This window comes from Bos javanicus, chromosome 2 (genome assembly GCF_032452875.1).
Source record: "Bos javanicus breed banteng chromosome 2, ARS-OSU_banteng_1.0, whole genome shotgun sequence".
NCBI classification, from domain to species: domain Eukaryota; kingdom Metazoa; phylum Chordata; class Mammalia; order Artiodactyla; family Bovidae; genus Bos; species Bos javanicus.
Window position 1 is genome coordinate 133,071,644 of NC_083869.1, and position 72,089 is coordinate 133,143,732.

Sequence of the window (72,089 nt, forward strand, 5' to 3'; positions counted from 1 at the left end):
CCTTCTGGGGCCAAGGGGAGGAGTCAAGAAACCTTAGATGTGGACACTGATGGACATGTTCTGTGTCCATCAAGAAGACATGCTCTTCAAGAAGGTGTCAGTATAGGTTAAGGGAAGATCTATAATTACCTCGCTACTCCTTGATAAGAGGACTTTTCCTGGTTTAAAAAAAAAAAAAAGCAGAACTTGGGTTTTATCCATGAAGTCCACTATGGAGAGAAGAGTGAAAGTCAAAGTCGCGCAGTTGTGTCCAAGTCTTTGCAACTCCTTGGACTATACAGTCCATGGGATTTTCCAGGCCAGGATACTGGAGTGGGGAGCCTTTCCCTTCTCCAGGGGATCTTCCCAACCCAGATCTCCCGCATTGTAGGCGGATTCTTAACCAGCTGAGCCCCCAGGGAGCCCTCCGTGGAGAAGAGGGAGTCAAGTCTGGGCCTTCTAGTTTCTGTGAGAGTCTGCCAGTCGATATCACAATGGCCCGACCTCCAGGTTAAAGGGGGGTGATCCTTTTGATCATAATTTGTTACACAATTGATTATATAAGAGAATCTCATTTCGCTATTTCACTTTTCTCCTCAGTAACAGAATGCCTGACCTCACATGCACACTGTGTGACAGGCAGGGGCCGCGACAACTGTCTCACAAGGAGGCCCAGAGCGATCACGTGGCTTGCTCATGATTACACAGCGACCCAGGGAGGCAGCTCGGGTGAGAACAGAGGATGCTCTGTGGTCAGAATTTAGGGAAGCCTTTCTTCCAATTGCAAGTCACTGACCCGTGGAAATGCCCACTGGGCCACCCACTTAAAAAGCCAGTTAATTTAGGGGTTTTAAGAATATGGGAAACATTAAACGCAACTTCCTAACTGAAACATACTAAAGACAAAACTATTCCATAAATACAGTGATAATGAAAACGTACTCTAGGTCTTGATAGACAAGCAACAGACAAGATATGGACAAGCAGAGAATGACAGATGCTGGAAGACGTGCAGACAGAGACCAGAAGAGGCAGGAGACCACGCACACGCCTGCTCCACAGCTCCACCTGCCGAGAGGCCCCAGAGCAGTGGCGCAGCGACCGCAACGAGCACGCTTGCCGATCCTGCTTTCCAACCGTCACTCTCCTCTAAAGGAATGAGGGCTGCCTGCAGAAATGGCCGACTCCTCGGCTGGGGTCAAGCAAATGAGAGAAGAGTCTGGGCTACCTCATACTTAAAGAATGGACTAGATGCCAAAAGATATAGACCCCAGATTGAAAGAGCTCCTATTAGACAAATCTGGACAACCTGAATAACAGATATTGACAGTAATGGATTCTAATAATCAATTTAATGAGGACCCACAAGTCCACACTGATATAAATTGACGATCAAATACATGAGGGAGAAGGGGAAGTTCTTTCCTCAGAGAATGTCAAATAATAAGGAATAGTGACTTTAGGAAACCATCAATGGATGCTAAAATTGATCGTTTGATAAGGAACAGCTTCAAAAGTATCTCCTCACAACTTATTTATAAATTACCAAAGAGAAAAATAATAGATTTACAGGGAAGAAACCAGGCAAACACCACTGTAACTGAGTGCCCAAAGTTCACGTCACCGATGTTGAGACGAGCGGACAGCAGTGCCTCCTGGGGCGATGCACTGAAAAGGACTCAGAAGCGCCTCTGCCAGGACTGCAAGCCTGCCTCTGGTTACAAGGCAGCACAACACACCCAGACTGAGAAACACTCCACAGAATAACTGGCTTGCACTCTTCAAAAATGTCAAGATCAAGAGCAAAAGCTGATGAACTGTTCTGGATTAAAGAAAGGGACGGGACAACTGAGAACAATGCGCGGTGCCAGACCGGGTCCTGGACCGGGGAGGCAGGCAGACCACACGTTGTTTTGCCAACTGACAAAATCTGAACATGTGTTATGGATTAGATACTGTTGTACTGATGTTAGTCACCTGATTCTGATAACTGTGCCATGGTTATATGAGAATATCCTTATTCTTAGAAAACATACATTGAAGTATTTAGGGGTAAATGGGCATATCTCCAACTTCCTCTCAAATGGCTCAAAAAAATACTCTGCATACACACATCAAGAGTTATAAAAGAAACAATGTGAGCAGCCGGTAAACAAGGGTGAAGGGTACAAAGGAATTCCTTGCATTATTTTCCCAACTTTTCTCTATATAAAACAGAATCAAAATCAAAACTTATAAAAAAAATTTAACCCCTTAAAAGTACACCATAAAGGCAGTGAATATCACCACTGCACATTATTAAAACGGTTTCCATCTTCTACCTGGTGATGGGGGTGCATGTTACTGTCTACGAATAATGTCTTTAAAAAAAATGAATTGAGGACTTCCTTGATGGTCCCATTGTTAAGAATCTGCCTGCCAGTGCAGGGGACATGGGTTTGATCCCTAGTCAGAGAAGATTCCACATGCCTTGGGGCAACTAAGTCCAGGCACCACAACCGCGGAGCCCGCGAGCTGCAACCGCGGAGCCCGCGCCCTAGAGCCCACAAGCTGCAACTGCGGAGCCCGCGCCCTAGAGCCCACAAGCTGCAACCGCGGAGCCCGCGCCCTAGAACCCACGAGCTGCAACCGCGGAGCCCGCGCCCTAGAGCCACGAGCTGCAACCATGGAGCCCGCGCCCTAGAGCCCACGAGCTGCAACCACTGAGCCTCCATGCCTAGAGCCCGCACTCTGCAACGAGAAGCCTACATAACGCAACTACAGAAAGCCCATGCGTAGCAACAAAGACCCAGCACAGCCAAAAATAAATAAGACGAATTCAAGTGTTTCTAGTTGTTAAGATGTATCAGGCAATAAAAGCATGATGCTTTATTATACATGCAAGGATTTAGCAAAACTCATCAATAATACTGACCTGAAGCTCTGATTAACAATTGCATTGTTTTTATTCTTTTAGGACTACCTCCTTTATTGACAATTGTATTTCTAATAAATATAGGAATTATTTTTAACAAATATAGGTAATTTCAAATTGGATCAACTTGTTCTTATCAGTTTAAACTCAATGACACTGACTCTGATTACTTTCAACTAATTCCATCAGGTTTGTATCAGATCATGTTTATTTATGTATGACCCTTTCCAGTTTAAACAGCTTTCAACCAGCATAGCAGAGCAGTTAAGTGTCTGGGTTCTGGAATCAGGTAAAAATCCTGCCTGTATCACCTCTTAGCTGTTTATCCTTGAACAAGTGAACTTATCCTTTCAAAACCTGTTTCTTCATCTATAAAATTAGTGTAATAGTATTTCTCTCATAGGATTGTTGTAAAAAGTAAGCATCACAATGTACATAAAGCCTTAGAATAATGACTAGCACAGAGCAGCTGCCCAATAAATACAAGCTATTATTATATATTCATTTGAAGTGATCAAATTACGTTCTGCCAGGCTCAAACTGGCTAGACCAGGAATAAAGATGACTGACAGCTGATAATGAGCTCCTTTTTCTAGTCCCAGTTTCTTCCCTATTAAGGACTCAGCTTCTGCCCACTCCTGAATTCCTCCAGGATTCTTGACATCGTCTTCCTCCACTTATGTCTATTGGCTCTGAGCGCCCTTAAGTGAGGATCACACAACTGAAGCCAATTACCTGGAATGCAGAATTAGGACCAATGTGGTCCTGTTTCCTACCGCACCAGAAGCTCCCAGAGCTCTCGGGTCCCACTGAATTTCTTCAGTGGCCTTTTCCCTCCTTCGCCTCTTGGTCTAGACTGAGGCCGTGTGCTCAGGGACTCTGGTCTTTGAGAAGCTCGGATGGAGTTTCAGGAGGCTTTTCTCGTTCGTCTCGTTCGGGTGTGTCTTGGTGGAGTAGAGCGATGAAGACACTGATACTGGTTCATGAAAATGCATTGTTTCCCAACAATTTTCAGCCTCTTTATTACCAGGAACTCATTGGAGATACCTGTTCTCTCCCTCAGATCTCACTAACTTAGACTCTAAGAACCAACTCCCTGAGCCCAAGGATTAGGCCCTTTTCATTCTAGAACCGGAGAAGGCAATGGCACCCCACTCCAGTACTCTTGCCTGGAAAATCCCATGGACGGAGGACCCTTGTCGGCTGCAGTCCATGGGGTCGCTAGGAGTCGCACACGACTGAGCGACTTCACTTTCACTTTTCACTTGCATGCACTGGAGAAGGAAATGGCAACCCACTCCAGTATTCTTACCTGGAGAATCCCAGGGACGGGGGAGCCTGGTGGACTGCCGTCTATGGGGTCGCAGAGTCGGACACAACTGAAGCGAGTTAGCAGCAGCAGCAGCACTGTAGAACAGCACCCTGACTACCTACCAGTAACACCACGCACTCTGTACTGATTCAAATAGCAGCACCCCCTTTTGGATACTCCTGTTAGCGTATACATTTGACCTCCAGCGTCTATAAGGTAGAAATGACCCTCTTTATTGAAGAGGAAACTTTAGTTTGAAGAGACTGAGGAACCACCCCCGCCCCCCGCCCCCCAGTCACATCCAGCTAAGTGGTGGAGCGCGAACTGGGAACCCGTCCGCTCTTCTCGTGTAAGCCCCGCCTCTTCCTCCCCGCTGCCCCGCCTCCGTGGCGCCTTTCCACTTTAGCGGTCACCCCGACTCTCACACTCGCCCCGCACGCCCCGCACGCCCCGCACGAGGCTGCTCGGAGAACCCTGCCCCGCTCCTACCCAGGTCTGTTAAGCTTGACATCACCCCTGGTGGTGTCCGAGGGGAAATGGTGCTTGCGGCACACTTAAGAGAGAGTGGTGATGGCTTCCAGATGAGCTGGTGATTCTAAATTTAACATTCTTTTCGGTACTGAGAATTCCCACTTTCTCCCTTCCAGCCCTTGGCATTTCTGTAATCAGAAAGCACGCAACAGGAGATGGTCTGTCCCACCGCCACTCGGGGTGAAGGCTGCTCCAGCCCGGTTACATCCTTGTGGGGAGACTTGGCAGAGTTTATTTGGACAGGTTCAAAAATAGTCCTTCGACAATACAATCAGATTGAACCACGACAAGTAAAATGTAATTATGGCTTGGTTACAAAAAAAAAAGTGAACAGTGAGGTTTGGGAAAAGGAAAAGCAGAAGTACATAGGTATTTCCTTCATTCTCAATGTCTGCATCTCCTGCAGGCGGGATTTCAAGACTGCATCCGCAGATCTTTTGAAATGGGCAAGGGGATGACAATCCAGGAGATAGCTCAAGAGTGTGTGTTCCGAGGCCACTTCTCAGAACAAAGACAGACTTCTGTACAAGGCCAATGCAGCCTGATAAAGGTTCCCCCAGTGGGTCCCCAAACACCAAAGACATTCACGTAAATGAGTTCAAAATACATATTGCTCTGGGCCAAATCACACAGTGTCAAGTTCAGACCATGTGTGTTTGTGTGTGTTGGCAGGGCAGGCCGCTTCTGGGGCGCTGCAGCTTCCGCCTGGTGTCCTGGGCCCAGCGGGGTCCCCACCGCTCTCTCCCCAAACCCACAGGTTCCCGGGTATTTGGTTCCAGGAGGGCAGGCAGGAAACAGCTTCACAAGCCCACAGGGGAACAGGGCCCCAGAGGACGTGAGTTTCTAATGAAACTTTACGTGGAATAGAAGGTGAGCCTTTGCCAGCGCACTGGGACTTTCTGCAGGCTGATGTGAGATGGGGGCAGGGAGACGGGACGAGATGGAGCAGTGTGCATGGGGCCCGTCTCTGCTCAGAGCCACAGGGCGGGAAGACAGTGCTCTGAGGGAGAGCAGCCAGCCAGTGCGCTCCCTGCCCGGAACTACTGCCCCCCAGAGCTGTTTCTGAAAACACACGGGTGGTGCTTCCAAGATGCCGGGCAAAGGGATCCATGCAAATAAATGCCTAAAACCTAACAAGTAATAAGACACAGCGAGAAGTCGGACTCCAGCGTCCACTTCCACTCCGTTTCCTCCTGGCGTATCTGGAGAATTAGTGGGCGTGTTGTTTTCTGCTTTTGTCTTTTTTGGAAAGGGGACCTGTTATTCTCTCTGCCTGAATAAAGATGGGAAGATTGGGGGCACAGGGGAAATAGTAACTTTTAAAGCAAGTATGGAGATGACAAGTCTAGGAGATGAAAGAATCCGCCTGCAACACAGGAGACCCAAGTTTGATCCCTGGGTCGGGAGGATCCCCTGGAGGAGGGCACCCCACTCCAGTATTCTTGCCAGGAAAATGCCAGGGACAGAGGAGCCTAGAGGGCTACGGTCCAGAGGATCACAGAGAGTCAGACACAACTGAAGCGACTGAGCACACTCAATCATGGAATGAAGAGGGCGAAGCGAGAAACAGCAGAATGGCTGTGGAAGGTGGTAGCCGTGATCTCACAGTCCTGGGGTCCCGCCCACCTGTGGGCGTCAGCTGATCCACAGAAATGAAAACCCGCTGAGAGCAGGGGAGCCTGGACAGCTGGTGGGCCCTCTGCTGCCTGCTGTGGTCCAGAGCGCGGCACACCTTTCTGGGAAGGGAGCTGGGGTGAAGGCTGAGGAAGGAAGGAGGGAGAAGGTGGTTCTGCCTTGAATCTGCTCACTGCAATACCCGCAAGAACTGTCTAATCGACATTCCCCATTGGTAGAGACCCCAAGTCTACCCTGACGCTCACCCCGCGCCCCCCACCTCTCCAGACCCTGCACACTGACGAAACTGACTTCCTGGTGGCTCCCCAACAAAAAAACACACTGCCGTGATTCTGAGCCTTTGCAAAAGCTACCTTCCCTCTCTTCTGTCTGGAAGGTCCAATCAACTTCACATGCCCTCCTCCTCTGCCAGGCCATCCGAGGATCTCCTTCGCTCTGGCTGCCCTTTGTCTACACCCCTCCTCATCCAACGTCAGAGGAGTCTGTCTGTCTGTGCATCAGACTCTCAGCTCCTCAAAGGGGCCTGAGTCTTGTCTCTCACGCATTTATCTCCCCTGCCTGTAACGGTACTCAGCTCACCGTAAACGGCCAGTAAAGGGACGAGTGGGATCGAGTCCTGCCCATCTTCATTTCATTAATAGAAGATAGGAAAGCCTGACTCCTGAGGCTCTGCATGCTCTCAGAACAATCTGCTACAGTACGCGCTTTGTGTCTAGCCTCCCTGATTGCGGTGAAACCAAAGGGACAAACTCAGAGGGCCAGCAGCAGTGGCCCTTCTGTCCTCGGACTTCTGGCGCTACACGAAGATGAAATCAACGCCAAACGCAGCCTTCCGGCCAGCCATGCAAACCAAGACCTCTCCCCAGTCCCCGGGCCAAAGCCCCCAGTGCCGAGGCCCGGCCGGTGGGCGCCAAGCTCCTTGAAGTTAAGAGGAACCGTGACATCGATGGGGTGAGCCACCAGCACAGTGAGGCTCCCTACCTGCCAAGACGGCCGGCTGCCTGACCTCAGCCCAGCAGACATGGCCGAGATGGGCCGGCCGGGTCCAATGGTCAGGACGACAGGCCGGCTTTACAGACTAACAGCCAGAGCAAGCGCAGCTCCTCTGGATGTTCATCATCTTCACACACTGCACTCTCCAAGCTCCGATTTGTGAGGTGGAAGCAGTTCTGAAAACTACACTTCACGGGGCGAGCGGGGAGGAACACACCACGGCTGTGCTTCCAGGAAGGCTGAGAGAGAGGCTGCGACCAGGCGGTTACAGCTGCTGGCAGTTCAGACAGACACCTCCTGCTCACAGACCGAAGGCAAAGAAACGCAGGCCACGCGCTGGGCTGCCGAGTTTAGTTTATTTATTTTAAGACCACCGCCCTGCAATTTCCAGAGAGAAAATACAAAACAAGAAACGGACTTGGTTTCAAACACGTGCACAGTGTGCTGGAGTTGAGCATTACTGGCGATGCTCACGGAGAGTGCAGCTCGCTCGGGCGCCTCAGCGTTCCTGAGGAATGAACGTGGTTTCTCCTGCCCTCCCCCTGGGGTGCTCTCAGGCGTGAGTCACTGCTCCTGCTCCTGGAAAGGAAGGACACTCCGTTAGCAGGCGCGCATGGCCTCCTGACGAGCCCCTCCAACCTGCCGCCGCAGGGCAGGCGCACAGGGCCCTACCAGCATCTGCTTGAAACCTGTCTCACTCTCAAGAGGACCGTCTCCAGCACACCAGGTTAACACCCAGCAGAGGGCGGGTCCCAGGTGGGTGGAGAGAGCGCAGCGCTGCGATCAAACGGCCTACTAACGCTGGGAGCTCTGGCAAGTTCCTAACCCCGGAAAAGTTCAGTTTTCTCATCTGCTGAACGAGGGTCATAAAACCTCCGTCGCAGATCTGCTGGGAGAGGTCTAGAGAAGGAACACAAAGATAAAGCACCCAGGATGGCCCACAGGGCGTAGCAGGCGCTCAGCAATCACCACCCCATATTACGACTACACTGGAAAAGCCCCAAGCCGCAGTCCTGCTCCTCTCCTCAGAGACTAGAGGCTGACAACATCGAGGCGCAGACTCGAGCTCAGATAAAGTTACAGGCCGCGCTGGAGCAGCACGCACGGGGCTGTAAAACCTCTAACAGCATTTTCCACAGTAACTCCCAGCCATTAAATATACACACATATAATCACCCCTGAGCCATTTATCCATGACAACTCAGTTTGGAACAATGAAAACATTTCAATTAAAAGACCTAAAGCTCCTCTCCCTGTTCCTTTCTATTCTCCTCCAGACTCAGCTGCGGGGCCACGAGGGGAGGAGCCGGGAGCAGGGAAACTGCCCGTGGTCAGCGCTGGTACCATGCAGCTGCCCTCCGCCCGTGCGGGCCCCCAGACACCCACCCTGGCCTTGGCGTAGGGGCAGGTCATGACGACTGAGGGCCTGCCTGCGCAAGGCTCTCCCGCCTCCCCTGCTCCCAGTCCCCTCTCCAGGGCTGCACAGGCTGGCCAGTGGGCAGCTGGCAGTCTACGCACCTTCTCAGATAGGGGCTTCCGAGCTGGGACGCTCGTTTGTACCCCATTCTCTGCCCTGCTTGTTAGTACGGTGGACAATGGACGAGTCAGCCACCCGTTCTTGGCTGGCCTCCTCTGTAATAACCAATATTTCTGTTTATATAGCACCTCAGAGCTTGAAGACATTTTCACATTTAATCTGCACAGCAATCCCATAGGCAGAAATTACCTCATAAGTGAGAAAAGAAGGGAAGAACTCCAGAGCACCCAGAAAGCACACAGGGGGGTGTCCTGGCTTCTGGGCTCTCTTCCCTGGGCCCCGCTGCGGCCCAGACCAGTGATTCTAGCTCGAGGTTAACCGAGAAGGCAGACGACTCTGCACATCCCAAGAAGGAGAAGTTCTTCATGAAGGTGGTGGTGTGTGACAGTGATGCCTTAGTAAGCCTGACGCCCCGAGGCCACCAGCGCGTCTAGTGAGATACACAACTTACCTCATTCATTTATTTTACATTTATTTGAGCACCTACTTTGTTCCAAGCCCCGATACAAAAATAAACAGCACCTCCGTCCGGAGGCTGCTACGCACAGAAACTTTTAGGAAACGGGATACGTCCTTTCACTTGAGGCAAGTGTTAAACTTTTGCATCTTCTTTGCGTCATTAAAAACCCATCTGTAGACAAGACTGCAGCAGAATCGGGCGGGACTCACAGTCAAGAACGTGCCCTCTTCAGTAGAAAGCAGAAGCACGACTGAGTTCAGGAGTCTAGGTTTAGCCTGAATGTGTGTGACATGTTTACCGGGCACTCTGATATCCTGAACAAGAGTGCTGCCTACAGAAAGGAGAATTTAATAGAATCTGCTTCACTGTGATGATTCAAGTCAATTCACTTACGAGCTCAGCGGTGCCACAAAGACCTCGGTTTATTTATCATTTATCGTATTTATTATTACCTGCACTCTAAAGAATTCTCTGAGGAGGCAGGAGGAAGAAAGAGAAGTACCAGTTCTGTACGTACTTTGACGTATTTTCCGTGTAGAAGGTACGGAGCCTGGAAATCATGCTGACAATTGGAGTAGGCCATTCCAAATCCCATTCCAGAGCCAAAGGCTAATGGCCACATTCTTCCTGGTGAGCAGAAAAGGAAAACCCCAAGAGGGAACTGTGAGAAGAAAATAAAAGTTTTCCTCTGGCTTCAATACACTTGCTTAGGGTTCAGTGAACATTCAGCATGCACCACGCTGCTGACTGTTACATGCCACACGTCTCTGTCAGGGTCTCACCACCAGCCCAGGGGAGGTGCCGATTAAGTACCCGTGCTACCAGACTTGAAGTCTTAGGTGGTACAATATGAACACAGCAGACACAGTGGAGCCTGTTAACTTTTCTATGCCAGTTCTAACCATCTGCTCATTTCAACTAATTCTTAAAACTTATCATAATAATACCAGTAAGGTCTTTGAATTTTTAAAGTATGTAAGAACTTCACCAATATTTACATATTTTAATTCTACTAAGTCATGAGGTTTACTTAAGCTAATGCCATAGACGATTACTTCACACTAGCACTGGTTCACTGGGATTCTCCAGTTGTGTATTCCCCACCAGTTCCTCATGGAAGGAGGTCAAAGTGACCCTATGGCTTCTATTCAATAGCCAAACTTGAGAAGTTCTTCCACCGAATGAAAGGGACACTGCCTGCCCTTCGCTCAGGAGAATTTCTGGCCAAAAAGCCTATTTATTTCAGGTCCACTTCTTTTTATTACCAGCAGGACTTTTGTTTTCAAACTGCTTTAGAAAAAACTGTAACTAATTAGAATTATTTGAGAGCGTAGATTTGGCCAAATGACTCACTGGCATAAAGTACAGGCTTTTTTTTTAATGATATCAGGCACCCTGACTTAGTGCCCGGGGGAGTTCTGGAGATGCCCACCCGTTACCCTGACTTAGTGCCCGGGGGAGTTCTGGAGATGCCCACCCGTTACCCTGACTTAGCGCCCGGGGGAGTTCTGGAGATGCCCACCCGTTCCGGCCTCACTTGCGCCTGTGGTCTCTGTCTAGCTCACTGTGCAGTGGCCTACCTAAACCCACACGTGGATGCTGGCGGCCGCGGGCTGTGCCTCCAGCAGCGTCCCTGCCGCGCACGTGGACCCTAGGACGTTACGCACACAGGCAGGAAGGCACACTTACTTTTAAAGAGGGTAAGTGAGAAAACAAGTCCTAATCCAAAGCCAGTACCTACAAAAGAGGGAGGAAAAACATGTTAAACACCTTAACAGTAACTTGACAAAAATAAAATGAACATTTCATAAATGTGAACATCTACAAGACAGATGTTTTTAACTTGGTAGAGAGACGAGCTTCTTGTTTCTAACTTCCTTCTTGTCGTCAGAGGCCGTGTCTACGCCTGCGGTCCCCTCGGCCCCACCAGGGGATAAGAACTTTCTCCCCCATTCTGTCTAGACGAGTCTCGGGGGTGGGGGGGAGAAGCCAGGAGACAGTTCTGAAAAGATGCTCTCGCATGGCTTGCAGACAGCCTCCAGCACCTCGGGCCCCCGCGCCACCTTCCCAGGCACGCCACGGCCGGCACGCCAGGTGAACACCCTCAGCGGGAAGCTCCCCTGGCTGTTTCGGCATTTTGAGTGATGGCGACGTTTTGAGGAAGATGGAAAGGAGCAATCCTGAGGAGCTGCTGCCACAAGTCAGACTGTCCAGACGGGGAAAGCACGTCCTCAAGCGTGGACATCAGGCCCCTCTCCTCGCTGACTCACGGGGCACTTTTAACCACCATCTTTCAAGATGAAAAAACAGATGCAACCCTGTTTTAATGATCTGGTAGGAAAAAAAAAACTTTAAATACCTAATTTTAAATCAAACTTCACAGGAACCTTAAGCTTGGAGCCAAAAAAAAAAGCTAAATCCTCATTTTGACCAATCTTTCTCAACCTTGGTCATTCTGTTGATATGGTCATAATTTATTTTCTTTAAAAAAGAAGAAAAACATTAATGAATGTATTTAATTATATAAACTCAACTTCAACTTAAATAGTATCTATAATCACAGATTCGAGCGCCAGCTGTACTTTTTTAATAAGGCACGTTTTAAATGAATGCAGAATAATTAAAATAAAAATTTACTTGTGGTACCACTTTAGGAAAAAAATCATCACATACTGTAGAGACACATGTCCCAAACTTTGAGATAAACTTATTTTTCCATTATCAAAAAAGTAAAGTTACACATGCCAAGGAAGAGAGCCAAGCCCTGATTTCTCCTCAGACTTGACAGTTAATTGTTTTCAGACTTTTCAGAGTATCCTGATGTTCTTTACTAAGTGTCTGCCCCAGGGTCCAACAGAGCCCTGACCAACTTCTCCACGATTAAGCACCACATAAAGGTCCGATTCTCACTTGCCTTAACGGTTTTCAAATACGCGCTGTTGGAATTCCGAGAGCCTCCTCCCTGTCTAAGCATGAATGTAGGCTAGGCAGTGTGAACACTCAAAGCACTCCTCAGTCAGCAAACCTGACCTTTCTGCTCCAGACACAGACAGCTTCATCTTAAGCAAGTAAGCTAACCCACACCTTTTCTGCTTCACCTGTGCAACAATCCCGCTGATGCTGGCCTGATCAAGTGTTTATGCTATTACCCAGAGTGAGTTCTGATAAGCCTCTTACCCTCTACATGTGGCCATGATGCGCTTCCTTCCTATGACTGTACCCTACAGAAACATGTATTTTAGTTACAAACCATGCTTTTGCACTGTCCGACAGGCCCTGCACTAGGTACTGTTGCCCAGCTTTAAAATGCAGCATCTGAAGATCTCTCGCGTCATCCCGATTTCCATGCAGTTTAATGAAGTGATGGAAAACCTGTCAGTTTACAGACCACAATGGTTAACCTATTCCAGGCTGACATAAAGAGAAGGGAAAGGAACAAACATCAGTATCTCCCATGAGTACCCAACATTCCCTCCCTACTCCACCAAAAATTCTTGTAAACCAAACAGCAGCCTGACACGGTACTATCCCCAGTTTCCAGATGCAGAAAATAACCTGCTCAAGGACACGTTCAGTCGGTGAAGAGCAGTGACCTGGGCCCGAGTCTGCCAGACTGCAAAGCCCAGATCCCCCCAGCGCCAACCCCTGAACAACTGATGCCTCCCAAGGGAAACTGGAGGATCGAGATTCCTACTGCCAGCGAAGCAGGATTCAGCCAAAACCCAAGTGTGCCTCCCGTGCGACAGCCCAGGACGCTAGGCAACCAGGGCAGCAACAAGCCCGCACAGGGCCAGCTGGGCTTGTTCAGATCTGTCCCAGGCTCGCCTGCCGCCCCTGTCACAGACACGAGTCTACCTGGAGGGTGTGCTGCAAGGGCTTCAGAGACGCAGCCATCGCGACTGCCGCTCCCCAGCAGGGGTCTGCTGCTGCCTGGCTTTCTAAAATGGCATGGGCTTCCATTTCAAAGTAACCTGCCTCACCCCCTTGCAGCTGGAAGATGAGTAAGACAGTAAATTGGTCCTAGAAAATGAGGTAAAGAATTTGGACTGGCCCACAGATTTCAAACCAGGCAGTGGGATGGGGATGTAGGCCAGTACAAACACAATGGCTCACAATCAGAGCGTTTGGTCTTCTCCATCTGGAAGGCAATTTTTTGGCAAACAAATCAAAAGCCCAAAAGGAAAATATTTCAGCACTTTCCTTGTCCCTCTGATTCCATGCCTGTCTCTATTTTCCCCCAAGGAAAGAAAGCTCTCTGACGCTCAACTTTTCCTAACAGTAGATTAAGAGTGGTGCTAAAGCCAGTGCTACCGGTTATCACTCAGCCACAAAGAGGAGAAAGGCTTCACATCAACCAGGACAAGCCGAAAATCTTTCCTCTCTACACTTCATTCAAGTTGAGGTATATGCCTGACCACTTCAATTCTGCTACTATTAAAGGCGTGTGTGTGTGTGTGTTAGCCACTCAGTCGTGTCCGACTCTCTGCGACCCCAGGCTCCTCTGTCCATGGAATTCTCCAGGCAAGGGCACTAGGGTGGGTGGCCATGTCCTTTTCCAGGGGACCTTCCTGACCCAGGGACTGAACCCAGGTCTCCAGCATTTCAGGCAGATTCTTTACCATCTGAGCCACCAGGGAAGCCCTATTAAAGGCATTTACTTGCAAGTATAAACTGGGATCAAAATCACAGTTCAGACTAGCCTGAAGCAGAAGTATATACTCTATGCTCTTAAGTTCAGCTGCGACATCTTCGATTCTTAAGAGTGATTTTTTTTCCTCCATTTCTATATTTTTAAGACACAAAATACCAAGTCTGGTCCCTTCAGAAAAAATGACGCAGAAGCTGATGTTTAAATGCCAACACTTTCAGTCGGCTATCTCGGTTATTTCAGAGATAAACAATGGTGGAACTGCTGACGAGTTTCACAGGTTCAAGTTCTCACATGCTCAATTTTCTTTTAAAAGGCAACATGTTGCTTCAAAGAAAGTCCCACCTGATCAGGGGACACCAACTCCACAGCTGTTCCCACTAAAGACTGGCACCTCTAGGCCAGGTTTAAACTTCCTAACAATAAAACATGAAAGGTTTGTCTTACAATAAAAACAAACCAACATGGAAAAAGAGGAGAGTTCTCTCAGCCTTTGGCCACTTCTTTTTTGTTGTTGCATTTCAAGTTCTCTTAGAAGAAAAAAGCCAGAGGAAAAAGTACAAAGCATTTTTCACCTTCCCTGGAAGCAAATATTTAACTATGAATAAAATTTATATAACTCTGCCTCCCCGTTTAAGCCTGTTCTTTTGGCCCATGCTGTCTGGAATGACAAATAACTCTAAAGTAAAGAAATGCCTGATTGTAGGTACACATCTTCCGAATGGCAAAGTCCACCAAGGGGAAGGCAGGGAACAAGGCAAAAAGAAAAACCACCCCGAGAGAGCAGCCTTATGGAATCGACATTAGGCAAGAAGCCATGCTCTGAAACCATTCCTTCTGGAGAGGAAAAAGAATTGGCACAAATTCTTTCAAAAAGAAATTGCTCCGAATCAATCTAACCGGCCCTTTAATGCATGTTTAGTGCCCAAAAGGACATCATAAAATGGGCCAGTAGATAAACACACGTTTTTCAGTTCATCTGATACTATTTTAGTAACAAACAACAGAGAACTCACTCCACTAACTACATAAAAAAATACTGCCTCATCGTATGCCCAAGTGGATTTTATAACAAATTTAAAAGAATACCAACTACCAGCAGTGTACCAGTGTACACCCCAAGCCACATGTGTGTGTGGTGGGGGGATCTATGTTGACGGCCATTACTGTGACACATGGACAAGTCACCATGCCACATATCACGAAGCTCGACTTTACTGAAATACTGAGAAAGCAAACATAACCAGCAAGAATTAAGCAGCAGGCCACATAATCTGACTGCAGTCCTGAGGTACAAATGTTTGGGTTTTTTGGCTATCCTACAAGGCATGCAGGGCCTTAGCTCCCTGACCAGAGACTGAACCCAGGCCCCCGGCAGTGGAGCATGGAGTCTAAACCACTGGACCGCCAGGAAGTCCCAGAAATGTACTTTGGATGTCAGTCCCTAAGCAGAACAAGTTGGAGAAATAAAGGTTCCTATGGAATCAACTTTGTAGAAGTAATTGTCAACAAACATTCAACTGAGGAATAACTCACTGCTGGGGGAAGCATTAAAAAAAATCCTCAGAAAGTCACTTAAAAAACATGTCCATGAAAAACTGATCATAGGGGAAAGAAGACCACAGACCTTTTATTTATCGATAATTGATTATATAACTAAGATCTCACTCCAGCTTATTAACATTTTAAACAAAGCTCCTAAATTCCTAAGTCCAATGTGTGGTTTATCAATGCTAAATCTTGATCTACATCTACCATTTTACTTTGTATAATAACATATCAAGATGGAACAGCACACACTTAAGTACCACACTCAATGGCAGGTTATGAGAAACTACAGCAATTACAAGCAAGTTTAAGAGTCTAGGAGCCATATGCCAAACAACTTTATTCTTAAATGACAGAAAGAAAAGACACAGCTTCCAAAATACGAGACTTACCTTCCCACTGCGTGTGACGCAAGAGCACGGATGCTGTCGGGACACAGGCCCAGTTCAGAGCCCTCTGACCTCAGGGCGAGTGCTTTAGCCTCACCTGCCCTCAGCACGCTCATCTACGAGCATCGCTGTGTTAGGAAAGTATAAGGATCTGCAGTCTGACACAGACTTCAATAAATGGTGGTTAGGTCTGCTACCTCTCTAAAAACACACTCAAAAGATGTCAGAAGTGTAACATAACTGTTTTTCTCAGCGCAGTTTTGTTTTGTGTGTCCATTGGATTTTAAAAAATACAAAACAAACAAACAAACAAAACAAAACAAAAAGTTAATCCCTCCATTAAAACACAACTCCACAGGAGGATCGCACTGTCAGTGAACCACAGCTGAAGACTGGAATCTTTGTTATCCACTCTGCATAGCTGACTTTTTTTTCACAGGCAATAGCAACTGTTCATAGAAATACATTTTTTTTAAAAACAAAATAGGGGATTCCTTCAGATTCATTGCTGAAGTAGAACATGTTGCTTTAAAATACAACATTTTCCTAGAGGTGCCTTGTGTTTAATAAAGCTGTATTTATGCTTCGCACATGGATTAATGTCAAACTGACCTATTTATAATGGGTGTTCTTTCCTGTTCAATCATGTTTCTATAACACTATTACAATCATCAAATGCATTTGTCAGAACAAACAAGAATGTGCCTTTATAGAAAAGTACCCTTGGGACTGAATTTAGTGAGAATTACATTTCCAAGAAACATTCCTGATTTATGAAAGATGCTCAGGGCCCAATTTATGAGGGGAAAAAAAATAGTTTTAAGTCAATTCCAAACTGTGTTACTTAATCCTTTGAGGCAAAGACAGATTGTCCCAGGTGTCCATGTGTAAATGCCAAGTCATGTGAAGCAACCCAGAAAGTGTGCCAGACAACGGCCCAGAGATGGCAAATGCGGTCGGTGTTAATCAGCTTCTCACAAGTCAACACCGCCGCAGGCTAAGAAGGTGGCTATTGCACAAGACCTCGCCCTTCCTGTGCCTCCCGTATGCAGAGGCTGAACGTCTGTAGGAATGTCTGGGGTGGACATCAATTACCAGGACTCTGGTCAGAACAAGTAAAGCAGTCGGCCAAAAGGAGTAAAGACACGGAAGGTAAGTGTGGAAGCCATTACAGCACTGGTGTGCTGCTTCCAGAAAAGTCACCTCTCGACCAGGGTCCTTCCAGATGAGAGCACACAGCACACGATCCAGCCTTCAGAATGCCGACAGCTGTATGGCTTTTCAAGAACGCACAAAAGAAACGTGGCTGTATACATTTTACTTAAATATAGTTTATTCACATGTGGGCAGAGGATGCGGGAAAATAAGCAGCTCTGATGACTATTAAAGGGACACTGAAGAAAATGCAGAATTACTAAGTTTCAAAAAACACAACCAAAGAAGCCTCTGCCGCTGCTGAGTCACTAAGTCGTGTCTGACTCTTCGGTGACCAACCCCATGGACTGTAGGTGCCATGCACTGGATTTATTGGGGGGAAGTGGTGCTTTGGGATTCCTTGGTGGCTCAGACGGTTAAGAATCTGCCTGCAATGCAGGAGACCCAAGTTCAATCCCTGGGTAAGGAAGTTCCCCTGGAGGGCATGGCAACCCACTCCAGTGCTCTTGCCTGGAGAACTGCATGGACAGAGGAGCCTGGTGGGCTACAGTGCACGGGGCTGCCAAGAGTGGGACACAACTGAGTGACTAACACTTCTGAGGTACTAACATTTATAGAGTGGCAGACACTGACGATGGAGAAGGAAATGGCAACCCACTCCAGTGTTCTTGCCTAGAGAATCCTGTGGACAGAGGAGCCCAGTGGGCTGCTGTCCACAGGGTCGCACAGAGTCAGACACGACTGAAGCGACTTAGCAGCAGCAGGCATTGATATACCAACGTTTCCATATATTATTGCCAGGAGCCAGCCTGCGGAACTCCACCCGTGGCAAAGGTCATGAGGGAGGAGGCTCGGCATACGCAAAGGCGGGATCGAGCCTCAGGAGTCCCCCTGGAAATTCTCGAGCATCTACCCCCAAAACCAGAGTCTGCCTACTTTCTGCTTTGTGCTGTCACCTACACCTCCGACTTTACGGGGGGCTGTCCCCCACTACCTCTCTCTGAAAAAGAGTTAGCTTACAGCTCCAGTTAATAATTCCTGGGTGTGACAGTGTTTCAACCTACAAACTCCTTTGGAAATCCTCTAGCCTGCCTGAATAGGTTTTTCCGGCCACATGTGATTGTTCAGAGCCTCCCAACTGTGAGAGGCAGGAGATGTTCTAAACTGTCTAAACACAGATTCCTTTGAGTAGTTAAGAGATTGATTAGAAATTGTATTGGTGAAGGGTTTTTCACTTGTTGGGCCAATGTTTGCTGCTAAGTCTCCATACTCCTTACCTACTGTGTCCTTGGCAGTGTATTGATTGATATAATGGGTGTATAGAAATGTAAGTAGTAGCCTCAATGTTTGTAACCTTGGACCCTTGAGTTAATTCTTTTCTTGATTGAGCCCACCTCACCTTTGCCCTATAGGAATGCAGCTTTATCCAATGCCTTTTGGAGGCTGGCACCTGACTTTAGAATAATCACCTTTAGAGAAAAATAAGTCTCTTAAAATGTTAACAGGCCTCCTGGCCAGAAGATGATGTAAATCACCTAAACTTTTGCATATGATAAGTCTGAAAGCCTGGCTTCGATTAGGATCAGGAACTTCTGTCCTTGCATGACTCTACCCCTTCCCCCATTATCCTCTATGCACAACTTAAGGTATAAAACTACTTTGGAAAATAAAGTACGCCCTTTTTGTTCATCGAAATTTGGTCTCCCCATGTCGTTCTTTCTTTCACCTTCTGGCTGAATTTTTCCTCTGAGGTGGGGAAGCTCGTCCTACTAATTTTGCTTGGGCTTCTAAGATCTGACCGGGGAGGCCTTAGTGTCTCCTCTCCTTCGGGAGAACGGGAGGACGCCTGCAGCCTTCGGAGGTGACGTAAATTCCCTGCTTTGGAATTTTATTCAGCCTCTTTTCTTCACTGAATTTCTTCGCTGAGCTATCCTTATTTCACCACTCTTTATATCCTTAATAAACATTTAATTAAGCAGTTGTTTCCTGATCTCGCCGACGCCGTCCCCGCTTCGAATTCCCTGGATCCACCGGGGCTGGACCCCGGCATATTATTTCATTTGAACCACAGAACCACCTATGAGGTGTATTATGATCCTGACTTACGGAAGAGGAAACAATGCAAAGAAAGGGGTTAGGTGAGTTACCCAAGAACACACAACTACGAAAGAGAACACAAACCCACGCTGTTTGACTCCAGGTCATGGCTCTTTTCTACTGGCAGAGAAAACGCTCAGGGAGAGGTCAGTCAGAAGAGCTGCAGGGAGACCAGTCTAGTGTTACACAGCACAACAAAGTGTTTTTCTGGATTTTCTGGATGGTAGTGCTTTGCATGGGTAATTTATGACTGCGTGACTCTTTAATCCCTCAAGAAAACAACAGAAACCACAGATGTCCGATTTATCAAGGATGACAACAACCCCCGCCCCAAATTACTTAGCATCAAGGAGACACAGGCACCAAGCCAAGCTGGGAGGCGCTTCCTTCTGGACACTGGCTGGAGAGAGAAGTGCCTTCCCTCCCTACCCCCCCGCCCATCAACATCAGCGCCTGCAGTCTCCTCCCTGGGACGTCAAGAGGCAACTCAGGGCCGCACTGTGCCCTCGTGTGCATCACGAGGGCTGTCGTGTGGTTTCCTTCTTGGTCCAAATGAAAAATCAACAGGGAAACAAGACCGACAGTTTCTTTTCCTTACACATTTCCTTAACCTACATTTATTAGCATTTATTAAGTAGGAAGCACTAAGGATAAATTTCTTTTCTCTTGGGGTATGTAGTGCTTATTTTCAAAAAGTGGGTAGTGGATACACAGTGGTTACATTTCAGCTACAGTGTTATGTAGATTTGGGGGTAAAACAGGTTAAACAGGATTGAGAATACTGGTTACCTACTAGTGGTCTGTCCCTTCCTTGGACAATTTATATACCCTCTCTAGGCAACAGCTTCTTTGTACTGAAAATAGGAATACTAACAGTGCCTATCTCTAACTGGGGAAGAAGAGCAAGGATGAAACAACATAACATGTAAAAAGCCTGGAAGAACAGTGCATTGCACACAGTAATTATAAATGTATTCTTCTCCCACAAAAAGCATTTCAAGAACAAATACTTACTGAGCACTGAAGGGCAAGAACACTGGGTCCACAATCAAAAAATGGGCCAAAGAACTAAACAGACATTTCGCCAAAGAAGACATACAGATGGCTAACACACACATGAAAAGATGCTCAACATCACTCATTATCAGAGAAATGCAAATCAAAACCACAATGAGGTACCATCTCACGCCGGACAGAAGGGCTGCTATGAAAAATTCTACAATCAATCAATGCTGGAGAGGGTGAGGAGAAAAGGGAACTCTCTTATACTGTTGGTGGGAATGCAAACTGGTACAGCCACTATGGAGAACAGTGTGGAGATTCTTTAAAAAACTGGAAATAGAACTGCCATCAGTTCAGTTCAGTTGCTCAGTCATGTCCGACTCTTTGTGACCCCATGAATCGCAGTACGCCAGGCCTCCCTGTCCATCACCAACTCCCGAAGTTCACTCAAACTCACATCCATCAAGTCGGTGATGCCATTCAGCCATCTCATCCTCTGTCGTCCCCTTCTCCTCCTGCCCCCAATCCCTCCCAGCATCAGAGTCTTTTCCAATGAGTCAACTCTTCCCATGAGGTGGCCAAAGTACTGGAGTTTCAGCTTTAACATCATTCCTTCCAAAGAACACCCAGGACTGATCTCCTTTAGAATGGATGGGCTGGATCTCCTTGCAGTCCAAGGGACTCTCAAGAGTCTTCTCCAACACCACAGTTCAAAAGCATCAATTCTTTGGCGCTCAGCTTTCTTCACAGTCCAACTCTCACATCCATACATGACCACTGGAAAAACCATAGCCTTGACTAGACGGACCTTTGTTGACAAAGTAATGTCTCTGCTTTTGAATATGCTATCTAGGTTGGTCATAACTTTCCTTCCAAGGAGTAAGCATCTTTTAATTTCATGGCTGCAGTCACCATCTGCAGTGATTTTGGCACCCCCAAAAAGAAAGTCAGCCACTGTTTCCACTGTTTCCCCATCTATTTCCCATGAAGTGATGGGATCAGATGCCATGATCTTCGTTTTCTGAATGTTGAGCTTTAAGCCAACTTTTTCACTCTCCTCTTTCACTTTCATCAATTATGACCCAGCAATCCCACTGCTGGGCATATACATGGAGGAAACCATAATTGAAAGAGACACGTGTACCCCAATGTTCACTGCAGCACTGTTTAGAACAGCCAAGACATGGAAGCAACCTAGATGTCCACTGGCAGATGAATGGATAAGAAACCTGTGGTACATATACACAATGGAATATTACTCAGCTATTAAAAAGAATGCATTTGAATCAGTTCTAATGAGGTGGATGAAACTGGAACCTATTATACAGAGCAAAGTAAACTAGAAAGAAAAACACCAATACAGTATATTAACACATATATGGAATTTAGAAAGATGGTAACAATGACCCTATATACGAGACAGCAAAAGAGTCACAGATGTATAGAACAGTCTTTTGGACTCCGTGGGAGAAGGCAAGGGTGGGATGATCTGAAAGAATAGCACTGAAACATGTATATTACCATATGTGAAACAGATCGCCAGTCCAGGTTCGATGCATGAGACAGGGTGCTCGGGGCCAGTGCACTGGGATGACCCTAAGGATGGGATGGGCAGGGACGTGGGAGGGGGTTCAGGATGGGGACACACGTACACCCATGGCTGATTCACGTCAATGTATAAAAAAACCACCACAATATTGTAAACTAATTAGCCTCCAATTAAAATAAATAATAAATAAATAAACTTGGCAAAAAATAAAAAGAATACTGGGTTCAACAAGAATAAGAAATAAGACAGTCTCTTCCATGGCAAGCTTGGGCTCAGGAAGGAGTAACAAGTTAGGTATCCAGAAAACTGAACAAAAGCGAATCTTGTCTTTCAGAGAGGAAGAGCGCTGCCCGTCCACAGGAAGGCGGGCGCACGTGTAGCTGAGAAGCTGCTGTTGTGTTTTTAATCTTCAAGAAGAAGGTGGCATTTCAGTTGCCTTAAATGGTAGACTTTCAACAGCCAGAGCTGAGGCGGGGGGATACACCCCCCACCCAGTGGCTGCAGAAAAGCAGGGCTCGAGCCGGGAAACGGGGGAGGGTGGCCACGCCGAAGCTCAAGGCGGGCCGCTGGGAGCAGGAGACAAGGCTGGAGAGGGCCGGAGCCTCTGAAGAACCAGGAGGTGGGCCAAGGAGTCTGCACGGCACTTAATCCAACAGGCTGGGCTTCCCTGAAGAGTTTTTAAAAAGGCAAAACACGACTGACGCTATGCTTTAGAAGAGTCATCCGACTAAGGTGTGCAGGATTACTTGGAAAGGAAGAGACATTTTGTTGGCAAAATTTACAGGTTTTAACAACTGATTAAGTGTGTGTATGTGTATCTGGGGTTTTGGGGGGGTGCAGTGGGGAAGGCTGTCAAAGAAATTGCAGAGAACTTCTACCTGGATAATTATAAAAACATTGGTGCTATTTAAAAGTTATCAAATAACCTTTTAATACAAAATTCCCTTAATAAAGCTAGAATATAACTTGATTTATACAAACGCAATATCGACAATGTTTTCATGAACACCAAACCATATCAAATAAAGTGAAGAGTATTCGCTAAGCACTTAGACGCCACGATTCAATTATCTCATTTAACCTTCACATTTAACAAGCTTCTCTTATTAGCCCCATTTTACAGACTTGGAAACTGAGACACAGATTGGTGAAGTAACGTGCCTCGGGTCACGTGTCTGGGACTGGAAACCAGACCATCCAACTCCAGAGACCTGGTCTTCAGTTGCCACATTCCTCTGCCACCAGTATGGCCTCCTCGGAGACATGAAAACCATTATAATCATCATGACTTACCAAAGGAAATGAAACAACCTTCCAAAATTCATCCGAGCCAACATTCTGTGTCGGCTTTTCCTTCACGACACGACCTGAGCACCCACTGTGTGCCAGCCACTATGCCAGGCCCCAGGAAACAAGTTTCCACTCTAAGTTCACGGTCTAGCGCTGGAATCAACTGATAATTAGAAACTCAAAGTACAAGGTACAATGAGGAAACAGGAAGTGCTGTTTCTGCTCAGCATGGAATACACAAAGGGGAGACGGGTGTTGAGGAGAGACCAAAGTATGTAGGGTCCTATTTTTCATGCAGATGGTGGAGAAGAGAGAATCTGAAGTCTGGACCTAGCCAGAGGCACTGAGAAGGGCACCCAAGCCCCCCGGAGGGTTAGAGAAGGGAGTGGGAGAGAAGGCGACAAGAGAAAGACTTCAAGGAGCTCTTGGTTGCCAAATGACCACGCGTGAGGTAGGAGATACAGAAAGACAGTCTTTGACAGCAAACTAAGGATCTTGAATATAAAGAAGGCTGAGCGCCGAAGAATTGATGCTTTTGAACTGTGACGTTGGAGAAGACTCTTGAGAGTCCCTTGGACCGCAAGGAGATCCAACCAGTCCATCTTAAAGGAAATCAGTCCTGAATATTCACTGGGAGGACTCATGCTGAAGCTGAGACTCCAATACTTTGGCCACCTGATGTGAAGAACTGACTCATTTGAAAAGACCCTGATGCTGGGAAAGACTGAAGGCGGGAGGAGAAGGGGAGGACAGAGGATGAGATGGTTGGATGGCATCACCAACTTAATGGACATGAGTCTGAGTAAACTCCGGGAGTTGGTGATGGACAGGGAAGCCTGGCGGGCTGCAGTTCATGGGGTCACACAGAGTCGGACACGACTGAGCGACTGAACTGGAGTGAAGGATCTTGGTCTCTATTACAAGTCACAGAGAAGCAATGACAGAAACCAAGCAGGGAAACAACATATCAGATGTGTGCTTTACAGCAGCCCACTCACAGCAATGAGGACAGATTTGAAAAAGCCCCATCAAAGACAGAGACAGTAACCCAGGCGGGAGCTAGGTCCAGACTTCAGATTCTCTCTTCTCTGCCATCCGCCTGAAAACCGTGATCTTACATACTTTGGTCTCTCCTCAACAGCCCTCTCTCCTCTGTGTATTCCATGCTTAGCAGAAATGAAAGAGACAGTACTAAAGGTAAGCAGGACAGGTTAAGGCAGGACTCTGACCAGGGCTTAGGAACTTCTGGGAAGTGGGAGTGACCACACTTAATGATGATTCTTAGCTAAGGAATCCTTAGCTAAGTCATGGACAGAGATACACAGAGATGGAAACGGGGGTCAAATATGTTTTAAACATACCAATGGTTTTGCATTTAACATACTGTTGGTGCCAATGGTGACTACTATCCCAGATCAGCATTCACAAAAGTGTGGCAATGACTTGCCTGAATGCGGGGGTCTTCCATGAGCAAACAACTTCTTTGCTGTTCAATTTGGTTCTCTCAGGGTGGCCAAGACTATGAGGTTTAGGAAGCAGCACCCAGCTGACTTTCTATTGCAGTAGTATTCTACACCTGATGTGAAGAGCTGACTCACCGGCAAAGACCTTGAGGCTGGCAAAGACTAACAGCAAGAGGAGAAGGGGATGACAGAGGATGAGATGGTTGGATGGCATCACCCACTCGATGGACATGAGTTTGAGTAAGCTCCAGGAGATAGTGAAGGACAGGGAAGCCTGGCGTGCTGCAGTCCATGGGGTTGCAAAGAGTCGGACATGACTCAGTGACTGAACACCACCACCCGTCTTTCTTAAAGACATCAGTAATCTTCAAAACTCCATAAATAAACCTCTCCAAATCACTGGACTTGCATACATTAAGAAATAAAAGTTTTAGTTTTCATATACTGAGTGAAGAAGAAAAGTCTTCCAAAAGATATGAGCTGAAATAAAATGAAGTTCAAGTTGCAGTTGAACAGGGGAAAAACGTTGGGGTTTTTTTCAATGGTCACAGCCAATCTCCTCTGGGAAAGCTTATGATTAGTAGCATTTATTCTAATGCCAGGACAAGTGAGATTAGAGCGGCAATGTATTGCGTTTTTACTTCTAATTAGAGAGGGATATTGTGAGCTCACATACAGGCTTATGCGGAAATGGTTAAAACAAAAATTCCTACAACTCGTTAACTTCAATTTAGTCACCTGAAATGATGCCAAGAAACTAGCAACTTTCTTAGGACTGCTTTCCTAGTAAAAAGTGAATTATGCTGCTCAAATCATATGCTTCAGTTAATCATTTAAAATCTATCTATCAAACAGGAATTTTGAGTACTTTATATGTGCAGGTTCTGACAACCAGAAACATTTGTTCTAACTCATAAACATTTGCCAAAGTAAAGTAGATCTACAAATCCATCAACAATTATGTCAGTGTTACAATAATTATAAATTATCCGAAGCAACCTAATACAGGTTTAGGTTGGATAAAGAAAATTGAAGTAAAAAGTGATGAGATGCATTTCAATTCCTCCCACATACAATGCTAACTACTAACAGAAAGCTTTAAACTTCTACCTGAAGATCCACAGTTGGAGCAACCTGATGGAGGCCCTCCCTTTAGACAGCGCCTGGCACACTGTGACCCGCCCGCCCGCCCTCGCCCCAGACCCGGCTCGCTCCCCGTCATCCATTAAGGCTGACCATACTTTCATATCCCATATTCTTCTCCAGTTTTTCTAATTTGTACCTCCCCCTTTTAAAACATGGAGCGCTTCGTGGATCTGTGTGCCATCCTTACTCAGGGGCCATGCTAATCTCTGCATCATTAGTGAATGTGCTGCCAAAATGATTACACTCTTTTCCTTTATTTGTTTCTTTATCCTTTATTTCTTATTTCTATCCCGCTATCTAAAAAGCACTTCACTTTCTCAGGACTTCCCCAGCGGTCCAGTGGTTAAGAATCCGCCTGGTGACACAGGGGCTGCGGGTTCACTTGAAGGTCGGGGGAACAAAGATCCCACACGTCCTGGACGTGCACAGCTAAGCCCGGGCGCCACCGCTATCGAGCACGCGCCCCAGAGTCCAGGAGCCGCAACTGCGGAGGCCCTGGCGCCCTGGAACCCCCGCACCACGACAAGAGGAGCCCGCGCCATGAGAGGCCCGGCGCTGCCACAGGGAAAAAGCCCTCACAGCAACAAAGGTCCAAAATAAATAAATAAAATATGTACTTATTTAAAATAAATAAATAAAATATTTATTTAAAATAAATAAATAAAATATGTACTTATTTAAAATAAAAATTAATAAAATAAACAAATAAAAATTAAATAAAAAACAACACTAGACCAAATGAACTGCTAAAGTTCTACCGGCTCTAATAATGGATAGTTCTATAAGTCTAAGGATTTACTGAAGTTATTCAAGTGGGGCCAACCAAGGAAAGCCAACAATGGTGTATCACATCCAACAAGAGCAAAGCCCATTAACCTGTCAATCAAGGAGAAACGTCACTGACAGGCACGGTTGCATGGCATCACCAACACAACGGACATGAGTCTGAGTAGGCTCTGGGAGTTGGTGATGGACAGGGAAGCCTGGCATGCAGCACTCCATGGGGGCGCAAAGAGTCAGACACGACTGAGTGACTGAACTGAACTGAATGTAATTTCAACGTTAGTGAAAAGCTTAGAGAGATTTTCACTTTAAACTACTCTATTAAATACAAAACTAGACTTAAGATATTTATTTAAAGATTACTGAATATTCACTGGAAGGACTGATGCTAGAGCTGAAACTCCAACACTTTGGCCACCCAATGCAAAGGGCTGACTCATTTGAAAAGACCCGGATGCTGGGAAAGACTAAAAGTGGGAGGAGAAGGGGACAACAGAGGATGAGATGGTTGGATGGCATCACCGACTCGATGGACATCAGTTTGAGGAAGCTCTGGGAGACAGTGAAGGACTGGGAAGCCTGGTGTGCTATGGTTCATGAGGTCGCAAAGAGTCAGAGGCACGAGTGGGCAACTGAACAACAAATTCATAATCCTCAACTACAGGAACCAACTCAGCTCAATAAATAAATGTTTTGAACAGAAACTGTTCTCATTGTTTCTTTGCTTACATTATGATTCCCTGGAAGAGGGCATGGCAACCCACTCCAGTATTCTTGCCTGCAGAATCCCAACCACAGAAGCCTGGCAGGCCATGATGCATAGGGTCACAAAGAGACACGACTGAAGTAACTTAGGGTAACTACAACAAAGTTAATGGTTCTCCGCACCAAGCATCATTATTACTCCCAAGAGGGAATCTGGATTAAGTTGACTGCTCATCATTCCATTTATATAAGCGGGATCATTTATCACACAAGATGTTCTAAAATTTACGTTTCTCACTTTATGATTATCAGGACACCTTTCTGTGACAGTACATGTCTGTTTAAAACTTTTCACGAACTATAACATATATACATAAAGCTGCGCAATTAAGTGTGCCACTCAATGAGTTTTCATAGACTAAACACACCCATGTTACCAGAACCAGAGCAAGAAACAAAGGATACCCAACACCCCCAGAAGTCTGCCTTGGGCTCTCCTAGTCAAAACTTTCCATCTGAGGGTAACCAGATTCTGACTTCTCAAAGCACAGTGTAGTTTTGCCTGGTTTTAAACCTACATAAACAGAGTCTCAGAGCATGTGCTTTGGCCCACCACTGGCTATGGATAGATACAGTCTGTTCATTATCACTGCTCTACAGTATTCAATTACATCGTGTCACAATTTGCTAACCCATTCTGTTGCTGGGCATTTGGGTAGCTTCCAGTGGGCGCTATTATGCCTAGGTAAGTTCTACAAACGTTCTAGTACAAGTTACTTGGTGAACACATGTACACACGCCTGCCGGGCACACACCGAGGCACGGAGCTGCTCTGTCATGAGATGCGCACACAGTCCGCGTCAGGAGACACCGCCAGCTTCCCAGTATTCACACTGATTCATGCTCCCACAAGCTGAGTCTGAAGGTTCTGGTTGCTTATATCTGCACAAACACTGGGTATATTTCATCTTTTTGCTTTCATTTCACTTTTCTTTTTTGGTTCTAAATAACTTTTTGGTGTATAATTTACGTGGAATAAACTGCACCCTTTTAAAGTGTAAAACTCAGTGAGTTTGGAAGCTGCACACGCGCGCGTGCGCGCGCACACACATACACACACACACGGGAAACTGCCACCACAATCAGGAAACAGTACTGTTACCACCCCCGTTCCCTTGTGACCCTCTGCAGTCCAGCCTTCTCTCTACCCTTTTCCTCTTATTTACTTTGTCATTACAGACTGGTTTGTATCTTCTAGAATTTTACATAGAAATGGAATCATGCAGTACATACTCTTTTGTGTGATTTCACTCAACATAATGATTTTGAAATGTATACATGTTGCTGTATACATGGTTTTGTATGTATGTTCCTTTTTATTAGTGACTAGTCCACTCTATGGATGGTTCACGTTTGCTGATCCATTCGCCTGTTGATGGAGATCTGGGTTCTTTCCACTTGGGGGTATGGTGAATAAAGCTGCTATGAACATTTACATACAAGACTTTTTGTGAACTTGTTTTCATTTCTCCTGAGTAAATAAATACCCAGGAGTAGAATGAGTGGATGGTATGTTTAACTTTATAAGAAACTACCAGTTTTACAAAATGGCTTTGCCATTGCACCTTCCCATCAAGAGTACACAAGAATTCCAGTTGCTCCGTATCTTAGTCAACCCTTAATGTTATCAGTCTTTTAAACTATTTTAATCGGTATATAGTGGTATCTCATTATGATTTTAATTTGCACATCCCCACACCTTAATGTTAATTTCTTTTCTTTTTTTTTTTTGCCATTAGTATAACTTATTTTGTGAAGAATCTTTTCAAACATTTTACCAATTTTCTTAAATGAATTATCTCCTTACTGCTATGATGAAATTTAAGAATTCTTTATTTATTCTTGAAACAAGCAATTTTTTTGTTCTCTTAATGGTGTCTTTCAAAGAGCAAGTTTAAAATTTTGATCAGTCAGCATATAATTTTTTTCTTTGTGATTTTGCTTTCTGTGATCTAAGAAAATTTTTTTGAATTCAAGGTCACAAAACTTTTTCTCCTAAGCTTTCTTTTAGAATTATCTAGTTTTAGCTTTGTGATCTTTGAGTTAATTTTTATGTATGATAATGAGGTATATTTTTTCCCTGTACATGGATACACAGTTACTCTAGCACAATCTGTTGAAAAGATTTTACTTTCCCCATTAAACTGCCTTGGCATCTTTGTCAAGAATGAAATTGACTGGCTTCCCTGGTGGCTCAGTGGTGAAGAATCCGCCAGTCCAGGAAGATTTCACGTGCCCTGGAGCACCTAAGCCCACGCGCCACAACTAGAGAAAGCCCATGTGCAGCAACAAAGACCCAGCACGACCGAAAGTAAATACACAGTGAACGCCCCACACACTCAGGGTCTACTCCTAGACACCAGCTGACCCCGCTGGTGTCCACGTGCATCCCTCTCTCCGACACCACACCGTCCAGTTTACTCAAGATTCACAGTAAGTCTTGACATCAGGTAACGTTAGTCTTCCAAATGTTTCTCTTTTAAAAATCCCTTTGGGAACTTCCCTGGCTATCCAGTGGTTAAGACTCCACATGTTCTCTGCAGGGGGCACAGGTTCAATCCCTGACCTTCCACGCCACCTGACATGGCCAAAAATAAAAAACCTCTCTGCTTTGTTTTGGGTTGTTTACATTTTCATATGGATTTTTTGAATGAATCTCTCAATTTCTACAAGTACCTCTGAGCATTATTTTTGTTGCTGGAACAAGAGATAAATAAGCTTCCTCACTGAACTGCTCGGAGAGTAGAAACAGGAGAGTATGACAGCGGGCCAAGTCTGATGGCATAACAGGCACTCGGTTAGTGTCAGCTTCCTCTCTTCTCCCCTCTCTTGGCCTTTAAATAAACAGGACCCAATCTAGTAATGCCCTAACATTTCACTAGTGGGTCAATGGCCATGGTAAAATTATTACCACACCAAACGACTTTTGTAAGTAAATATTTGTATTTTTACTTGGATTCGATACTGAAATGCACTTGCCAGAAAAAGCAATTCAGCATATTTACTAATAAACTGTTTCAGGCCACATTTTAGGAAAGCATAAAACCACAGCCAGAACAAAAATTCAAATCTGTTTTCGAGTTCCATATAGGGCCTAATTACATTATTCTACAATACTAACAGAAAATCCTCCTCTAGCAAGATCACAGGGTTCCATTGTTCACAATCCTGCCGCAAGTGGAAAAAGGATTCCTGCTTCCAAACATTGTTTAGAAATACATATAACAAACAAAATATGACTACTAATTCAACAACTAACATGTACTAATTTGAAACCAAACCTATAAACAATCAGAAGCCTTTGAAGTATTTCAGTTTAGCCTAACTGATACCACTCCATGCCATGGAGAGGGATCAGTCTGCAAACACAGGCTACCAAAGGGCACTTTCTGGTGGGCCACCAACACTTCGTGGTAACCCACATTTATCAGATGAACTGATACTTAAAGAAAAACAATAATTTGCTTTCTTTTTCCATGACTATTCAATTGCTTCTTTCAGTATATTTTTTAACATTAAAATGGTCTTAAACAATCAACTTAACTACATACACTTTTACTTGATTACCAGATGAACACACAAAACTGCTGATTAATTCTAAGGTAGCTCAGCTGCTAAACCATTTACTGTCCTAAATACTCTCTTAGCATGGAAGGAACAAGGCCAAAACCTTTCTTTTCATGAAGATGAACGATGACACGGCAGTAACTTCCATCTCTGTTGACTGAGCTGCATACAACCAGAGGCAAACCTAAGACATACCAGGAATAAATTAACTGCAAAATGTTACTTGGGCTCGCTCCCCTCCTGCCTCTCCTGATTGTCAACCGCAGCTCCATTCTCCACTTACACGGGTCTGACGTCAGCCCTGGCGACTCCGGCTCGTGAACTGCCACATCAGGTTCTGTAAACATTGCTGCCGCCATCGCCTCTGTCTCCCTCCACTACTCCTGCCCTCATCTTGGATCTGAGCTCCTCTAACCTCTCATCACGTTGCTTCTGACATGACTTTGCAATAGTATACTAACCCATCCCCTGCCCTCTCTCTGGCCCTTCCCAATTCATTCTCCTCGTGCTACTGCAGGGCTCTTTCTGAAATCAAACGTTCAACATTTTCTACAGAAACAGAAAACCTATCCTAAAATTCATATGGAATCTCAAGGGACCCTGAATAGCCAAAATAATCTTGAAAAAGAACAAACCAGGAGACATAATTTCTGATTTCAAAGCTTACTACAAAGCTGCGTTGTGTTGTACTTAGACACTCAGTCGTGTCCGACTCTTGCGACCCGGTGGACTGCAGGCTCCTCTGTCCATGGGGATTCTCCAGGCAAGAATACTGGAGTGGGTTGCCATGGCCTCCTCCAGGGGATCTTCCCAACCCAGGGATCGAACCCAGGCATCCTGCATTGCAGGCAGATTCTTTACCGTCTGAGCCATCAGAGAAGCCCAAGAATACTGGAGTGGGTAGCCTATCCTTTCTCCAGGGGAAATTCCTGACCCAGGATTTGACCTGGGGTCTCCTGCATTGCAGGCGGATTCCTTACCAGCTGAGCTACCCGGGAAGCCCTACTACAAAGCTACAGTTATAAGAACAGCACAGTCCTGGCCCTAGAAGTCCAGTGCTTAGGATTTAGCACTTTCCCTGATGGGCCTGGGTTCAACCTCTGGTCGAGGAACTAAGATCCCAGAAGTCAAACAGCACAGTAAAAAAACAAAACGACCAACCCAGTGTAGTACTGGCATAAAGACAGATCAATGGACTAGAAAGCCTAGAGATAAACCCCTGCAGGTATGGCCAAGGTTTCCCAGGAGATCCCGTGGTAAAAGAATCCGTCTGCCTACAATGCAAGAGATTCAGGACACGTGGGTTTGATCCCTGGGTCAGGAAGACGCCCTGAGCAGGAAATGGGAACACATTCCAGTATACCTGCCTGGAAAATTCCATGGACAGAGAAGCCTGAAGGGCTACAGATCACAACAAGAACATAAATGGTCAAATGATTTTTGACAAGGGTGCCAAAACCATTCAGTGAGGAAAGGCCTGTCTTTTCAACACACGGTCCTGGGAAAACTGGATATCCGCACGCAAAAAAAGACATAGGACAAAAGTGTCACAACACTGGGTGTGGCAACGATTTCTTGGATATGAAATCATAGAAAAAATATATAAATACACTGGTCTGTGCCTCCAGTTTCTGGCAGAGCTCCTAAATTGCTCAGAACTTCCTGGGTGATAGACACATCCTTTCCTATAATGAGGCAACTCTTGATGGGCTTCTGCATAGCTTCAAGATGAGGGCTGACCACCAGCAAGTGCAGGCCACCCTTGGAATTTTCAGCCCCACCCCTCAGCCTCCAAGAAGGGGAGAGGGGTTAGAGACTGAGTTAATGATTAATCATGGCTCCGTGATGAAGCGTCTGAAAAACCCGAAAAGTATGGGGTTCTAAAAGCTTCCAGGATGGTGAATACATCTAGGAGGGAGGCACACCCAACTCGACAGAAACAGAAACTCCTGTGCACGGGACCCTTCGGGACCTCTCTTCACCTGGCTGTGCGTTCCTATTCTTTAGTATCCTGGTAATCTGGTGGTGGTGGTTTAGCCGCTATGTCGTGTCCGACTCTTGTGACCCCATGGACTGTAGCCCTCCAGGCTCCTCTGTCCTTGGCATTTTCCAGGCAAGAATACTGGAGTGGGTTGCCATTTCCTTCTCCAGGGGAGCTTCCTGACCCAGGAATCAAACCCGGCTCTCCTGCATTGCAGGCAGATTTTTTACCACCTGAGTTATGAGGGAAGCCTAGTAAGTAAGCGGTTTTCCCGAGTTCTGTGAGCCATTCTTAACAAGTTATTGATGACTAGGAGGTAAGCACGGGAACCTCTGATTCACAGCCAGTCAAAAGCACCGGTAACAATCTGGACTTGTGACTGGCATCTGAAGCGAGACTCTCAGGGGATGTAAGCCTTGAGCCCGGAGGCTCTGTGCGGTCTTGTTAGTGTCAAAACTGAATTGTGTTATTGAACACCCAGCTAGTGTCAGAGAACAGCCTGGTGTGGAATACCCATACAGCCGACATTAGAAGAACCATGAGTACGAGAGTAGAGGAGAAATAGAGGCGTTTTTTTGCTGCTCAGACACCAAAAGCAGTCAACAAAAACTGACAAACTGGACATCATAAAAACTTTAAAATTTTGTATACCAAAAGGTAAGAGCAGAGCCAAAAGGCATCCCACATACACAGGAGAAAATATGTGCCAATCACAGATCTGATGAGGGATTAATATAAGAATATACAGAGAAATCCTAAATGCAGTAACAACAATTCAAAGATGGACAAAGGACTCAAACAGACATTTCTCCAAAGATACACAAGTGGCCAATAACCATATGAAAAGATGCCCTCGTCATCACTAATTATTAGAGAAACGCAAATCAAAGTTACAGTAAGATACTACACTAAACTGATCATGATGGCTACTATAAAAACTTTTTTAAGGAAAACAAGTATTGCTGAGGATGTGAAGAAACTGGGACTCATGGGCAGTGTTGCTAAGAATACAAAATGGTACAGTCACTGTGGAAAATAGAATGGCAGGTCCTCAAACAATTCAAAATAGAACCGCCACTGCTGTTCAGTCACTGAGTTGTGTCCCACACTTGGAGACCTCAGGGACTTCTCCATCTGCTACTGTCTAGAGTTTGCTCGGATTCACGTTCACTGAGTTGGTGGTGCCACCCAACCATCTCACCCTCTGCTGTCCCTTTCTTCTTTTGCCTTCCATCTTTCCCAGCATGAGGGTCTTTTCCAACGCAACAGCTCTTTGCATCAGGTGGCCAAAGAACTGGAGCTTCAGCTTCAGCATCAGCCCTTCTAATGAATATTCAGGGTTGATTTCCTTTACTAAATGACTGGTTGAATCTCCTTGCAGTCCAAGGGACTCTCAAGAGTCTTCTCCAACATCACAGTTCAAAAGCATCAATTCTTTGGTGCTCAGCCTTCTTTAAGGTTCAATTCTCATATCCATATATGTCTACTGGAAAAACCATAGCTGTGACTAGACAGACCTTTGTAGGCAAAGTGATGTCTCTGCTTTTTAATATGCTGTCTACGTTTGTCATTGCTTTCCTTCCAAGGAGCAAGGGTCTTTTAATTTCGTGACTGCAGTCACCATCTGCAGTGATTCTGGAGCCCAAGAAAATAAAATCTACCACTGTTTCCATTTTTTCCCCCTATCTATTTGCCATGAAGTGATGGAACTGAATTCCATGATCTTAGTTTTCTGAATATTGAGCTTTAAGCCAGCTTTTTCACTCTTTTCTCTCACCCTCATTAGGAGGCTCTTTAGTTCCTCTTTCTGCCTTTAGAGTGGTATCATCTGCATATCTGAGGTTATTGATACTTCTCCCGGCAATCTTGATTCCAGCTTGTGATTCATCCAGCCTGGCATTTCACATGATGTATGCTGTATAGAAGTTAAATAAGCAGAGTCACAATACACAGCCTTGTCATTCTCCTTTCCCAATTTAGAATCAGACAGTTGTTCTATGTCTGGTTCCAACTGTTGCTTCTTGATCTGCATACAGGTTTTTCAGGAGACAAGCAAGGTGGTTTGGTACTCCCATCTCTTTAAGAAGTTTCCAGTTGTGATCTACATAGTCAAAGGCTTTAGCATAGTCAATGAAGTAGATGTTTTTCTGGAACTTCCTTGCTTTCTCCACGATCCAACAAATGTTGGCAATTCGATCTCTGGTTTCTCTGCCTCTTCAAAACCCGATTTGTATGTGTGGAAGTTCTTGGTTCATGTACTGCTGAATCCTGTCTTGGATGGATTCTGAGCATAGCCTTGCTAGCACGTGAAATGAGTGTGACTGTACACTAGTTTGAACATCCTTTGGCACTGCCCTTCTTTGGGACTGGAATGAAAACTGACCTTTTCCAGTCCTGTGGCCACTGCTGAGCTTTCCAAATTGGCTGACATGTTGAGTGCAGCACTTGAAAGTGAAATGGTCAAAGTGTGAATCGCTCAGTCGTGTCCAACTCTTTGCGACCCCATGGACTGTAGCCTGCCAGGCTCCTCTCTTTCCATGGAATTCTCTCGACAAGAATACTGAGAGGGTAGAAGACATTCCCTTCTCCAGGGGATTTTCCTAACCCAGGGATTGAACCTGGGTCTCTCACACTGCAGGCAGATTCTTTACCATTTGAGCCACTAGGGAAGCCCTTAACGAAATAAGCCAATCTCAAAAAGACAAATGCTGTAGGATTCTAGTTACACGAGGTAGTTAAGAGTAGTCAAGATCACAGAGACAGAAAATAGAGTGGTGGTTGCCAGGGGCTGGGCCTGAGAGTGGAGAGTTACTGTTAACTGGGCGGAGTTCCAGTTTCACAAGATGAAGCATTATGGAGACAGATGACGGTGTCGGCTGCACAGCACCGTGAGCGTATTTAACACCATCTAATGGTACACTTACAGATGCTTCAGATGGTAAGCTTCACGTTTTTTCTTTAAATTAAAAGTTTTTTACTGAAGGGTAGTTGTTAGTTTCAGGTGTACAGCAAAGTGATTCCATTTTATACACGTGTGTGTGTTCAGATTCTTTTCCATTACAGTTATTACAAGATACTGAATATACTTCCCTGTGCCATACAGTAGGACCTCGCTGCTTATACTGTACATAGTGATACGTATATGTGTTAATCTCAAACTCCTAATTTACCTGTCCCATTAGACGGTAAATCTCATTATATGCATTTTGTCACAATAAAAAAAATTAGGGGAAAACACCTCGCAACATTACGAAGATTAAATGAGATAATGTTACAAGCTTACCACAGTGTGTGGCACACACTAAGTGCTCAGTAAATGGCAGGCATTATCATCATTCCCGGAAGGAGCCAAAGTCTCTCTCTCCTCTGGGGCTTTTCCTGGACAGTTTCTGAGGCCTGAAATACAGACCTCCACCCATTCCGCCCACTGAACACCTACATAGTATGTAAGACTGAACTCCAATGTCACCACCTGCTTTTCATTTTCCTCAGGAAGGGTGGGACTTTCCACTGTTTGGGGACATATACATTAATAATTACTATTATGTATATAAACTGAAATACCGATTGTCAGACTTCCATGCCACCCGCAGTGTTCACATTCAGAGCAAATGTGTTCACTATTTTAAGTTACGATTGCTACCCTTCATTCAATGCCTGCAGCAAGTATTTACCAAGTACAGGTAATGTACCAACCGCTCTGCAAAGGCTACCTCACTTTATCCCTGCTGTAACAACTGCCACTTTATAACTGAGAAAACTAAGACACAGAGAGGTCCTCAATGGTACTTTTATTTCTAATGCAAAAAATCAAGAAAAAGAAAAGGGAAAGTATGTGAAGGCTATCACAGTCCATTAACGGGAAGACATTCTAGGGGCTGCTTATAAATGTCCACAGCTCGCATTTTTCCTTATGCTTAACACACCCGGCCTCCAAGGCCAGCCTTTTTCAGGAAAGTCAGGGTGCTGGGAAACCCCTTTCACAGGCAAGATGTCTCTTTCCTCTCTTGCAGATTTCCCAGCCCACATGTGGACTAGGTACTAGATATTCCTTACTCTGGTCTCACAGTGGGGTGAAATGGTGGGGGAGGAGGAACTACAACCAACAAGACAGCTTTTCAAGACAGGTTAAGGATTCCGCAGGCCTCCAAATGGCCTTCCCCGGTGCCTCAGATGGTAAAGAATCTGCCCGTAATGCAGAAGACCCAGGTTCAATCCCTGGGTCAGGAAGATCCCCTGGAGGAGGAAATGGCAACCCACTCCAGTATTCTTGCCTGGGAAATTCCATGGACAGAGGAGCCTGGCCTCCAAATGCATCATGAAGTGCCGGAAGACTTTCCTCAGAGCTTCCCCCAGCGAATCTGGGGCCCTGGCCCCTGTCATACGGACATCAACGTGGTCACGAGGTCACGGGCTGCCGGCGCAGGGCTTATGTGCTCAAGAGTGAGTTGTAACAGGACTCTGAGGGCAGTGACAACGCTTCCATGACTTACACTTTCAGGGCTTAGAAATTCTCAACTTGCAAGCAAGGACCTCCGTAAGTCTCACAACCCTGATTTTTCTCATCTCCTGGAATCTCACTTTCACTGGGCAAGAGAAAATAGACCCTCCTGTCCAGTCCAGAGTGACAAGCACAAAGTGAGGGCGTCAGCCCCGTGCCAGAACTGCTAAGACTCTGATGTAAGCACTATGCATGCCTGCCAGTCTCACCAGCAGAACGGGTATCCATTCATGAGGGCGCACACAAGACTTAACTACTCAGAATGTACAAGAAAAACAAACGGCGCAGCCCGCGAGCCAAGTGCGGAAGAAAACCGGAGCATTCAATAAACCTGGTAAAACTTAAATCCATAAAATTAGCAAAAACTATTGACAATGCATTCACATAAAACCAACGGAACATGCTATTCATAAAACGTAATATTTAATACTCTTCACTCGCTTTTCACTTCCTGCAATGAGGCTCTGGCACTACCGCTTAAACCAACACCACCCTCTCCTTGTTTAAATAAAAAAGTGCTCTCTGGTTTACGTTTCTGCGTTGACTAGTCCCAAATATTTCTAATACTACTTCATTATTACTGACACTAATTTACATGCCCATATGAAATTTAAAAAGTTGGCAAAAGTTCCCAGAGTACAAGCACATGTGATCAAAGTGTGAACTGGCAGAAATTCGTATGAAATCGACTTTACTTGGACTTTTAAAATTTAAGAGCTGATTCATTCAATTAATAAACATACTGGGTAGCAAGTATGGGCAGAGAATAGAGTCTACAAAATTTTCAGCAATCCATGTCATTCATTTAGCAATAATTATTGTATGTCTCCTGTATGCCAGGGGCTGGGGGTCAACAGTGAACAAAACAGTCTGACTCTCATGAAGCTTACATTCTAGGGTGGGGGGACAATCAAGTAAAGAAGCAGACTGCAAATTTCAGATGGTGATATGAGCTATTAAAAATTAGTGATGCGATGGATAACTAGACAGTGCATATGGGTGGCAGCAGCAGGAGTAAGAATGGAGGCCAAAGGGAAAAGTAAATGTGAGCGGGAGCGAGGGAAAGAAAGGAGTGGGAAAGAAGACAGAAACAGACGTGCCACGAGCAACGCCTGCCGCGCCGGGTACAGGCAGGCGTGCGCTTTGTTTCCGTGATTCAACAGGCTCAATACACCAGGTCAACCATATTAGGAATCTTCTACCCCACGCACTCCTATTACACGCAAATAAATAGGTATTTGAAATCCAGAATACGGGAGAAATAAAATTGCTTTCCCTATGATAGGAAAGGGAGGGGGTATTTATAAAAAAAAAGTAGCTCTTACTATAGGACAATTTATATGAGAACATCACTCAAGCTTCAGAGTAAATCCCTGAAGAACAGTTTTCTTAAAAAACCTGTGCCTAAAGTACGATCAGTGCAAAGAAACAGAGGAAAATAATAGAAGGGGAAAGACTAGAGAATCTTCAAGAAAACCAGAAATACCAAGAGGACATTTCATGCAAAGATGGGCTCCATAAAGGACAGAAATGGTATGGACCTAACAGAAGCAGAAGATATTAAGAGGTGGCAGGAATACGCAGAAGAACTATACATAAAAGATCTTCACGACCCAGATAATCATGATGGTGTGATCACTCACCTAGAGCCAGACATCCTGGAATGTGAAGTCAAGTGGGCCTTAGAAAGCATCACTAGGAACAAAGCTAGTGGAGGTGATGGAATTCCAGTGGAGCTATTTCAAATCCTGAAAGATGATGCTGTGAAAGTGCTACACTCAATATGCCAACAAATTTGGAAAACTCAGCAGTGGCCACAGGACTGGAAAAGGTCAGTTTTCATTCCAATCCCAAAGAAAGGCAATGCCAAAGAATGCTCAAACTACTGCACAATTACACTCATCTCACACGCTAGTAAGGTAACGCTAATAAAATAATGCTAGTAAAGTAATGCTCAATATTCTCCAAGCCAGGCTTCAGCAATACGTGAACCGTGAACTTCCTGACGTTCAAGCTGGTTTTAGAAAAGGCAGAGGAACCAGAGATCAAATTGCCAACATCTGCTGGATCATGGAAAAAGCAAGAGAGTTCCAGAAAAACATCTATTTCTGCTTTATTGACTATGCCAAAGCCTTTGACTGTGTGGATCACAATCAACTGTGGAAAATTCTGAAAGAGATGGGAATACCAGACCACCTGATCTGCCTCTTGAGAAACCTATATGCAGGTCAGGAAGCAACAGTTAGAACTGGACATGGAACAACAGACTGGTTCCAAATAGGAAAAGGAGTATGTCAAGGCTCTATATTGTCACCCTGCTTATTTAACTTATATGCAGAGTACATCATGAGAAACCCTGGGCTGGAAGAAGCATAAGCTGAAATCAAGATTGCGGGGAGAAATATCAATAACCTCAGATATCCAGATGACACCACCCCTATGGCACAAAGTGAAGAGGAACTCAAAAGCCTCTTGATGAAAGTGAAAGTGGAAAGTGAGAAAGTTGGCTTAAAGCTCAACATTCAGAAAACGAAGATCATGGCATCCGGTCCCATCACTTCATGGAAAATAGATGAGGAAACAGTGGAAAGTGTCAGACTTTATTTTGGGGGGCTCCAAAATCACTGCAGATGGTGATTGCAGCCATGAAATTAAAAGACGCTTACTCCTTGGAAGGAAGGTTGTGACCAACCTAGATAGCATATTCAAAAGCAGAGACATTACTTTGCTAACAAAGGTCCGTCTAGTCAAGGCTATGGTTTTTCCTGTGGTCATGTATGGATGTGAGAGTTGGACTGTGAAGAAGGCTGAGTGCCAAAGAATTGATGCTTTTGAACTGTGGTGTTGGAGAAGACTCTTGAGAGTCCCTTGGACTGCAAGGAGATCCAACCAGTCCATTCTGAAGGAGATCAGCCCTGGGATTTCTTTGGAAGGAATGATGCTAAAGCTGAAACTCCAGTACTTTGGCCACCTCATGCGAACAGTTGACAAACTGGAAAAGACTCTGATGCTGGGAGGGATTGGGGGCAGGAGGAGAAGGGGACGACAGAGGATGAGATGGCTGGATGGCATCACTGACTCGATGGACGTGAGTCTGAGTGAACTTCGGGAGTTGGTGATGGACAGAGAGGCCTGGCGTGCTGCAATTCATGGGGTTGCAAAGAGTCAGACACGACTGAGCGACTGAACTGAACTGAAAGTACATGCTTACGAAAGCTCTTTAACTCAGCTGTACAATATCTAGGCTACACATGAGCAATGGAAACAGTCATTTTTCACTCTGCTGCTGCTAAGTCGCTTCAGTCCTGTCCGACTCTGTGCGACCCCATAGACGGCAGCCCACCAGGCTCCCCCGTCCCTGGGATGCTCCAGGCAAGAACACTGGAGTGGGTTGCCACTGCCTTCTCCAATGCATGGAAGTGAAAAGTCAAAGTGAAGTTGCTCAGTCCTGTTCAACTCCTAGTGACCCCATGGACTGCAGCCCACCAGGCTCCTCCGTCCATGGGATTCTCCAGGCAAGTGTACTGGAGTAGTGTGTCATTGCCTTCTCCGATTTTTCACTCTACCCTGTGTAAACAGCTGGTGGGAACCTGCAGCACAGCACAGGGAGCTCGCTGGGGGCTCTGTGGGGACCCGGCGGTGGGGCTGGGGGGAAGGGAGGGGCAGGAGGGCGGGGATACAAGCACATGTACAGCTGATGAGCTTCACTGTAAAGCAGACACGAATGCAACACTGTAAAGCAATTATACTCCAATTAAAAACAGATAAAAGCAACAACAGTTCATGGGAAAAAAATAATAATAATAATAAAACATTCATTTTTCAGCAAACCAGTGGGACAAGACTGAAAACACTTAGGTAGAAGGAGCCAAACAGAGCAGTGCTCACCAAGGGAGCTGTCCTTCACCGTGACCTCCCTTCAGGCCCTTTCAAGGCAGAAAATACGAAAGTATCCACATGCAGCTGAGAGCCTGCCTTGGCCCTTCTTCCCTACCTACGTCTTCCACCAAACCTCTATCTTATGGCAGGCTGCCATTCCCTGAGTCTCCATCTCCATTTTGAAGTATCAGAAAAGCAGGCAGCCAAAGAGGTTTCAAGAGTTCTATAATCTCACTGCCTATAGGAATAAAAACTAAAACACTCACGACAGAAGAGCGTTCATCCCCCAGTCTCAATCCTCTTAGACGGAAGCCTCCCAGAATTACACTTCCACTCTGCATTTCTCATATACCCTTACTTGAAGTCCATTACTTAAGGGATAGCTCCTCAAAATCTGAACTCAGCTTCTCCCTCAAAATTAAAAACCTCTTCAAGGGGCTTCCCTGGTGGCTCAGTGGTAAAGAGTCCGTCCGCCAGCGCAGGAGACGTGGGTTCGACCCCTGATCCAGGAAGGCTCCACCTGCCGCAAAGCAACTCAGGGCGCGCGCCACAACTACTGCGCCTGCGCTCTAGAGCCTGAGCCCACGTGCCGAAACTGACGCCTGCACGCCCTAGAGCCCGGCTCAGCAGGAGGAACCACTGCAGGAGACCCGCACACCGCAGCTAGAGAGCAGCCCCTGCTCACCGCAACCAGGGAGAAGCCTACGTAGCAATAAAACCCTGCGCAGCCAAAAACACACAAGTAAAATCTTTAAAAAAAAAAAAAGAAAGAAAGAAAAAAAACCCCCTCTCAACCTCATCATTCTCAAACATATCCAACCATGTAAGCAGAAAAACCCCCAAAATCATGAGCTTTTCTTCCCCCTCCAGTCTCTCTCCTGCCACCTCACACGGTCAGTTACTAAGACCCAGATGTAACTGAGTGGAATGAGGTGCACATGCACCCCTCCTGCTTTTCTTCCAATTTCTGATCAATGACATCAACCAAGTTCTAACCTTGGAGTCATCCTTATTATAAGAAACAGAATGTGACAAAGTTAACCCAGTTGGAGAGAAGATAAAGAAAACAGCATTTAAGTTCCTGGTATGTACCTGGCACTGTGATGGCCTAGGAGGTGGGTATTACTATCTCCATTCCATAAATGGAGGGAAAAGTTCGTGAAGTTTCTCAAATACACCCACTCCTTTCTGGTCTAACAGTTCAGACTTTTCACTTCACATTCGCAGCCTTTTCTACTCCTGATTTGCTCTGTATAAAACACTGCCAGAACAATCATAGCAAAATTCCATTCACATCACATCAGTTCCCTGTTAAGGGCAGTGAAATGCCTTCTGCTTCTCTGCTTGCCCACTGGCTGGCCCACAGCTCAGCATGTATGTGTTAACTAGCTCACAGTCCCCCACCAGCCTCACCTTACTGAGCCCTGGGAGCAGAAAGTAACAGATTTTAAAGACAGAGGTGGTGAATATGCAGAATGCATGTGAAAAAGCCAAAGGCAACTCAAAACACTTCAAGAAAAAGTAGAATCTCCCTAAGATATTTCACAGTTCTGACTCCACTCAAGCCAGCCTTCTTTAGGGAGGAGTGGGTGCTAAAATCGGAACACCAGGGTGCTAACCCCAGCTCCTCACTTCTAGCCACTTAACCTCTCCCTGCCTCAGTTTCCTCCTCCATAAAAGTTTAACCAGCCTTTGCTCAAGTTCTTCCACTCTCCCTAACTATCCAAGTTATTATCCAAAGCTCTGCTAAAGGCCCATTTCTCCCAACCTACCACTGCACTTACCTGATTCATAATAACAGCTCTACAGCAAAGAATTGGAATAATTCATTTTAATCTTCATCTGTAATTACATATCACCATGCTTCACTTGGGCTTCCCTTGTGGCTCAGCTGGTAAAGGATCCGCCTGCAATGCGGGAGACCTGGGTTCGATCCCTGGGTTGGGAAGATCCCCTTGAGAAGGGAAAGGCTCCCTACTCCAGTGTTCTGGCCTGGAGAATTCCACGAACTGTATAGTACATGGGGTCGAAAAGACTCAGACACAGCTGAGCGTCACTTCATGCTTCATTTAATTATTCCACCTGTGTGCCCCACCCCCACGTCCCACTCATGAATGACACACACTTCTCACCGCCTCAGGTGATCATCAGTGTGTGTGCACGCTCAGTCAGGTCAACTCTGTGATCCCGTGGACCGTCGCCCGCCAGGCTCCTCTGTCCATGGGATTGTCCAGGCAAGAATACTGGAGTGGGCTGCCATTTCCTCCTCCAGGGGATCTCCCCAACCCAGTGATCAAACCCATGTCTCCTGCATCTCCTACGTCGGCAGGCAGATTCTTTACCACTGAGCCACCTGAGAAGCCTATATGCCACCAGTGGCATAATACTAACATCAACAATTATTACTATCGCTATTTACTGACTACATAGTAAGTGCCAGGCATTGTGCAAATATCTTGTATACTTTTCTGTCCTTCAACATTCAGCAACCTTTTAGGTAAATCTGTCTCTTAATCCCCATTTCACAGTTAAGCCTCTACATAAACTCACTCATTTAATTCTCAAAACAACTCTGTAAGACAGTAATAATATTATGGCCAATTTACTCAATACAAATTAGGAAGCAGGCACAGAGAGGTTAAATAACTTGCCCCAAATCACACAGCTGGTAAGTGGTGAACTGAAAGCTGTGATAAATTCACTTACTGACTCATTCTCAACATTTTTTATTAAGCATTCTTCTGGGGGCTGAAGCTACAACAGTGAATGAACCAGGAAACATCCCTGCTTACAGTTTTATTTCTTTTCCAATATTTTCATTCAATAGCACAATCCTAAATCCTCTTAAATACTCTTTAAGATTTTCATACAAAAATATCGAATTCAGGTAATAAAAGTATTGAAGAAAAGCATGGGACGTGAAGCCAAAATACCTCGGTTAAATTCCCAACTTTGCCATTGATTAGGCCCTGATCAATGGGCTTTCCTCATAGCTCAGTTGGTAAAGATTCTGCCTGCAATGCAGAAGACCCGGTTTCAATATCTCTGTCAGGAAAACCCCCTGGAGGAGGGCATGGCAACCCATTCCAGTGTTCTTGCCTGGGAAATCCCATGGACAGAGGAGCCTGGTGGGCTACAGTCCACGGGGTCACAAAGAGTCGGACACGACTGAGCAATTAAACCACCACCAGGCCCTGATCAAATTCCTTCACTTAAGCTGCACACTGAGCACAGAGTCTGGCACTTAGCAAAAGAGTTCTCCTCTCCCCTCCCAGCACTGACTTCACAGTCTGACTTTACAGCCTGTGTCGTCATGGAGCACATGTTAAAAGGCTACACCAGGTGACAAGACGGGCTCAAAAGGGACCACTCGGCCTCTTAACTTTCCAAGTCAATTCTCCTTCCAGATGACCAGCACTAATGTCTCTGCTTTCAGGCCTCAAACTACTATGAGGCTGATAAATCAGGTTCCAAGTCCCAACCAGTCCATCCTAAAGGAAATTGGTCCTGAATATTCACTGGAAGGGCTGATGCTGAAGCTGAAACTCCAATACTTTGGCCACCTGATGCAAAGAACTGACTCCTTATTCAGACCCTGATGCTGGGAAAGATTGAAGGCGGGAGAAGGGGACCACAGAGAATGAGATGGTTGGATGGCATCACCAACTCGATGGACATGCGTCTGAGTAAACTCCGGGAGTTGGCAATGGACAGGGAGGCCTGGCGTGCTGCAGTCCACGGGGTCGCGAAGAGTCGGACTGAACTGAACTCCCCTCCGAGCACTGACTTCACGGAGCGCATGTTAAAAGGCTACACGAGTTACACGTCGGGCTCACAAAGGACCAATCGGCTTCTTAATTTTCCAAGTCGATTCTCCTTCCAGATGAACAGCACCAATGTCCCCGCTTTCAGGCCTCAAACTACTCCGAGGCTGATAAATCAGGTTCCAAGTCGGGAATGGCAGCGACCCACGTGAGGCCTGGCAGAATCTATAAAAGGCTTGCAGATGACCTTCTCGGCAGGCACTTTTGATTCAGCAGGGGAGGAACGTGGCCTCAGAGAGCCGTGACCCCAGGGAGAACCCCCAGCCCCTGGCCCCTGTGCCCCCTGCACACGCCGCTTCCACTCGCAGAGCCCGGCAACTCTCCGGCCGCCTGCCGACGCGACCCCCGCTTCTTAGGGGCTGCTGCAGCTGCACCCCTCCCACTTCGGGCAGCGCCCCCAGGCTCCTATGGCCCGTGTCCCCCAGCCCGCTCAAGTGACCAGGGCCCCGGGGGCCCCGAGCCCCGGCCTGAGTGGCTGGAACAGGCCGCACGGCCTGACCTCTCACCCGCCGAGTGGACCTCTCACGGGGCTTCTCCTCCACCCTCCCAGTCAGCGGGCCCTAGAGCCGACGACTCGGCTCCCGGCGGCGCCCGCCGGACACGACGAGGAGCCCCTCACCTATCTTCACGACGGCGTCCGCCAAGCACCGGTCCCACTTCCGGCCGAGCTCTGACTCCGACATGTTCCCCCGCCAGCAGCAGCCGCTCCAGCTTTCCGGACCGTCGGGCCCCGCGCTCAGAGCCCCTCCCCCACCGCCCCCAGGCAAGTCTCGCGATAGCCAGCCGCCTGTCCCAAGTCCGGAAGGCCGACGGCGCCGGCGCACCAGATATCGCGAGATGATCTGACTACTTCCGTTCTTTCCTTTTTTTTTTTTTTTTTCCAGTTGGTCGTCAAGGTGACGGGTGGCGGAGGCCTGAGGTGACCCTGACCTTGGAGCTGCGCCTACCTAAGGGTTGCGAGGCAGACAGGTTTCCTAGGCGGCATCCAGAGCCTGTCTGGGAAGGTTGCTTTCACTACACCAGCTCCCGACTCTGGCCTTGGAAATTCCACAGGGCGAGTGAGGGCACCGCGCTAGGGTCTCTTCATTGGTCGCCTCACCTTGGCTTTTTTCTCCTCCCGCGTTCCCTCATTTATTGCCGTGGAACTCCCGCCGTCACCTCTGACCGCAGAAATTGCCCAGGCAAAGGCCACTTATTGCCAAGCCACAGACAACTGTGACCTCTGTACGGCATTGGACGCAGCCGCTTTCTCGTTCTTGATCCTCCTTGTCGCTGCCTTCTCTATTCATTTGGCTCCCAGGACACCAGTCTGCTAAATCTCCTCTGACTCTTCTCTTCAGAGGACCGTTGCCGGTTGCTTCCTCTCCCAGCTGCTTGGAGTGTTGGTTCATTGGATTGCCGTCTATCCTCTTTACATATTCTCCCTAAGTAATTGCAAGCATTGCTAAATTCTGTCTCCTAGTCAACCTTCCTATTCATAATTCAGCCTCTTCGCCGGGGTCCTTTAGTTTTCCCTTCCCGTTTCCTTCCTCTAGCCTACCAACAAATACAGATTTGATCCTTTTATTCCTCTTACGGGGCTTCCCTGGTGGTTCAGGTGGTAAAGAATCTGCCTGCAGTGGGAGAAACCCAGGTTGGATCTCTGGGTCGAGAAGATCCCCTGGAGAAGGGAATGGCTACCTACTCCCAGTAGCCTTGCCTGGAGAATTCCATGGACAGAGGAGTCTGGTGGGCCACAGTCCATAGGATCGCAAAGAGTCAGACACGACCGAGCGACTAACACTTTTCATTTCATTCCTCTGATTAGAAGCTGTCAATGACCCCTATTCATCTACTGGTTATATTCAAGCTTCAGTGAGTTCACTTTAGGAAACCTGCACTAAGAACCTAGAGACCCCCTTCATTCACTAATGCAGCCCGGAGCCATGTCCACCTCCCTCCTGCGGCAGGAGCTCACCTGACACATGGAGCCTCCACATTGCACTGGAACACCTGTTTATAGATATTTGTATCTGCCACTAAAACTGGAAGCTCCTTAAAGTTGCCCCTTGCTCATCTGCACACTCCCAATTCAGAGCACAAGGCCTTGGACAGTAGGATCTTCTAAGAAATATTTTTTGAGCTGAATTGAATTCATTCACTCATTTCCTTATTCATTCGTTCTTGGCATCCTTAACAGCAGAACTGTTTTAGTAGTCCTTGCTGTGACAGGGCCCCTTCTTTCAGGAAGCCTCCTTCCATGACCTCTCTTCATCCAGTCCTCATTTGAGCAGCATATCAGATTGTGTGGTAATTGTTTGTGTGACTCGGATGTGACTGTGAGCTCCTTGAGAATGGGGCCTGTGTCGTTTCCTTATCCCTGATGACCAGCAGAGAGCCTAGTATATATTGATTTTCAATAACTGCTTTTTGAATGGATACAAGAATGAATAGGTAAATGATTGATTGAGTTAGAGGAAACAAAGTCTCTGTTCTGGGGGAACTTTACAGTGCGGTATTTGTGTTGAGAAAGAAAAGGAAAATTAACTTCACCGCATCCCTATGATGTGTCACAGATGGCACCAGGCAACGCATGTAATTTCATTTATCCTCACAGCAAGTGATTTTAGTATGTTAAGTTTCAAAGATTTGGAAACTGAGTCTCAGAGACATTAGGTAACGTGGAAGATGCACAAGGCTCTGCATTGTGTAGATTTAGAAACTGACAGACGCATTTATTGGATTCAAGAGGGTTGTAAACTTTTGTAGAAGGCAGAGAGCAAATTACGAAAGCAATCAGAGGCAGATGGTAGAGCGTGAATTCTGGAGCCAGGCTGTCTGGGTTCAGATTCCAGCTTTTTCCTGGTTTGTATCTGTTATTCTCTTTCCAGGTTCCTCTCCCAATATGATGCTTTGCTCACTGCCCTATCCGCAGCGCTAGAACCGTATGTGACACATAGTGTGTGTTTGATGAATAGATGTTGGTTGAATGAATAAAATAAATGAAGGCTCTGGAGTTTTTATAGTTTTTGGAGAAAAAAGATCAATACAAGTGGGGAAAAATTTTTTTTAGGAACATCACTACAAAAAAACCTCAGCAATACACTCAATATAAATTTAGTTCTACTCAAAATGATTAAAAATAGATTTCTCAATGCTGGAGCAGGGAGTTACAAACATGGAAAAAGCTTGAAAAAAATTTTTTTGCTGTTGGATTGGAACTAAGAGTCTCAGTATGAATTCATTGTATTTAATAGAGAGAGCGTGGTCTAGTGGTTAAGTATCGGTCTTGCAGTGCAAGGATCGCTGGTTGGGGAACTAAGATCCCACTTGCCATGGAGCAGCTAAGCCCTTGTGCCATAACTAGAGCATCCTCGCCCCGCACTGAAGATCTCGTGTGCCACAGCCAAGACCAGACACAGCAGAATAAATATGTTTTTAAAATAGAGATAGATATAAAAGTGTGTGTTTCCTGATCCTGTGTGTTTCCCAACCCTGTCTGCTGAGAGGGCCTAAAAACAACGATACAGCAGTAGCAGTAAGCAAGCCTAGATCTTGGCTTCTAAATACCATTCTCTATTTAAAGAACCCAGGTCATCTTGGAAAAATAACCAAGGCTTCAGGGTTCAAGCGGGAAAATTCCAGATGACCCTGGAATCTGTTCTTGTATCACAAAGTAAGGAAGTCATCAAAGGATGTTAGTGTCACGTCCAAATAGTTTAGCAACTACAAACTGCCTAAAGAATTGCTTGGTTCCTAATTGGAACTCTTTGTACAAGCTATTACCATCATAGAACTTCTCCCAGTTGTGTGGGGCAAATTTCACAAAGATAGAAGTTTGCCTTTCAAATTGGTAAAGACAGTCTTGTCTTAGAGCAATTTCACAGTAAGAGAGCCAATTCCTTTTTACATTGAATAGAAAAAAACGTGGAAAAAAAGTTGGGTAGATTTTAACCTCAACTGTTTAATCAACTAAACATAAGCTCTTTGTTTGGTTTACTAGGTTGTAAATCCAGTTTCATTAACAACACAAACTAAAACATTTTATAGCACAGCACCTGCATAAATAAAAGTCTTTTATATTCCTGTATTTTTTTTTTTTCAGTTCCCCTTCAAGTAAAGACTAATTCCTCTCTTAAAGGGCGATTTGCATTTTTTGTTTCATATATTTCTTCTCTAAGAAGGGTCTTCCTGGAGAAGGAAATGGCAACCCACGCCAGTATTCTTGCCTGGAGAATCCCATGGACAGAGGAGCCTGGCGGGCTACAGTCCATGGGGTGCAAAGAGTCAAGCTACTTGGCAACTAAACCACCGCCACCACCAAGAGGGCGCTTGTATCGTTTTGCCCCTTCTGTAATACCTTCAAAGTCAGAAAAGCTACTAAGCAGCTTCCTCATTTGGTTCCAAAGCCCAGGTGCTGTCCTCCCCACTTTCTCTTTTAAAACATATGTATGTGTGAAATATAACAAGCATACAGAAAAGCGCTGACAGCATAAATATACTGTAACACATTATTGTAAAAACAACTCTACTAGCAACCCACTGCAGTGTTCCTGCCTGGAGAATCCCAGGGACAGGGGAGTCTGGTGGGCTGCCGTCTTTGGGGTCGCACAGAGTCGGACACGACTGAAGCGACTTAGCAGCAGCAGCAGCACCTCAGAGGCCCTCTCTCTGGTGTGTCTTTTGCCAGGTAATATCCCCTCCTTCTCAGCCAGCATAACTACTATTCTGACTTCTATGTTATTCTTCCCTGCCAACCACCCAGGCCCCACCAAGCATGTGGGATCTTAGTTCCCCAACCAGGGATTGAACCTATGACCCCTGCAGAGTCTTAACCACTGGACCACCAGGGAAGTCCCTCCTTGCTTTTAAGTGATGTAGTCTGATTGCTGCTGCTGCTAAGTCACTTCAGTCGTGTCCAACTCTGTGTGACCCCATAGACGGCAGCCACCAGGCTCCCCCGTCCCTAGGATTCTCCAGGCAAGAACACTGGAGTGGGGTGCCATTGCCTTCTCCGTAGTCTGATTAGGCATCCTTAAACAATGTGATTTAATTTTGCCTAGTTTTGAACTTTACACAAATAAAATTATACAGTTTGTATTCTTTTGCTCATTATTTATCCATGTTATTATATGTATAGCCCATTCTCAATTCATTGCTATATCAGTTCAGTTCAGTTCAGTCGCTCAGTCATGTCCGACTCTTTGCGACCCCATGAATCACAGCACACCAGGCCTCCCTGTCCATCACCAACTCCCGAAGTTCACTCAGACTCACGTCCATTGAGTCAATGATGCCATCCAGCCATCTCATCCTCTGTCGTCCCCTTCTCCTCCTGCCCCCAATCCCTCCCAGCATCAGACTCTTTTCCAGTGAGTCAACTGTTCGCATGAGGTGGCCAAAGTACTGGAGTTTCAGCTTTAGCATCATTCCTTCCAAAGAAATCCCAGGGCTGATCTTCAGAATGGACTGGTTGGATCTCCTTGCAGTCCAAGGGACTCTCAAGAGTCTTCTCCGACACCAGAGTTCAAAAGCATCAGTTCTTTGGCGCTCAGCCTTCTTCACAGTCCAACTCTCACATCCATACATGACCACTGGAAAAACCACAGCCTTGACTAGACGGACCTTTGTTGGCAAAGTAGTGTCTCTGCTTTTGAATATGCTGTCTAGGTTGGTCGTAACTTTCCTTCCAAGGAGTAAGCGTCTTTTAATTTCATGGCTGCAGTCACCATCTGCAGTGATTTTGGAGCCCCCAAAAATAAAGTCTGACACTGTTTCCACTGTTTCCCCATCTGTTTGCCATGATCTTCGTTTTCTGAATGTTGAGCTTTAAGCCAACTTTCTCACTTTCCACTTTCACTTTCATCAAGAGGCTTTTTAGTTCGTCTTCACTTTCTGCCATAAGGGTGGTGTCATCTGCATATCTGAGGTTATTGATATTTCTCCCGGTAATCTTGATTCCAGCTTGTGCTTCTTCCAGCCCAGGGTTTCTCATGATGTACTCTGCATATAAGTTAAATAAGCAGGGTGACAATATACAGCCTTGACGAACTCCTTTTCCTATTTGGAACCAGTCTGCTGTTCCATGTCCAGTTCTAGTCTATCCATAATTCATTTTTTGTTTTTTTTTTCAATTGAAGTATGTTGATTTACAGGTGTACAGCTAAGTGATCCAGGTACATATATGTACATATACACACACATAATATATACACATATATGCCTGCCTGCTCAGTTGCTTCAGTCATGTCCAACTCTTTGCAGCCCCATGGACCATTGCCGCTAGGCTCCTCTGTCCATGGGATTTCCCAGACAAGAATACGGGAGTGGGTTGTCATGCCCTCCTTCAGGAGATCTTCCTGACCCAGTGATTGAAGCTGCATCTTCTGCATTGCAGGTGGATTCTTTACCACTGAGCCATGGGGAAGCATATATATATATATATAAATTCAGTTCAGTTCAGTCGCTCAGTCATGTCCAACTCTTTGTGACCCCATGGACTGTAGCACACCAGGCCTCCCCATCCATCACCAACTACTGGAGCCTACTCAGACTCATATCCATCGTGTCGGTGATGCCATCCAACCATCTCATCCTCTGTCGTCCCCTTCTCCTCCCGCCTTCAGTCTTTCCCTGGAGTTATATGTATATAAATACCATGGGGCTTCCCTCATAGCTCAGTTGGTAAAGAATCTGCCTGCAGTGCAGGAGACCCAGGTTCAGTTCCTGGGTTGTGAAGATTCCCTGGAGAAGGAAATGGCAACCCACTCCAGTATTCTTGCCTGCAGAATCCCATGGATAGAGGAGCCTGGAGGGGAAAAGTCTATGGGATTGCCAGAGTCAGACACAACTTAGCAACTAAACCACCACAACTTTATACCCTGGAATTACATATATATATAGAGAGAGAGAGATCAGCCCTGGGATTTCTTTGGAAGGAATGATGCTAAAGCTGAAACTCCAGTACTTTGGCCACCTCATGCGAACAGTTGACTCATTGGAAAAGACTCTGATGCTGGGAGGGATTGGGGGCAGGAGGAGAAGGGGACGACAGAGGATGAGATGGCTGGACAGCATCACTGACTCGATGGACGTGAGTCTGAGTGAACTCCGGGAGTTGGTGATGGACAGAGAGGCCTGGTGTGCTGCAGTTCATGGGGTCACAAAGAGTTGGACATGACTGAGCAACTGATCTGATCTGATCTGATATAAATTATTTTCAGATTATTTTGCCTTATATGTTATTATAAGACGTTGACTATATTTCCCTATACTATATAGTAGGTCCTCGCTGTTCACCCGTTTTATACATAATAGTGTGTTTCTGTTAATCCGAAGTTCCCAGTTTATCCCTCCCCACTTTCCTCTTTGGTAACCCTATGTTGGCTTTCTATATCTGTGAGTCTATGTTTTGTAAATAAGTTCATGTATATCATTTTTTAGATTCCACATATGAGTAATATATATTTGTCTTTATCTGGCTTGTTTCACTTAGTATGATAATCTCTAGGTTCATTCATGTTGCTGCAGACGGCATTATTTTGTTCTCCTGTTGGCTGAATAATATCCCATTGTACCTGTATACTAGATCTTCTCTCTCCATTCATCTGCTGATGGACATTTAGGTTGCTTCCACGTTTTGGCTATTGTGAATAGTGCTGTTATGAACATAGGTGTGCGTGTGTCTTTTTGAATTATAGTTTTGTTGGGATATGTGCCAAAGAGTGGGATTGCTGGGTTACATGGCACAAGAATTGATTGTTTAGATTATACTCTAAAATACTTGCCAGTCTGGTAGATGTGTGGTGACATCTCATGGGGGTAATCCTTGCTTTTCTAAGCGACTAAACTACCACACCATATGTTCTGAACATATAGCAGGAATGGGGATTCAAATTAAATGAAAGGGTCCCTGAAGGAGAAGAGAAAATGACAGAGACACTTTGCAGATTTAACGTTTTCTACCTTTGAAGCAGGTGTACTGGGACGAATAGTCTCCCCCATCACATTCATGTCCTTCCTGGAACCTCAGAATATGACCTCATCTGCAAACAGGATCATTGCAGATGTTGTTAGTTAACATCAGATCATAATGGGATAAGGGGAACCCCAAATTTAAAATGACTAGTGTCCTTATAAGAAGAGGAAGAGATATATATAGCAACAGGTAGATACAGAAGGAAGATGGCTATGTGATGATGGAGGCCGAGATCAGAGTTCTCTGCTGCAAGCCAAGGAATGCCAAGGATTTCCAGCAAGCACCAGAAGCTAGGAGAGAGGCGTGGAACAGAGTCTATCTCTGCGTCTACAAGAAGAAACCAACCCTGCTGACACTTAGAGTTAGTTCTAGCCCTCAGACCCAAGGGAGAATAAATTCCTGTTGTTTGGGGCCAGCCAGCCTACGGTTCTTTGTTATGGCAGCCCTAGGAATCTGAACTAGCAGGGAAATACACTAGATTGGAAATTGTGAGAGCTGGATGCCAGGCTCCTCTGCCACTAACTGGAGACCTTGTAGGCACAGCAGCTCCCAACACGCGCGCCTCCCTCCCCATCAGCTCTCTCCGGCTCTTACCATTCGGCCTAAGGCTTGCAGGGGCTCCCACTGCTGCTAACCCCAGGGTATTATACCACTCCTCTCGCTTAGTAAATAGTAACTTTACAAACTCTCCTCCACTTCCCAGCTGGAGTGGACCATGTGTTTTCTGCCAGGACCCTGATCCTAAACCTCTGAGTGGTCCTAACCCCGCCTCCATTCTCTAGCTAACCCTGCCCACCTCCTTTGCTTCCTTCCCGGCACACATCGCAATTCGCAATTATCTTGTTTATTTACTCCTCCCTGCTCCGCCTCCATCATCCAACCCTGCTTCTCCCAGCAGACAGTAAGTTCCGTGAAAGCAGCGCCTTCCCTCGTTCCTGATCGTTTATGTTCCCAGCGCCCTCGCGGCGTCCAGTGCCTTGTTGGTGAGTCGCTCAGTCGTGTCCGACCCTTTGCAACCCCGTGGACTGAGCCCTCCAGGCTCCTCCGTCCGTGGGATTCTCTAGGCAAGGATGCTGGAGTGGGTTGCCATTCTCTTCTCCCGTCTCCTACATTAGAGCCATCTGATGACTATTTCTTGAGTGAATGAAGGCAGGAGGAGCAAGAATGATGCCTCCCCAATACCATCCACCCCAGTACTCAGTGGTGCTCAGTTGATGCTCCATGTTGTCACATGGTCCTGCCTTAAAGGCCAGAGGCTCCCAGTCTGAAGCATGAGAATAACAACTAGGGCAGATTTAATCATAGCTTTGTGCTCATTATTTTTTTTTCAATTGACCTTAGAGTGAGCCTGCAGGAACATTTTAAAATGTGTGATTGAAGGTGCATTTTCTGCCATAACCTGCATTTGACATGAATGTGTAGGAGATCAGGAATTTAAGACAGATAGCATCACCGATTTCGTTTGGATTTAAGCATGTTGACTTAAATGAGTGACTGTTGGCACAGATGAAATCAACATAGCTTGAATATTAATATTTCAAGGACCAACCAAAATCATTCCAACATCTTTCCACAACAGAGCTCCCCTGACCAGTTCAATGTCAAGTTACTTTTGGTTTTGACCTGGATTAAATGAACGCAGCCATTATTGTGTAACTGGATATCACTTGTCTGTTTTATGGGTTAATAAAAAAAATTAGGGAGTGCATAAAGGCTTTCTTGATCAATGCAATCTCTTTGGTAGAGAAAATATTTCTAAACAAGGGGAGAAAGGGGCATTTTTGACAAAAAGTAGACTGGGTAGCCTCTAAATTTCTCTCCTGTTTCACAGCCAGAGTGTCTCAGCCCTAAACTGCTTCTTAGGTTCTGGGCTTCCCAGGCGACGCAGTGGTAAAGAACCTGTCTGCCAGTGCAGAAGACAACAAGAGATGCGAGTTCTATCTCTGGGTTGGGAAGATCCCCTGTAGGAGGAAATGGCAATCCACTCCAGTATTCTTCCCTGGAGAATTCCGTGGACAGAGCCTGGTAGGCTATAATCCATGGGGTCGCAAAGAGTCGGACACGACTGAGCTCACAGCATGCACTCCCGCTGTGTCTGCTTCTAAAGTCACAACTTTACCTGGGAGGTTGATGGATGTGTTTCACCAAAAGGTCTTTCTATGAATCCCTGAAATTCTATACAAACTTTATGTATGAGTACATTTTTTTTCCTTTGAGTCTGTAGCTTTCTTCTGGTTCTCAAAGAAGGTTAAGAACTATTGACATGGAGCCAAATACAGGTCAGTATTTGGAGATATACTGGGGATGAGGCCAGTCCCTCCAGCAAAGGGTGGTGGCTCCCACATTCACTGACCTCCTTGACCTCACAACATTCGTTGTCAAGAGATGGGAGAGGCTGAGCCAGGTAGGGCTGACCCAAGAGCACCAAAAGAGAATGCCAGCTTTTCCCTGCTCTTCCTGTTGGGTTGGTTTTCAAATCCCATTTCCAACCCCCAGCTACCACATCATGAAGCACATAAGCTCTCAAGCAGAGTCTCTGGAGAAGACCACCTTCTCTCATCAACTTCCTGAAAGGGCCTAGAAGATTCTTCTCAAGGACACACGTTTTTCTAAGCTTTTCCGCTGCTTTGTCACAATGCTGGTTTCTGGGCCTTCCCTGGTGGCCCAGTGGCTAAGACTCTGTGCTCCCAATGCCGGGGGCCTGGGTTCAATCCCTGGTCAGGGAACTAGACCCCACACGCCACACCTAAGACTTCAAAGGCTGCAACAAAGACCCAACACCGACGAATAAATGTTTTTGTTTTTTTTTTAATGCTGGTTTTTCTTGCTCCCGTTGTGGACATATTTAGACCCCTTGAGCAAATGCTGATTCAGAGGTTCTGGTTGGAAGACATTTCTCAATGGAAACGTGGCTTTGCTTCTTACCTGGACACCTTTGCCTATAGAATAAGCACTTAGCTCCCTGACGTTGCATTCAAAGCCCCTTGAGAATGGTTCCGTCCCCTTCACCTCTTTGCTCCTCCCCCAGGTAAGGCTGGAACAGAGCAGGATGTTGGGCCCTCCTGCGTACAAGTCCTTTCGGTGTCCCCCGTTTGTTGTTTGTAGGAAATAGGTTTCATTCTTGCTTCTTGACCTTCCCTGAGGTCCAAAGGGCAGACTCAAACAGTCTGCTACTCAAGGGTGGCGGTGGTTTCATCGCTCAGTTGCATCGGACTCTTGTGACCCCATGGACTGTAGCCCGCTAGGCTCCTCTGTCCATGGGATTCTCCAGGCAAGAATACTGGAGTGGGTTGCCATTTCCATCTCCAGGGGAATCTTCCTGACCCAGGGGTCAAACCCAGGCCTCCTGCATTGCAGGCAGATTCTTTACCAACTAAGCTATGAGGAAAGCCCGAAATCAAGGGAAGAGCAGTCAAGAAATTATCTGAGGCAAAATTAAAGGAAGCAGAAAAGCTCACCAAGAAGATGATCTGAGGCCAGAGGAGAGGAGACCAGGCCCTGCACACGCCCTGATCTTGAACGATTGCTATAGAGCTCCTCATCAAATCCTCCGGAGTTTGGACACACAGTTTCTGGGGGGCCGGAGCCTGCCGTGTCGCCCTTTGCCCCCTCTCCAAACCAATAAAGCTATTCTTTTCTACTTCATCCAAAGCTCTGTCCCTGAGATCCAATGTGGCACCAGTGCGTGGTGCTGAGTCTCCAGCATCGTTAAAGACTCTGAAAGGCTGAGGAACCAAACCAGAAAGATAACTATGGGGAGACTTTTGCAGGCACAGAGAGGTGCACGTGCAAAGGCCCTGGGGTGGGGGCCTGCTTGGCCCTTTAAGAGGCCCAGTGTGTCTGGAGAGTATGTGCAGACAGGAGATGGTATCAGAGGGGTGGAAGCAGATGGCACAGAGCCTCGTAGGCTGTGGCAAGGACTTTGGTTTTCTCCTGAGTGAGCTGGGAGACATCAGAAGGTTTGAGGAGAGGAGTAACACCATCTCACTTGCGTCTGACAAAGACTACTCTGATCATTGTGTTGAAAATAGAACACTGGGGGACTAGAATCCCGCAAGCTGCATGGTGTGGCAAAAATAAAAAATTTTTTTTTTGTTTTTAAAATTAAGATCACCCAAGGAAAGAGTATGGACAGAGAGAAAGGAAGGCCAAGGGCTGAGCTTTGTGGCACTCTTAACATGGAGTACATACAATATTTTATTGATTTACACTCTTGTGTTAGCTTCTGCTGTACGGCAAAGTGAGTCAGCTATACATATGCATGTATTTGCTCTTTTTTAGATTCTCTTCCCATATGGACCATCACAGAGTACTGAGTAGACTTCCCTGTGCTATACAGTAGGTTCTTATTAGTTATGTATTTTGTATGTGGTAGTGTGTATGCCTCAATCCCAGTGTACCAATGTATCCTGCTCCCCCTACATTCTAACAGAGCCTGTGGATGAACCAGCAAAGAAGAATGAGGAGGAATAACTATCAGTGGGAGGAAAGCCAAAAAGAAGGGTATTCTGGAAGCCAATCAGAGGGAAATGTTTCAAGAAAAAGAACATGATTAACTGCGTCAAGTGGAGATGAAGAACTGGCCGTTGGATTTGGCATCAGGGACTTGCTTTGATGACGCTGACAAGGACAATTTCCTTGGAGGAGCCAGAGCCAAAGTGTGAAGACAGTGGATTTGAGAGAGAAAGGGGGAGGGTTGGAGGCAGTAAGGGCACGTTGTCTTTTCAAGGCGTCTCTCTCCAAGGAGGGACAAAGGAACGGAGCAACAGCTTGAGAAGGGGTGGAGTTGCTGGCGGGTGTCTTAGGTTGGGAGAGGTTACTCATGTTTGTGTGTGGACAGGGATGATTCAGGAGAGCGGGTCAAACTGACAGTCCAAGAGGAGCGAGAGGAGATGGCTGCAGCCTGGGAGTTTTCATTAGAAATGCTAAGATTTTTAGATTCCAGGGGGCTGGAAGTAGGAGGTTTGATTCTGAGAAGAGAGAGAGGTTTCGAGACATCTGGAATTTCCTTTCCATGGATGCCTGTGTCTCTAGGGCTCAACTTTTAAACTTGAACATTTCCTTTTTTGATGTGGTTAGAATCCCTGAGCCCACAATGTGTTCCCAAGAGTATTTAATTAAATAGGAATCTAGTGTGCATCTGTGACTAATTAATACTGATCAGAAACAATTAACTATTAAATATCAGGGCTGTTACCTGGTTCCTAATGATTCCAACGGGCTGAATGCAGTGATCAAGTCCTGACCTCCATAGGAACCAAGTTCCTATGTCAAGATTATAAAAGACTAAAACTGAGCTGATGAAAGAGCAGATTTATGAGTTTTGAAAAATATCTGAAGTAATGAAATGCTGAGCATCAAGACAAGGGAATTGCTTACAGTTCTTTTCCTTAATGTGTGGGTTTAGAAAAGCCCTCTGGCTAATAGAAATAATGGCAGTTAGCAATGCAGCAAACATTTCCTAATAGTTCCTTTTAGAGAAAAATATGCTTTCATATGCTGATAACTTTTATATGACATATATATGTGCTCAGTCAGTAAGTTCTGTCCGATTCTCTGCAACACCATGGACTGTATAGCCCACCAGTTTCCTCCATCCATGAAATTTTTCCAGGCAAGAATACTGGAGTGGGTTGCCATTTCCTTCTCCAGACCAGGGATCGAACCTGTGTCTCCTATGGAAAGCCCGTGATATATATACATATATATATATATACATACATATATAAAACAATGTAATTCACTCAACAAGTGTTTCATGAGGACTTGATCTGGCCAGTCCTGGGCTAAGCTCTGGGAATAAACAGACGCATATGACAAACTCTCTGTCGTTAAGATCTAGCCTGATACTTCTCAGAGGGTGACCTGATGTCCACCGTGGTCAGAACCAGCTGGGGTGCTTTGCTTCTACTTCACCTCGTGTGGTTAGGGGTTGCTGTTGTCTCCTGGTTTCGTAAGCCGCACTTTCATTTCATTTCTTGTTGAGTGATTTTTAGAAATGGGGTAGGGAGAAACACCTTTACTCCGCCGTCTTGAACCTGGCCGGCCCCCATGGCCCTCACGGTCCTGGTGAAAGTGGGGCCCATCCATCGTCCCATAGATGGGGGGCTTCCTACCCCTGGAGCAGGGCTGGAGAGGGAAAGGCCGAGGGCAAAAGCAACGGCCTGGGTTGGTGAGGGCCGGGACAGCGAGTTGAGCCTGGGGGGATACCTAGCAGAGGGCCGGGTGCAGGACAGGACGCAGCGCAAGGGGCCGGATCAGAGGGAGTCTGAACGAGGAGTGGCGGGGAGAAGATGCGAGCAGGGGATCTGGAAGGGTTCCCGGGGCAAAGCGGGGACGCTGTGGCGGCTCAGAGTCTCATCCCTGGGCCAGCTTGTGCGTACTGCCCAGGCCACCGAAAGCACCACGCTGGGACGGACTTCTCTGGCGGCCTAGTGACTAAGACGCCACGCTCGCAGTGCAGAGGGCCTGCGTTCAGTTCCTGGTCAGGGAGCAATATCCCGCAAACTGGAACCAAAGCTGCTGTGTGACCCAACTGACACCCAGTGCAGCCAGATAAATAAATTTATCTTTCTTAAAAGAAAGAAAGGCGTCACGGCGGATGAGTCCCGTTTGACATTTTTTCCCTCAGTCCTCATTTGAAAAGTGAAAACTGACCTCCCTTCATGAGAGTCTGAGTTCTGAGCTGTTGTCAACTGTAAAGTGCTCATTTGATGCCCTCAGGGTGGTACTTGACACTTCAGATTCTTAATTTGTAAAGAAGAACAATGGACAGGAGGTTCACAACATTGTATTGGAGGCGGTGATCAAAACCATCCCCAAGAAAAAGAAATGCAAAAAGGCAAAATGGCTGTCTGAGGAGGGAGGCCTTACAAATAGCTGAGAAAAGAAAGAGAAGCCAAAGGCAAAGGAGAAAAGGAAAGATACAGGCATCTGAGTGCAGAGTTCCAAAGAATAGCAAGGAGAGATAAGAAAGACTTCCTCAGCGATCAGTGCAAAGAAATAGAGGAAAACAACAGAATGGGAAAGACTGGAGATCTCTTCAAGAAAATCAGAGATACCAAAGGAACATTTCATCCAAAGATGGGCTCAATAAAGGACGAAATGGTATGGACCTAGCAGAAGCTGAAGATATTAAGAAGAGATGGCAAGAATGCACAGAACTGTACAAAAAAGATCTTCACGACCCAGATAACCATGATGGTGTGATCACTCACCTAGAGCCAGACATCCTGGGATGTGAAGTCAAGTGGGCCTTGAAGCATCACTAGGAACAAAGCTAGTGGAGGTGATGGAATTCCAGCTGAGCTATTCCAAATCCTAAAAGGTGTTGTGAAAGTGCTGCACTCAATATGCCAGCAAATTTGGAAAACTCAGCAGTGGCCACAGGACTGGGAAAGGTCAGTTTTCAATACAATCTCAATGAAAGGCAATGCCAAAGAATGCTCAAACTACCGCACAATTGCACTCATCTCACACGCTAGTAACGGAGAAGGCAGTGGCACCCCACTCCAGTACTCTTGCCTAGAAAATCCCATGGACGGAGGAGCCTGGTAGGCTGTAGTCCACGGGGTCGCTAAGAGTCGGACACGACTGAGCGACTTCACTTTCACTTTTCACTTTCATGCACTGGAGAAGGAAATGGCAACCCACTCCAGTGTTCTTGCCTGGATAATCCCAGGGACCGGGGAGCCTGGTGGGCTGCTGTCTATGGGGTCGCATAGAGTCGGACATGACTGACGCGACTTCGCAGCAGCAGCAGCACACGATGGTAAAGTAATGCTCAAAATTCTCCAAACTAGGTCTCTACAGTATGTGAACTGAGAACTTCCAAATGTTCAAGCTGGATTTAGAAAAGCTAGAGGAACCAGAGATCAAATTGCCAGCATCTGTTGGATCATAGAAAAAGCAAGAGAATTCCAGAAAAACATGTACTTCTGCTTCATTGATTACACTAAAGCCTTTGACTGTGTGGATCGCAACAAACTGTGGAAAATTTTGAAAGATATGGAGACACCATACCACCCACCTGCATCCTGTGAAACCTGTAAGCAGGTCAGGAAGCAACAGTTAGAACTAGACATGGAACAACGGACTGGTTCCAAATTAGGAAAGGAGTACGTCAAGGTTGTATATTGTCACCCTGCCTATTTAACTTATATGCAGAGTACATCATGTGAAATGCCAAGCTGGATGAAGCACAAGCTGGAATCAAGATTGCTGGGAGAAATATCAATAACCTCAGATATGCAGATGACACCGCCCTTATGGCAGAAAGCGGAGAGGAACTAAAGAGCCCCTTGATGAAGGGGAAAGAAGAGAGTGAAAAAGCTGGCTTAAAACTCAGAACTCAAAAAACTAAGATCATGGCATCTGGTCCTGTCACTTCATGGCAAATAGATGGGGAAAATTGAAAACAGTGTCAGACTTTATTTTCTTGGGCTCCAAAATCACTGTGGACAGTGACTGCAGTCATGAAATTAAAAGACGCTTGCTCCTTGGAAGAAAAGCTATGACCAACCTAGACAGCATATTAAAAAGCAGAGACATTACTTTGCCGACAAGGGTCCATCTAGTCAAAACTATGGTTTTTCCAGTAGTCATGTGCAGATGTGAGAGTTGGACCATAAGGAAAACTGAATGCCCAAGAACTGATGCTTTTTTGAACTGTGGTGGAGAAGACTCTGGAGAGTCCCTTGGACTGAAAGTAGATCAAACCAGTCCATCCTAAAGGAAATCAATCCTGAATATTCAACGGAAGGACTGATGATGAAGCTGAAGCTCCAGTACTTTGGCCACTTGATGTGAAAAACCGATTCATTAGAAAAGACCCTGATGTTGGGAAAGATTGAGGGCGGGAGGCGAAGGGGACGACAGAGGATGAGATGGTTGGATGGCATCACTGACTCAATGGACATGAGTTTGAGCAAATTCAAGGAGATAGTGAAGGACAGGGAAGCCTGAGGTGCTACAGTCCATGAGGTCAGAAAGAGTTGGAATGTTGGACATGACTGAGCCACTGAACAACAACCCAAGGCAATCTACAGATTCAGTGCAATCCCTATCACAATACTGATGGCCTGTGCTCTGCAACACGAGCAGCCACTGCACGGAGAAGCCTGTGCGCCCCAACTAGAGAGCAGCCCCTGCTCACCACATCAAGTGAAAGCCCTCGTGCAGCAAAGAAGACGAGGTACTGCCCAAAAATAAGTAAATAAAAAAGAAAAAGATAGGATGTGATCAACCAGGAGACAGCCACTCATGTCCCAAAGGAAGAGGATAAGCTGACTTGAGGCTGGGCTTTTCTCTGAAAGTTTATGTGACTCTGGTCTTTTGAACCATGTATAAAAATACTTAATTTTGACTTTTAATATGGCTGAACATGAGAGATCCTCTTATGCAGTGAATAAATACATGTTGAAGACCTAGTTTATGGAAGATACTGTGACAGAATGTTGGAGGATTTGGAAGCATATAAAATATAGGCAAATCACATAAAATCACTTTCACGTTTAAGATTAATTTGAATTCAGATGGACTAAGAAATGTTCAATTTGCAGTTTGAAATTTGTCACTGGCATTCACAAGAGAGGTCAGGGCTGGATTTGCCAGTAGGACACTCACCCACTTGAAGGTATTAAAATCTTGAAAATGGATGAATTTCTCAAAGAATGTGGCATTATAAGGGATAAACATAAAAACCAGGATAGAGCCTTAAATTGCACCAATTATAGGGGGCTGCAAGAGGAAGTTAAATCAATGAAACCCTAGGGATGAATGAAGAGGAAGAGAGGAAGAAAAGATAAATAACAAGTTAGAAAGGGCACACACAGAGGGGCAAGAGGAGGAGGTGGTCCAAACCTCCTGGCCCTTCACAGAGGCCCGGTGAATGGGAACTTTGTAACAAACAAGAAGTATAAATGGCAAGAGGTCAGTGATTCCCTGCAGATGTTGCCTCTTGAGATGGTGGTGAAAGCAGAAACCTGAGAGCAGAGAGTTCAAGATGAGTGGGGAAAGCTGTCATTGTACAGAAGGAAAGGGGAGAAACCCAGATGCCGACACCCTGCTCAGCATGCACAGTGGGCTCTGGAAGGACTGAAGAGAATATCCTTTTAACCTGGGCAATAGGGACACATCCTTAAGGAGGGCAATCTGTTAGTTTGGTTATATCATAATTAAGGAATCCTGCTCAACAAATGACACTGAGACAGTTAACAGATGACAGACTGAAAGGAGGTATGTTTAGTATCTAAAATTAACAAGAGACTAGTGGCGGGAGGAGACAAATGAGGAGTTGGAGACTAACATATACATACTACTATGTATGGGCTTCCCAGGTGGCGCTACTGGTAAAGGACCCACCTCGTCAGTGCGGGAGACAGAAGAGACAAGCCTTCCATCCCTGGGTCGGGAAGATCCCCTGGAGGAGGGCATGGCAGCCCTCCAGTGTTCCCCTGGAGAATCCCACGGACAGAGGAGCCTGGGGGACTACAGTCCATGGGGTCACACAGAGTCAGACACGACTGAAGCGACTTAACATGCACGCTCCAATATGTATAAAATAGGTAGGGACTTCCCTGATGGTGCAGCAGCTAAGACTCCTTGCTTCCAATGCAGCGGTCAGGGGTTCAATTCCTGGTCAGGGAACTAGATCCCACAGGCCGGAAGTAAGTGTTCGCATACCGCAACTAAAAGATCCCACTTGCTGAAATTAAGATCCACTGCTGGATCTTATAGTCAAATAACGGAGGAGGAAATGCCAACCCACTCCAGTATTCTTGCCAGGAGAATTCCACGGACAGAGGAGCCTGGTGGGCTACAGTCCATGGGGTCGCAAAGAGTCAGACGACTGATCGACTAAGCAGAGAGAGCAGTCAAGTAAATAAATAAAAATAAATATTAAAAACATTTTAACTAGGTAAACTACAAGGACCTACTGTATAGCACAGGGAATGATACTCAATATCCTGTAATGACCTATAATGGAAAATCATCTGAAAAAGAATATATATGTATATATTCAGTAATATATAACTGAATCACTCTGCTGTACACTTGAAACTCAACACAACATTGTAAATGACCTATGCTTCAAATTTAAAAATAAATAAAAAGTAAAAAATAAGGTGTGCATGGAGCATGGGCACATGCGTATGGAAATGCAGGCTCTCCACAGAGGATGAAGTGGTGTTGGCTCAAATTCCCCAGTTCAGGACCACGCACATTAACAGACGGGGTGGTGCCTGGCCCAAGATCAAGCCCCCTTCCTAAAGGCATCTTACATCCAGTGACCGATCCAGGAAGGAGCGTAAATCCTGAGGCCCCTCGCCTCAAGGCAGGGCCAGTGTGAAGGCGCAGTTGCGCCCCGGAGCGCCCCGCGGCTCTGCTGGAGCCCTGCGAGCAATTTCATCAGAGTGCAGCTTCTCCCTCTGCCTGGTTCCGTTCCTCTTACTCGTGGGTTTTGTTCCTGAGAGCCTCTCTCCTCAAAACTTCTTACATGCAAATATCAGATTCAGAATCCGATTCACAGAGAACCCAGCCTAGGTCCGTTGATCCTGGAAGGGGTCTCAGGAAGCAAACGAAAATGAGACTTTAGAGCTGGAAGGCCCTCCAGTTGCCTGGCGACGAACACCCTGCCAGTGGCGGCTGTGGAGCAGCAGCAGCCTCTGGCACGCACTTACGATGCGGTTTAAAAGTTTCTCACTGGTAGTGAACTGGAATGGGATATGAGGAGTCTTAAAGACTCTGGAGTTGGATCGCTGTTGCTGGAAGCTACCAACGCACTGGAGAATGACAAGGAAAAGCGGAGAGCGATTAATCACCAGTGATGGGCGAACTCACCAGTGTGTTCTCTACAAAACCCAGAGAGAGCCTGGAAGATGACTGTGGACTACTGCAGACTTCACCAAGGAGTACCACCAAATTGCAGCTCTTGTGCCAGATGTGGTGTTGCGGCTGCAGCCGATAAACACAGCCTCGGATGCATAGTCTGGGGTCACGAGTCTGGCAAATGTGTTCTTTTCCATCCTTCCCAGAAAGATAGGCCAGGGACCTCCCTGGTGGTCCAGTGGTTAAGAACCTGCCTTGCAATTCAGGGGATGCTAGTTTGATCCCTGGTTGGGGAACTAAGATCCCACATACCTCAGATCAACCCAGCCCATGAGCTGCAGCTGAGCCTCAGTGCAACCAAATAAATAAACATAAATAAAAGAAGAAGGGCCACAAGCTGTTCACATTCACATAGAACAGACAAGAATCTATTGGCAATCTCATCCCAGGACCATGTCAACTGCCATTTGTCTGAAGAGATTTGGACCCCAGCTCATCTCATGAAAAAGAACCTATCCTGGCCCTGGGTTATTTCATAGTGTAGGGTGAAAGACAGAAGGCAACTGAGAAATGAGAAAACAATCTACTTAGAGATTGCTTGTTCTAGACAGAAGTCTTGATTGCAAGGGACAGAAACCCAGTTTGAGCTGGCTTAAACAAAAAGTCCGGAGAAGGCAATGGCACCCCACTCCAGTACTCTTGCCTAGAAAATCCCACGGACTGAGGAGCCTGGTGGGCTGCAGTCCACGGGGTCGCTAAGAGTCGGACACGACTGAGCGACTTCACTTTCACTTTTCCCTTGCATGCATTGGAGAAGGAAATGGCAACCCACTCCAGGGTTCTTGCCTGGAGAGTCCCGGGGACGGGGGGGGGGGTGCCTAGTGGGCTGCCGTCTACGGGGTCGCACAGAGTCGGACACGACTGAAGCGACTTAGCAGTAGCAGCAGCAGCAAACAAAAAGTCCCAGGCTTGAATCTCATTGGTCAGGCTTGGGTTACGTCCATCCTGAACCAATGACTGCGGCTAAGGGAATGGAATACTCTGATTGGCTAGGCCTAATCACGTGCTCGGTCTTGGACTGAGGGGTGAGGTAGTGTTAAGATCAGCCCACTGGACTGAAAGCAAAGAGGGGATGACTCCCAAAAGGACGACTAAGACACTGAGGCTGATCAGTAAAATGAGCAGATGTCCCCTGGAGGGCTCGAGTAGAGTAGGCATCTACCATGGGGGAGTCTAAGGAGGCTTCGTGGAGGAAGTGGGCATATTTTTAATTGAAGTGTAACCCATGTAGAATATTATATATATGTTACAAGTGCGGACTATGGTGATTCCCAATTTTTAAAGCTTATCCTCCATTTATAGTTATTATGAAATGTGGACTATATGCCCTGTGTTGCATAATAGGTCCTTATAGCCTATTTCATACCCAGTTGTTTGTCCTCCTTACTGACCTCCTCTCCCCTCCTCCCACTGGCAACCCTAGTCTCTCCTCTATATCTGTGTCTGCCTCCTTATTGTTATATTCACTAGTCTGTTGTATTTTTTAGATTCCATATGTAAGTGATATACAGTATTCATCAGAAGTGAACATTTGACTCAGGCCCCAAAGAACAAATAGCAGTTTCTCAGGTGGAAAGGGGCAAGCGTGTGGAAAGCAGGGAACTGTGAGTGGGCACTGCCCATCGAGAGGAGATAGTTCTCAGGGGCGGGGGTGGGGCTGGAGAGCTCCTAAGCCCACCTAGAGGGTCTTCTAGAGGAAGGCAGCATAGACTTATGTTCAATATGCTGATATGAAGTCAATATTGTCAAATATTAATTTGATTCTCTCTAGATCAGTAAAGGGGTCTTGTCTTCACTTTGGCTCAGATGGTAAAGCATCTACCTGGAATGCGGGAGACCGGTATTCGATCCCTGGTCAGGAAGATCCTCTGGAGAAGGAAATGGCAACCCACTCTGGTAGTCTTGCCTGGAAAATCTCACCAGTGGAGGAGCCTGGTAGGCTGCAGCCCATGGGGTCGCAAAGACACGACTGAGCAACTTCACTTTCTTTCAAATCAGTAAAGGGGACTTCATGTGAGGCAGCATGTCTAAACTCTCGAGTATTAGCTGCTGTGGGTAAAGACATTTGACTCTTGTTCAGTGATGTATCCATGTGCCTAGACACTTCTGGCACATGGTAATAGCTCAATAAATGTTTGTGTAATAAATGTCTGAATTTAGCTTAATAAATAGGTTGATTGTGTTAGACTCCATGAAATCCTTGAGTAAAGGAATGAGACTAGGAAATCTTAACAAAGACAAGACCAAGGAGTGGGGGAATTGATGGGGTTGAAAAGAAACAGAAAACAGTAAAAATAATGTGAGCACTTACTGAGGATGTGTCTATTAGAGATTGCTTGTAGTGATCAGCATCTAAATATCCTATGTTCATGATCTCATTTAATCCTTATATCTGCCCTATGAGGTAAATAATATGATCCCCACTTACACAACGAGGAAGTGAAGCTCAGAGAGGTTAAGTGAGTTGGCCAAGACCACACAGCTAGTTATGCTGATACTCAAACCCAATCTGTTTCTCTCTAGAGCCAGAGGTCTTAATAAAAATAAATTCTCGTAAAGCAAGCACCTTCTACATTCCAGGTACCGCTGGACATTTGCTACCCCACAACACATCTGTGCTGGTGGCATTGTTATCACCATCAGGCCTTATGCTAAAGACAGGGAAACGAAGGCCAGGAGAGGTTACGTATAATTTACCTGAAGTCCCATGTAAAACAAGCAGCACAGGCTGGATCTGAGCCCAGGAGCCTAGCCCCAGTCTCCAGACTCTGAACTAATGCCGCGCTGCGGCTTGACTGACACTGCTGATTCAGAGGGGCGTTTAGGCTGTAGCCTGTGCAGTTTGTTTTGAGGAAACTAACAGACTTTAGAAATAGTCCTGAGTTTGAATGCCTGATTTCCCGCTGACCGACTGGGTAACTTTAACCTCTTTGAACCTCAATTTCTTCAACTTTAAAATGGGATCAATAGCCACATCCTCCTTGCAACTATAGGAACTAAACGAGGTAATGGCCAACAAGTTCCTGGCACAGGTCAGCATGGGTCAAGAAACTGTAGTGACTTATGTATTTGGTTTTTTTGCTTCCTGTCTTGTCAAGGATATTCAGCGTAGATCAGGGGTCTTAGCTCTTTTATGCCCGAACCCCTTTAGCAGTTCAGGGCAGCTGATGCAGGCTTTCTCAGAATGATTTGAGATACAAACAATGAAACGTGTAGGATGACACAGGAAACTAAATATATCGAAATATCATTATTAAAGACGTCTTAATTAGAGACGCAGATGCAGAGGACAGTCTTGTGGGCACAGCAGGGGAAGAAGAGGGTGGTGTTGACATACAGCATCACCGCGTGTAGACGAGCTACTGGGAAGCTGCGCACAACACAGGAGCCCGGCCAAGCCCGCGGTGACAGCCTAGAGGGCGGGGTGCTGGGGAGGGTGGGAGAGAGGCTCGAGGGGGAGGGGGTGAGGCGGAGGGGGTACACATATGTGCTGTGCTCAGTCGCTCAGTCGTGCCCCACTCTTTGCAACCCCATGGACTGCAGCCTGCCAGGCTCCTCTGTCCATGGGATTCTCCGGGCAAGAATACTGGAGTACGCTGCCATTCCCTTCTCCAGGGGATTTTCCCAACCCAGGGATCAAACCCAGGTTTCCCACATTGCAGGCGGATTCTTTACTGTCTGAGCCACTAGGGAAGCTTTTATATATATATACACACACACACACGCACACACTTATATACAGCTGATTCTCATTGTACAGCAGAAACCAACACAACATTGTAAAACAATTATCCTCCAGTTTAGAAAAAAAAGATGTTTTAAATTTGCATTTGTATTATAGTAACATGGGAAGGACTGATGCTGAAGGTGAAGCTCCAATCCTTTGGCCACCTGATGCGGAGAGCCGACTCATTGGAAAAGACCCTGATGCTGTGAAAGATGGAAGGCAGGAGGAGAAGGGGACGACAGAGGATGAGGTGGTTGGATGGCATCATCGGCATGATGGACATGCATTTGAGCAAACTCCAGGAGATAGTGAAGGACAGGGAAGCCTAGCGTGCTACAGTCCATGGGGTCGCAGAGAGTCAGACATGACTTAGCAACTGAACAACGACGACATACGTGCTTGTAACCGCAGTGAGTCATAAGTGCTGGTGGCAGGCTCTGCAATGACTATTAGTTCACAGTGATGAGTGTAAAAGACATTTGGGGATAATCTATAACACCTGTCATGTGGAATGACTATATCTATGATTCCTATTGGTGTCAGTTGCTGGTACTCTTGCCTGGAAAATCCCATGGATGGAGGAGCCTGGTGGGCTGCAGTCCATGGGGTCGCTAAGAGTCGGACACGACCGAACGACTTCCCTTTCACTTTTCACTTTCATGCATTGGAGAAGGAAATGGCAACCCACTCCAGTGTTCTTGCCTGGAGAATCCCAGGGACAGGGGAGCCTGGTGGGCTGCCGTCTATGGGGTTGCACAGAGTTGGACACTACTGAAGCGACTTAGCAGCAGCAGCTGGTCATGCTAAGACTATGCGATTTGTTGCCTACGCTCATAATTGAAGGAAGTGTTAAATTCGAGTAAGAGGTTAGTGAAAAAAAAGATGTAATTTTTTTTCCCATCCAAGTTCATGGACCCTTGGGTTCAAAACAGCTGGTTGAGAGGAGGGCGGTTGTGGGGAAACTCTGGAATTGGCTGGCTTGTTTGGAAGCTCCTCATAAATGGACCTCTCTGCTCACGCTTTTGGATGTTGTTTATTTGGCCCTGTATGGAGAGAAATCACACATCTCAAATTCGCTGTGGGCTCCCTGCTGCTCCTCCAATGTGCTAGACAAGCTCCAGCCTTAGAGGACTTTGCATTGACCTGACTGTTCCCTCTGACAGTAATAATCTTCCCTCAGACATCAGCCTCCTCCATATGACTCTCACATCTCTATTTTTTTTTGGCTGGGCCATGCACCTTGAGAGATCTTAATTCCCCAACCAGGGATGGAACCCTGGCCCCTGCTGGTGGAAGTGTGAAGTCCTAACCATTGGACAGTCAGGGAAGTCCCTCTCATGTCTCTTCTGAGTCTTCAAACATCACCTCCTCCATGAGGCCTATCTTGATTGCATGTGCTCAGTTGTTCAGTCGTGTCCACCTCTTTGTAACCCCATGGACTATAGCCCACCAGGCTCCTCTGCCCATGGAATTCTCCAGGCAAGAATACTGGAGTGGGTTGTAGTTTCCTCCTCCAAGCACTGGGCAGGTGTTTCATAAATGCTAATTCCTAGCCCCTTTGGATCTGGAGGAAGCAACTCCGTCCTGTTGGCACAGGGTCCCGGGAACTCCCGTAAAAGGGCAGGCCGCTTTCGTCGTGTTCCCAAAAAAGGCTCAGAATAGAACCAAAGTCTCCCGGCTCCACTTGGAGTTGTAGCCAACAGACCACACGACCACTTTTTTCCTGTCCACGACTCCTCTTTTGAGGTGGAAAGTAGTCATTGGAATAACTCACCCAGGGGCAGGGAAAGGAAAAAACAGCAAAAATTGTTTTAAAAGGGAGTTATACAAGCATATGCAGGAAAACCCCATTGAGGGACATAAATGCTGATTCAAATAAGGAGGAAATATGAAGTTTGACAGTTTTCCAGGCCTTCCCTGCTCCTAAATTTCCTCTCTTCCATCACACTTTTTTTTTTTTCCTTGCCCACAAAATGGGCATTAAGGAAGATGACAGGTCAAAAAATAGACCAGGGAGCAAAGCAGAGGGAGTTGGAGGTTGCTGATCAGTGTAAGTATAAATGCTACTTGCTATTACCACCAACCTGTTCCCTAAGTCATGATGGGGAAAGGCAGGCTTGAGCAGAAGCCAATGTCCCCCCAGGGAAGGAGAATGAATTCTGGATCACTCGCAGAGACCATTTTCCAGAGCTGCTTTGATCTCCTGCCCGAACCAGGGCTGGGGACCAGCAAGCTGGGCCTCCAAGGAAAACCGGACTTCGCAGCAGTCTCGAACAGCTGTCTGCCCACAAGGGTGTGTACCGGCCACGCATCTGGCCGGCTTGCGCCCTGCTCCCGGGCCTTTGCCCTTCGACCCCAAGGAGTCCTTTTCCTCCCCACCCAAAACAGAGCCAAGCTGGCATCTGAAAAGGAGTAAGTGAAGCGAGGCTGAACTTCGGTCGCTGTTGAGGATTTGTTTTTGCCAGGCAGCTTGGTGGAGAAGTTTGCATTTCTCGGTTATTTTTAAACCTGGATTTCTGGAATTTGATTTGGAAAAACACAACAACAAAAACCAGGAACCCAAGTCCTGGGAGCCCAGTGGCTCTGGGCGTCCTCTTTAGGTGACTTGCTACTCCCTGGAGTGGCCGGGAGCCCAAAGAGTGTCGGGCTGGCAGAGGACAGAGAGGCAGAGGGGTTCCGGCAGTTCCAGAAAGCATCCTGTTCTCCATTCCCGGTGGAGAAAATGCCACACCTAGGTGACACTCACTGCTGGCCCTTGCTGTGTGCCGGGCCCTGTGCTGGTTAGGGATGGAAAGTCCTGGTCCCTGGTCTTCTTTCAGATGAAATTAATGGTTGTAACATACTTATGATATGCGCTTGCTAGGGGAAGTTACAAGGTTGGAGGGGGCACTGCTCATTTAGCCCAGAAAGATCCAGAGAGACTCCAACTATGAAACTTGACTGGGAGTTAGCAAAGCCCAGCCAGAGAGGACGATGGGTAAGAGAGGGGTGTGGTGAGGGTGAGGACAAAAAGACAGAGGCTTTGAAGACATACAGACGGGACTTCTACTCTACCTCTGACAAGCAGTGCCATTCAAGCAAATGTGCTTACCTTCTCTGTACCTCATTCTCCCCATCTGTAAAATGGGGATAATGTGAATCCTTTACTTGCAAAAATTAACAATTACTAAGCCTGTACTGAGTGCCAGGAACTGTTTCAAACATCCAGTACATATTAACTCAAAGATAATTTTCCCAAAAAAAGATAAAAATTTGACTCTCATACAGATATGAAATGAACCTATATCAAAGATTGTATGCAATCTGTTAAGTAATGAGGGAACCAGAAAGATGTTATGACTCATTCAGAGACGGAATCAAAGTACCCCACAATTGGGACTTTCCTGGTTCAGTGGTTAAGACACCATGTTTCCACTTCAGGGAGCACGGATTTCATCCCTGGCAGGGGGTCTAAGATCCATAGTCAAGAAAAAAAAATAGAATAAAAAAAACCTCCAACGTACTCCACAAATATAGTGAAATAAGGATCAATGAAATCAATTTATAAATAGATACAAAACTGGCAAAG

The 72,089-nt window shown here is 46.2% G+C and overlaps 1 protein-coding gene, 1 long non-coding RNA gene and 1 pseudogene across 2 annotated transcripts; all 3 read right to left on the minus strand.

Moving 5' to 3' along the window:
* Window positions 1–7,706: 7,706 nt before the first annotated feature.
* Window positions 7,707–45,700, minus strand: MICOS10 (mitochondrial contact site and cristae organizing system subunit 10). The gene is made up of 4 exons (XM_061394920.1): window positions 45,568–45,700; window positions 11,051–11,098; window positions 9,879–9,988; window positions 7,707–7,943 (listed from the first exon to the last, which is right to left on the minus strand). The coding sequence occupies exons 1-4, from the start codon at window positions 45,629–45,631 to the stop codon at window positions 7,929–7,931; spliced, it is 237 nt and encodes a 78-aa protein (XP_061250904.1). The 5' UTR covers window positions 45,632–45,700; the 3' UTR covers window positions 7,707–7,928.
* On the minus strand, window positions 12,393–17,528 carry LOC133234417 (uncharacterized). Its single transcript, XR_009732133.1, has 2 exons — window positions 12,917–17,528; window positions 12,393–12,772 (listed from the first exon to the last, which is right to left on the minus strand). It is a non-coding gene; the product is annotated as an uncharacterized LOC133234417 (long non-coding RNA).
* On the minus strand, window positions 25,795–25,890 carry LOC133236106 (U6 spliceosomal RNA; annotated as a pseudogene).
* Window positions 45,701–72,089: the final 26,389 nt, after the last annotated feature.

Excerpts from the sequence above, each read along its gene's own strand:
- MICOS10 (XM_061394920.1), bottom strand. The coding sequence starts at position 45,631 with ATGTCGGAGTCAGAGCTCGGCCGGAAGTGGGACCGGTGCTTGGCGGAC. Across the intron at positions 11,099-45,567 it reads GGACGCCGTCGTGAAGATAG|GTACTGGCTTTGGATTAGGA; the intron begins GTGAGGGGCTCC and ends CCTCTTTTGTAG. Across the intron at positions 9,989-11,050 it reads CTCACTTACCCTCTTTAAAA|GAAGAATGTGGCCATTAGCC; the intron begins GTAAGTGTGCCT and ends TCTGCTCACCAG.